General features: G+C 47.0%; 1 protein-coding gene and 1 long non-coding RNA gene across 4 annotated transcripts; one reads left to right on the forward strand and one right to left on the reverse strand.

Moving 5' to 3' along the window:
* Window positions 18,720-25,106, reverse strand: LOC108636833. Its single transcript, XR_001918595.1, has 2 exons — window positions 24,981-25,106; window positions 18,720-22,538 (listed from the first exon to the last, which is right to left on the reverse strand). It is a non-coding gene; the product is annotated as an uncharacterized LOC108636833 (long non-coding RNA).
* On the forward strand, window positions 22,396-60,567 carry ANP32A (acidic nuclear phosphoprotein 32 family member A). 3 transcript variants are annotated; one of them, XM_005685152.3, is made up of 7 exons: window positions 22,396-22,614; window positions 52,496-52,645; window positions 52,878-53,000; window positions 55,287-55,485; window positions 56,868-56,965; window positions 59,083-59,146; window positions 59,347-60,566. In XM_005685152.3, the coding sequence occupies exons 1-7, from the start codon at window positions 22,561-22,563 to the stop codon at window positions 59,406-59,408; spliced, it is 750 nt and encodes a 249-aa protein (XP_005685209.1). In that variant the 5' UTR covers window positions 22,396-22,560; the 3' UTR covers window positions 59,409-60,566. The 3 variants fall into 3 exon arrangements, with proteins under 3 accessions (XP_005685209.1, XP_017909080.1, XP_017909081.1); XM_018053591.1 differs by lacking the exon at window positions 22,396-22,614 and adding an exon at window positions 23,702-23,918 and having other exon boundaries at window positions 59,347-60,567; XM_018053592.1 differs by lacking the exon at window positions 22,396-22,614 and adding an exon at window positions 25,802-25,947 and having other exon boundaries at window positions 59,347-60,567.

Consider the following 60,948-nt stretch of genomic DNA (forward strand, 5'->3'; position numbering starts at 1 on the left):
TTTATTTCTGTTCTAATCCTTATGATTTGTTTTCTTTTATTAAATTTAGGTTTTGTGTCTTCTTTCTCTACTTGCTTTTAGGTATAAGTTTAGGTGGTTTATTTGAGACTTTTCTAATTTCTTAAGGTGAGCTTGTTTTGCTATAAGCTTCTCTCTTAGAATTGCTTTTGCTACATCCCCAAAGTTTTGGATCATTGTTTTCGTTTTCATGTGTTTCTCGGTAGTTTTTAATTTCCTCTTTGATTTCATCAGTGATCCGTTGCTTGTTTAGTACCATATTGTTTGGTCACCACGTGTTTGTAGTTTTGGCAGTTTTTTTCCTTGTAGCCAGTGTTGTGGTTGAAAAGGATGCTTGATATCATTTCTGTTTTCTTAAATTCACTGAGACTTGCTTTGTAACCCAACATTTGATCTACCTGGGACATGTTCTGTGTGCACGTGAAAAATGTGTATTCTGCTGCTTTCGGATGGAATGCTCGGATGGAAATATCAGTTAAGTCCATTTAATCTAATGTATCATTTAAGGCCTGTGTTTCCTTATTGATTTTCTGTCTGCATGATCCGTCCATTGTTGTAACTGGGGTATTAATGTCCCCCACTCTTACTGCGTTACTGTCAGTTTTTCCATTTATGTCTGTTAACATTTGCCTTACATATTGAGGTGTTTCTATGTTCAGTGCATATGTATTTACAATTGTTATATCTTTTTCTTGGATTTATCTTTTGATCATTATGTAGTGTTCTTCCTTGTCTTGTAACAATCTTTATTTTAAACTCTATTTTGTCTGATGTATTGCTACTCCAGCTTTCTTTTGATTTCCATTTGTGTAGAATACCTTTTTCCATTGTCTTCCTTTCAGTCTGTATATGTCTCTAGATCTGGAGTCTCTTGTAGGCAGCAAATATTTGGATCTTGTTTTTATATCCATTCAGCCAGTCTGTGTCTTTTGGATGAAGCATTTAATACATTTACATTTAAGGTAATGATTGATACATATGTATTATTGCCATTTTGTGAATTGTTTCTTCTTTTTGTAGGTCTTTTCCCCCTTCTCTTCTTTTGTGATTTGATGACTATCTTTAGTGTTATATTTGGTTTCCTTTTTCTTTTTTGTGTGTATATCTATTACACACTTTTCTTTTGCAGTTACCATGAAGTATTTTTTTAGGGGTCCATATTTTTATGTGTTTAAGTTGCCAATCTCTTAATTTCAAATGCATTTTGGATACCCTGCATTTGTACTCTTCTCCCCTATGATTACTGTTTTTGATACTATATTTTACATCTAATTATTTTTTGTGCATCCCTGAGCTGCTCACTGTGGATACAGATGATTTTACTACTTTTGTCTCTTACCCTCCCCACTAGCTTTGTGCGTGGATGATTTCCTACTTTTATTTGATGTTTGCCTTTACCAGTGAGCTTTTCCATTTTGAAATTTTCTTGTTTATAGTTGTGACCTTTTCTTCTTTGTTTGTTTCTTTCTTTATTTGTTGGTTACACTGGGTCTCTGTTACTGCATGAGGGCTTTCTCTAGTTGTGACACGTGGGGTGACCGCTGTCAGTGTGGTGCACGGGCTTCTCATTGGAGTGGCTTCTCTGGCGGAGCACAGGCTCCAGGTGCAGGGGCTTCAGGAGTGGTGGCATGTGGGCTCAGCAGCTGTGGCTCATGTTCTCTAGTGTGAGTGGTTAAGGCACGTGGGCTTACTTGTTCCATAGCGTGTGGAATGCTCCCAGACCAGAGACAAGCCCATGTCCTCTGCACTGGCAGGCCTGGGACCCCCGACCAAAACAACAGAAGGTGAAGGAATTGCATTAAAAAAAAAAAACAAGATGGTAGAGTAGAAGGACCCTAAGCTCACCTCCTCTCATGAGAACACCAAAATCACAACAGTTTGCTGAACAACCATCGATAAAAAAGACTGAAAACTTACCATAAAGGATCCTCTACAACTGATGACATAAAGATAGAAACAAACCAGATGGGTAGAAGAGGCAGACTTGTGATCTAATCAAATCCCATACTCCCTGGGAAGGCCACCCACAGACTGGAGAATAATTATATTACAGAAGTTCTCCCACAGGAGTGAGAGTTCTGAGCCCCATGTCAGACCCCACACCCCTGTCCCCGACCCAGCATGGAGGTCTAGAAATGGTTAGAGGAGCCCTCAGAGCATTTGATTGTGAAGGCTAGTAAGGCTTGACTGCAGGAGCTCCAGAGGATTGGAGAAAATAGACTTCAGTCTTAAAGGGTGCACACAAAATCTCACATGCACCAGGACCAAGGGAAAAGCCATCATTTGATAGGAACCTGGGCCAGACCTACACGTTGGTCTTGGAGAGTCTCCTGGGGAAGCAGGGAGTAGATCTGACCTACTTGGAGACATAGGCACTGGTGACGGACCTATCAGGGAGCATTCATCTGTATGAGCTCTCCTGGAGGCTGACATTTTGGCACCAAGCCCTGGTCCCACCCAACGGCCTATAGGCTTCAGTGCTGGGATTTCTCAGGCCAGACAACACAATGGGCAGAGGCACAGCCCCATGCATCAGTAGACAGGCTGCCTAAAGACTTCCTAATGCAGGCACCTCTAGACACACCCCTAGACAGTGCCTTGCCAGCCAGAGCACCAAGACTGGGCTCTATCCATCAGGGGCAGGCATCAGCCCCTCCTACCCGGAAGCCTGAACAAGCCTCTAGACCAGCTTCACGCACCAGGGGGCAGACACCAGAAGCAAGAAAACTACGGTCCTGCACCCTGCACACCATATCTGCTAATTCAGGCCAGTCATTACTGGGACAAGCTGGCCCCTGGCCCTTGGGTAACAAGAGGAGTGCACTCTTGGGACACACAGGACATCTCCTACTGAGAGCCACTTGTCCAAGATATGGAAACATAACATGCCATATACATAAAAATACCAATAACAACTTAGATAAAATGAGGTGACAGAGGAATATGTTTCAGATGAAGAGAAGAGATGAAACCCCAGAAGAACCAAGTGATGTGGAGACATGCAGTCTACCTGAGAAGGAGTTCAGAGTAATGATCAGAAAGATGATCAGAGGGGTCTTCCCTGACAGTCCAGTGGTTAAGACTACACTTCCACTGCAGGGTTCAATCCCTGGTCGGAGAACTAGATACCGCTTGCCACTGCACCATGTGGTAAGGCCAAAAAAAATTAAAAACAAAGAAATGGTAAAAAAAGAAAAAAAGAAGAAAAGGATCAAAGTATTCAGAAGATTGGATGCACAGAATGAGAAATCGAGAAATTAGAGGTTTTTACCAAAGAATTCAAAAATATTAAGAATAACCAAACATAATTAAAGAATACAATAGCTGAAGTGAAAAATAAATTCAAAGGAATAAAGAGACTACATTAGACAGAACATATCAGTGAGCTGGAAGACAGAGTAGTGGAAATCACTGCCACCAAACAGATAAAAGGAAAAAGGAATGAAACGAAATGAAGAAAGTTTAAGAGAACTTTGGGACAACATCAGGCAAACTGATATTTGCATTGTAGGGGTCCCAGAAGGAGAAGAGAAAGAGAAAGGACCAGAGAAAATATTTAAAGAGATAATACTTCCCCTAACCTGGGAAACGAAACAATTGACCTCATCCAGGAACCACATATAGTCCTATACTGGATTAACCCACAGAGGACTATTATTTTATGACACATTGTAATCAAAATGACAAAAGTTAAAGAGAGAATATTAAAAGCAACAAGGGAAAAGCAATAAATATCATACAGTTCAGTTCAGTTCAGTTGCTCAGTTGTGTCCAACTTTTTGCGACTCCATGGACAGCAGCACACCAGGCTTCCCAGTCCATCACCAATTCCTGGAGCTTGCTCAAACTTTTGTCCATTGAGTGGGTGATGCCTTCCAACCATTTCATCCTCTGTTGTTCCCTTCTCCTCCTACCTTCAGTCTTTCCCAGCATCAGGGTCTTTTCAAATGAGTCAGCTCTTTGCATCAGGTGGCCAAAGTATTGGAGCTTCAGCTGCAACATCAGTTCTTCCAATGAATGTTCAGGACTGATTTCCTTTAGGATGGACTGGTTGGATCTCCTTGCTGTCCAGGGGACTCTCAAGAGTCTCCTCCAACACCACAGTTCAAAAGCATCAATTCTCTGGCATTCAGCTTTCTTTATGGTCTAACTCTCACATTTGTACATTACTACTGGAAAAACCATAGCGTTGGTTATGCAGACCTTTGTCAGTAAAGGGAACTCCTTTAAGGCTATCAGCTGATTTTTTAGTGGAAACTGCAGACGATAAGGGAGTGACATGATATACTGAAAGTGCTCAGTTGCTTCAGTCATAGCCGACTCTTTGCGACCCCATGGACCATAGCCTGCCAGGCTCCTCTGTCCATGGGATTCTCCACGGAAGAATCCTGGAGTGGGTTGCCATGTCCTCCTCCAGGTATACTTAAAGTGATGAAAGTGAAAAAACCTATCACCAAGAATGTTCATAAAGAGAAGCCGCTCAGTCATGTCCAACTCTTTGCAATCCCATGGACTGTAACCTACCAGGTTCCTCCGTCCATGGGATTTTCCAGGCAAGAGTACTGGAGTGGGTTGCCATGAATGTTCATACAATGTTCTTAAATTCACACTTCAATTTTAGTATTTTTTTTCAGATTGAAAAAGTTTTCAGTGTAAACTATCATATTTTCTGTAGTAAAGACAGTTTTACTTCAGCCTTTTACAATCTGTATTCCTATGTCTTTTGCTACAACATCCAATACAATGTCAAACAGAAGTGGCAATAGTGAAAATACTTGCCTTTTTCTGACTTTAAGGCAATATTTTTTCAACATTTCACCATAATTGTATCATGTTAGCTCTGGGATTTTCTTAGATGCCCTTTATCAAGTTGAAGAAACTGCCATGCCAGTTTAAGGTGCTTTAGTTGTGAACTGATGCTCCCTTTTATTGAATGCTTTTTCTGAATCTACTGAGAATACGACATGGGTTTTTACCTGTACCTTATTATTGTGACCAGTTTCATTGACTGATTTTCTCGTGGTAAACTATCCTTGCCACCATGGAATAGAGCTCATTGGCTGAATTTTGTTTAGGAATATGTACCTATGTTCCTGAAAGATGTTGATCTGTGATTTCCTTTTTTGTAATATCCTTATAAAGTTTTATATCTAGGATATGCTGAATTCATAAGTGCATTAGAGAATATTCTCTTATCCTCTTTACTGAAAGAATTTATGTAAATTAGTATCTTTTCTTCACTAAATATGTGATAGATCATCTGTGCTTGGAGTTTACTTTGTGAAAATGTTATTAGAAAGGTTTGCTATCAATTTATTTAATAGATATAAGACTATTCAGATTTTCTATTTCTTCTTGATTGTATTTTGGTAAGCTGTGTTTCAAGGAATTTGTCTATTCATCAAAATATTCATATTTGGTTGCATAAAGCTATTCATAATATTATCTTTCTCTTTTTTAAGGTTTATTTACTTGTTGGCTGTGCTGGACCTTCATTGCTGAGCACAGGCTCTCTCTGGTTTCGGCGAGCCGGGCCTACCCTTCCTTGCGGCGCACAGGCTTCGCACAGCCGTGGCTTTCCTTGTTGCAGAGCGTGGGCTCTGGGTACATGGGCTTCGACAGCTGAGGCTCGCAAGCTCAAGGGTGTGGGCTCAATAGTTGTGGCACACAGGTTTAGTCACTCCGTGGCATGTGGGAATTGTATTGAATTCTCCAAATATGATTGTGGATTTGTCTGTCCTTTTCCTCTGTCAACTGCTGCTTTATGCATTTTATAACTGTATTCTTAGGTGCATTGTTATTGCTTCCTTTTGAGTTAACTCTCATCAATTTGGAATTTCTCTTTATTTCAAGTAATAGCTTCTTGGCTTAAATTTTACTTTCTCTGATTATTTGAATACATATGATAATATTAATGTGATCATACTTGCTTTCTTTGGTTAGTTGTTTAAATGACATGTTTGGTTTGTCTTTTCACACAAAATTTGTTTTTTCATACTTTTGTGCATTTTGGCATGTCTTGTGTAAGCAGCGTGTAATGGGTCTTTTTTAAGATTTAATTTATTTATTTACTCATTCATTTTTGACAGTGCTGGGGCTTCCCTGCTGCATGCAGGCTTCCTCCAGTTGCGGTGAGCAGGGTTACTCTTCCTTTTGGTGCGCAGGCGCCTCATTGTGGTGGATCCTCTTGTTGCTGAGCGTGGGTTCTAGGCATGCAGGCTTCAGTAGCAGCAGCTCGTGCATGGGCTTTGTAGTTGTGGCACTTGCCCTGTGCCATGTGGGATCTTCCCAGACCAGGGATCAAACCCATGTCCCCTGCATTGGCAGGTGAACTCAACAGCTGGACTACCAGGGAAGCCCCAGGTCTTTTTCTTTTTTTAATCTTCTGCCAATCTGTTTTTTATTGGTTGTTTTGTTCCTTTACACGTACACTTACTCTCATTATGACATAATTAAATTGGGGTTAAGTCTGCCTGCCTGCCTAAGTCGCTTCAGTTGTGTCTGGCTGTGTGGCCCTAGGGACTGCAGCCAGGGTTAAGTAGTGAAGTGAAGTGAAGTCGCTCAGTCGTGTCCGACTCTCTGTGACCCCATGGACTGTAGCCTATCAGGCTTCTCCGTCCATGGGATTTTCCAGGCAAGAATACTGGAGTCGGTTGCCATGTCCTTCTCCAGGGGATCTTAAGTGTACTATCTTGCTATTATTTTTCCCCAAATTTTCCCATCTGTTCTTTTCTTCTTCCCTTCATATCTTCTTTTTATTAATCAGGTCTTTTGATACCCCATTTTATCTTCTTGTTTCCCTTTAACTGTCAATCTTTTAAGCAGTTAATCCTAGAATTTTTTAAAAAAGTATTTTCTTATTGCAGTATACCTACTATTGTCACAAATAATCCAATAATCTTACAACAGTTTATCTTCATCTCCATGCACATATTTTTATTGATTTTATGTATTTTATTTCCTACTTATGTTATAAACCCGACAAATATTTGTCATTATTGTTACTAGTTGATAGTCTTATATTTACTCAGTATGATGATGTAGGACCTTTTCCTTTTAACCTGATTTTTTTTTTTTTTTTGTCATGGAAGCCTGCTAGGGATACAGTTCTGCAGCTCTTATTTATCTGAGAACATTTTTGTAACTCTCATATTTGAAGCATTTTTTTCTTCATATGGAATTCTAGTTTGACAAGTTTTTTTATGGTTTTTGTTTGTTTGACCTTTTAGCAGTTTGAAAGTGAAAGTGAAGTCGCTCAGTCGTGTTCAACTCTTTTCGACCCTATGGACTGTAGCCTACCATTCTCCATGGGATTTTCCAGGCAAGAATACTGGAGTGGGTTGCCATGTCCTTCTCCAGGGGATCTTCCTGACCCAGGGATAGAACCCAGGTCTCCTGCATTGCAGCCAGACTCTTTACCATCTGAGCCACCAGGGAATCCCTTTTAGCAGTTTAAGGATGTTATTTCATTGTTTTTCAGTGTCCATAGATTTTTGTTAAGGTATCAACTATTATATTTATAATAGTTTCCCCAGGAGGTACTGTGGCTTTTCTTGACCACTTTAAAGATTTTCTTTGTAAGTTAACTTTTCAGAAGTTTGACAATTGTTTCCTTAAGCATGGTTTTCTTTTATTATCCTGCTTGGTGTTTATGAAGCTTTCTGAATGTGTGAGCTTTATCATTCATTAAATTAGGAAAATCTCAGCCATCAATCTTCAAATGTCACATATGTCTTGTCTCTCTCCTCTCTGTTTGGGACTCCAATTACATGTATGTTAAACCTTTTGCCTGTGATCCAAATCTCTGTAATACTTTGTTCTTTTTCAATACTTTTTCTTTCTGTCTTCAGTTTAAATATTTTATATGACTATATTTGAATCCAGACTCATACTGTAACCATTCAGTTAGCTCTTAATTGCAGATGTTTCAACTTGCATTTCTAAATGCCCATTTGATTCTTTTCCTAGATTTAAATTCTCTACTGAAGTGCTCTTTTTATCAGTTTTGTTCATCTTTTCCTCCAATTTATTTAACATACTAAGTATAGCTATTTTGAAGTTTTTGTCTGATAACTCTAATTTATGAATCATCTCTGGGTCTGCTTCTTTTATTGCTTTATCTCATGATGATTTGTGTGTGTGTGTGTGTTTTCTTTTTTCCCTCTGCACATTCAGGGATTGGGCATGTGTCTGTGTGTGTCTGTATCCACTAGTTAATACAGTGGTTAACAAAATGAAGAGGTTCTAGATTATATTGTTTCCCTCTAAGGTTGAATCTTGTTCTGGAAACAAGTATCTATTTAAGTCTAGTCCTTACTCCTGTGGGTAACACTGCTAGTTCATGGTCCTTAATGCTAGGGTGTAGCCTTTTGGGGGCCTTCATCAGTGTGGAGGAATTTGTGAAGCTTTATGCATTCTACAGGGCTTCCCAGGTGGCACTAGTGGTAATGAATCCACCTGCCAGTGCAGGAGGCATAAGAGATGCAGATTCAATCCCTGGGTCAAGAAAACCTCCTGGAGTAGGAAACGGCACCCCTACTTCCAGTATTACTTCCAGTATTCTTGCCTGGAAAATTCGACACTAAAGCCTTTGATTGTGTGGATCACAACAAACTGTGGAAAATTCTTAAAGAGATGAGAATAGCAGACTACCATACCTGCCTCCGGAGAAACCTGTATGCAGGTCAAGAAGCAACAGTTAGAACTAGACATGGAACAACAGACTGGTTCAAAATTGGGAAAGGAGTACAACAAGGCTGTATATTGTCATCCTGCTTATTTAACTTATATACAGAGTTCAGTTCAGTTCAGATCAGTTGCTCAGTCATGGCCAACTCTTTGCGACCCCATGGACTGCAGCAGACCAGGATTCCCTGTCTATCACCAACTCCTGGAGCTTGCTCAAACTCATGTCCATTGAGTCGGTGATGCCATCCAACCATCTCATCCTCTGTCATCCCCTTTTCCTCCTGCCTTCAATCTTTCCCAGCATCAAGGTCTTTTCCAGTGAGTCAGTTCTTTGCATCAGGTGTCCAAAGTACTGGAGTTTCAGCTTTAGCATCAGTCCTTCCAATGAATATTCAAGACTGATTTCCTTTAGGATAGACTAGTTGGATCTCCTTGCAGTCCAAGGGACTCTCAAGAGTCTTCTCCAACACCATAGTTCAAAAGCACCAATTCTTTGGCACTTAGCTTTCTTTATAGTCCAACTCTCACATCCATACATGACTACTGGAAAAACCATAGTTTAACTAGATGGACCTTTGTCAGCAAAGTAATGTTTCTGCTTTTTAATATCCTGTCTAGGTTGGTCATAGCTTTTCTTCCAAGGAGCAAGCATTTTAATTTCATTCACCATCTGCGGTGATTTTGGAGCCCAGGAAAACAAAGTCTCTCACTGTTTCCATTGTTTCCCCATGTGTTTGCCATGAAGTGAGTACATCATGCAAAATGCAGGCGGGATGACTCACAAGCTGGAATCAAGATTACCGGGAGAAATATCAACGACCTCAGATGTGCAGGTGATACCATGGTAATGGCAGAAAGGAAAGAAGAACTAAAGAGCCTCTTGATGAAGGTGAAAGAGTAGAATGAAAAAGCTGTCTTAAAACTCAACATTCAAAAGACAAAGTTTATGGCATCTGGTCCCACGGCAAGTAGATAGGGAAAAAAATGGAAACAGTGACAGATTTTATTCTCTTAGGCTCCAAAATCACTGTGGATGATGACTGAAGCATGAAATTAAAAGACGCTTGCTCCTTGAAAGAAAAGCTATGACCAACCTAGACAGCTTATTAAAAAGCAGAGACATCACTTTGCTTTCAAAGGTCCATCTAGTCAAATCTATATTTTTTTCAGTAGTCATGTACAAATGTGAGAGTTGGACCATAAAGAAGGCTGAGTGCCAAAGAATTGATGCTTTTGAACTTGAGAGTCCCTTGGACTGCAAGGAGATCAAACCAATCAATCCCAAAGGAAATCAGTCCTGAATATTTATTGAAAGGGCTGATGCTGAAGCTGAAGCTTCAGTACTTTGGCCACCTGATGGGAAGAGCCAACTCATGGGAAAAGACCCTGATGGTGGGAAAGGTTGAGGGCAAGAGGAGAAGGGGGGTCACAGAGGATGAGATGGTTGGATGGCATCACTGACTCAATGGACATGAATTTGAGCAAACTCTGGGAGACAGTGCAGGATAAGGAAGCCTGGCGTGCTGCAGTCCATAGGGTCGTAGAGTTGGACATGACTACGTGACTGAACTGAACTAAACCTCTCATGTCTCCCCATATTGTGAAACCTCTGAAACCTCTGTTCAGCTCTCAGCCTCCCAGAAATTGTGCTCTGCTAGGTCTCCTAGAGTCTAGAGTATTGCTTGCTCTTCACATCTCAACAGTGAGCCAAGTAACTGAGGGAAATTTGTATGCAGTTTTGGAGGGCTTCTTTGCTGCAGCTCCCTTCTCTAAGGTACCTTGCCCTCCAAACCCAGCTGGGTTAGCAGGTCTGAAGTTTGATCTCTTTCCTGTGCCCCAAGACACTCCTGTTCTCTGCTTGGGCTCTCCATCCCTGGGGTAGGAAGAACATGAAGCTGACCTCAAGTGCTTCCTTCTTCTGCCTTGGCAGTTGTCCAGTGTCATCAATCATTGTTTTAGACCATTCATCTAACTTTTACAGCAGGCAGGTGAGTCAGATACCAGGTACTCAATCACTACCAGAGCTGGAAATCAGGAGATTCATTTTTGTAAAGGGAATGAATTCAAGGAACATTTATATTTTTCTCATCTGTAACCACAGAGAAAGGCTAAGCATAAAGATCCTCTTATTAACTGCTGTCACTCAAATTCAGATTCCAAACTGAAAGTCTTACAAGTTTAGAGTTCTTGCCTTTATTTTCATCCCTCCCTTAAAATAATTAATAGCTTAATAAAATATATTCATTCTAATCTTTCCTAAATTTTCTATTCATAAAATTGGAGTGAAACAAATATTTGCATATTGCTTTTCATATTTATAGAGCATTACAGACAAAAAGTTACATTTCTTAGGTCAAAGATAGAACACAATAGTACAGGTGCTAAAACAGATTCCCTTGGTTGTAGGTGCGGAACATGATGCTTTGATATGTGTATGTGTTGCTAAATGACTACCACAGTAAGTTCAGCTGACTGACATCCATCAGCACAAATAGTTTCGTTTGTTTGTTTTCATGTTATGAGAACTTTTAAGACCTACTCTCTTAGCAGCTTTTGAACGTACAACACAGTATTGTCAACTTTGGTCATCATGCTGTACCTTGCATCCCCAGGACTTATAACTGGAAGTTTGTACCCAAAGGTAAAAAACTGCCTTTTCCCATTTTCTCCACCTGCTATCCCCCATCTCTGGCAACATCAGTGTGTTCTCTGCACCTATGAGTTCAGTTTTTTAAGATTTCATTTAAAAGTGAGATTACACAGTGTTCATATTGCTCTGACTTCTTTCATTTAGGATAATGCTCTCAAGGTCGAACCATGTTGCTGCAGTGCACTCATCCGTCAGTGTCCACTTAGGTTGTTTCTGTATCTTGGCTATTGTAAACAATGCTGCAGTGGGCATGGAGGTGCAGATAGCTTTTCCAGGTAGCGATTGTTTCCTTTCAGCTGTATACCCAGAAGTAAAATTTCTGGATCATATGATATCCTATTTTTCATCTTTTGAGGAAACTCCATACTGTCTCCTGTAGCAGGTGCGCCAATGCACATCCTCACCAGCAGTACACGAGTGTTCCCTTTTCTCCAAATCCTTGACAACACTTGTTGTCTCTTGTATTTCTGATCAGACATTTTAATAAGTGTGAGATGATAGACCACTGAGGTTTTGATTTGTATTTCCCTGATAATTAGTGATGCTGAGCACCTTTTCAGGTCCCTGTTGACCATTTGTATGTCTTCTTCAGAAGAAAAAAAAAGTCTGTCAGTTCCTCTATACATTTTGTTCATTGGATTCTTTTTGTTTTTGTTATTATGGAATTATTGTTTATATATTTTGACTACTAACCCCTTACCAGATACATGAGGTGCAGAAAATTTCTCCCATACTACAGGCTGATTTTTCACTTCGTGATAGTATCTTTTGCTGTGCAGAAGTTTTTAAATTTGATGTAGGCTTACCCATTTATTTATAATTTTGTTGCCTGTGCTTTTGGTATCAAATCCAAAAAATCACGGTGAAAATTAGTGTCAAGGAGTTTACCCCTGTTTTCTTCTAGAAATGTTGTGGTTTCAGGTATTTGAGCTTTGTTGTATCATGCTGTCTTGCTTTTTGATTAATGTAAAACCCAAAGGAACAAATATTGTATACCTTCATTAAAACTGGCAGAGACACAAAATTAGAGTTAGAGAGCTCTGTAATTCCCATCTCTCCTACAAACTGTCTTTTAAGACAGTTCAATCCCTGGGTAGGAGCCTAAAATAAAAGACAATTCCTGAGTAGGAATCTAAAATAAAAATTTTATAGTAGAAAAGCTTCTGTGTTATGGTCATAGAAACAAGAATTTATTTTTGTTTCCCTCATGTTGGAAAGAATAAAGAAGTTGCTTAGCCATCTTTGGTTCTCCAATACCCTATTGCTATTTATGTGACATTGAAGATCAAAGTTATTTAAATCAAGGGTCCCTGATCTCTGGGATTTAATGCCTGATGATCTGAAATGAAGCTGATGTAACAATAATAGAAATAAAGCGTGCAATAAGTGTAATGCCCTTGAATCATACCAAAACCATCCTCCCCCCACCCCCATGGAAAAATAGTTTTATATTAAATCAGTCCCTGGTGCCAAAAAGATTGGGGACCACTGATTAAAATGTTTCAGAGAAACTTTTTAAAGTAGATTGCCAACTATGCTTGAAGCATTATTTAGCCGTGTCTGTGTGTATGCTGTGCTAAGTTGCTTCAGTTGTGTCCAACTCTTTTTGACCCTTTGAACTGCAGCCTGCCAGGCTCCTCTGTCCATGGATTCCTCCAGGCAAGAATACTTCAGTGGGTTACCATGCCCTCCTCCAGGGCATCTTCTCGACCTAGGGATCAAACTTGTGTCTCATTATATCTCTTGCATTGGCAGACAGATTCTTTACCACTAGCACCACCTGGGAAGTTCCAGATATATGTAAATATATATAATGTTTGACACATTTTTTTACCCCTCCATTATGTCAGATCCTCCAAATGTGTCAAACATTCTTACCTTTACAGAGTTACTGTGGGAGGGGTAATTGAACATAGTACATGGGAGTAGGTGGTCTCTTGGTAACCTTTGTAGTGTTAAAAAAGCTCAAGGAAGGAAAGATCTTATTTGTTTGGGGGGATCATAAAAGGTGTCATGATGCAGTGCTATCAAAATTGATCTTAAATTTTGGGTAGAACTTTGGTAAGGGTTAAAAGGAAAGGGTGTATCACATCAAAGTGATACAAAGGGAGTCACATCAAAGGTAGAAAGGAGGGGAATAGCAGAGGATCTGATTTGTCTAGAAATTAGAGATACCAATGGGAAGGTAGTGTGGGGTCTTCTCATGGGGGGACTAAATGCTAGTTTGTGGGGTGTAAGCCACCTGGAACCAAAGAGGCTACTGTTGATGGAAGGAACACTGACTAGAGCTCAGAAATACTCATCTGGTCATGGGAGGATATCAGGACCTCAGGGTCAGTGCTGGTCCACAGAAGTTTCTAACTACCTGAGTAGAAAATCTTGGAGAATGTCATGATTTGCATAAAATTTAATTTATTTGAGGTAAAAGACTTTCCTGTATTCAGAAATTAGCCCTCTCTATTCTACTATTTAAAACATAGTCTATAGAAAATATATGATAAATCCTCATGTTCATTGCAGCATTATTTACAGTAGAAAAGACATGAAAACAAACTGTCAGTATATGAATGGATAAATTATGATATATACTTATTTATAAATATTAATATATGTGATACACATGTGATATATTTATATATGAATATTATCCAGCCATAAAAAGGAAGTTTTTAATGTTCTTATTTGGTGAAATTAAAAGTTGGCAATCATATATTGGTCCTTAAAACATTTTTTTTTAATATTATTGGTCAGAAAACTAAAAGCCTGGGAGATACTGTCATATAGGGTCAATTGGAGCTGGTCTGAGTACTCTTGGACAGAATGGAGAAAGTGGGCTGAAAGGAGGAAAGATATTTGGGAAATAAAACTTAGAAGATGAAGCAACCATTTGGCTGTGTGAGTCAACAGAGGACAATTCGAAAGGTGCCCTAATAAAAACAGGAGAGTGAGGAACATGATCGTATTTTGGTAGAGGCAAAGCAGGCAGAATGGGGCTTCCCTGATAGCTCAGTTGGTAAAGAATCCACCTGCAGTGTGGGAGACCTAGGTTTGATCCCTGGGTTGGGAAGATCCCCTGGAGAAGGAAACAGCTACCCACTCCAGTATTCTGGCCTGGAGAATTCCATGGACTGTATGGTCCATACAGTTACAAACAGTCAGACACAACTGAGCAACTTTCACTCACTCAGAGCAGGCAGAGGCTAACAGGGAAGATCATTTTAGTTATAGCAATGTTCTGTGGATGATCCTGTAGGAAACTTGAAAAATGTCCCTTGGGCAACTGAAATGTCAGTCTGGAGCTTGGAAGAGAGGTCATAGCTTGATGAAAGAACATATTTATTTTATACCTACTGTGAGCTAAGCACTAAATTTGGGGGGGGGGGGGAGATATAATTGCATGTCATTTATACAGACTCCCTTACAATGATCTTTTCTTCATCAAGTACTTGTTTCTTTATACAGTCATCCTTGGAGATTCATGGGGGATTGGGTCTAGGACCCACTGCAGATACCAAAATCTGAGGATGCTTGAGTCCCATTGTTGGCCTCTGAAGCTTTCCCTCTGCATCCATGGATTCAACCAATCTTGGCTGTGTTCTACTGCCTTTATTTTTTTAAATCTGCGTGTTAGTGGACCTACACAGTTCAAACTCATATTGTTCAAGAGTCAACAATATAGCTATTTTATTTCTCTTTTATGGTACTTTAGAACCTCTAATTCAAAGATATATCACAAATACAATAATAATATCTAAAATTTACAGCTGATCTACAAAATTATAAATGAATCAAAAACTAAGACTGAAAAAAAGTTTTATTAGTGTATTAGTTAGCCGAGGCTTCAGTAACAAATAAACGTGGAACAGCACAGTACCATAAAGTCTCTAACTTGGTCACACTCTATCTCTTGATGAGCAAGTGAATAGGTTGGTAGAATGGCTCTCCAAGGAGACCCAGGCAGATGAGAGGTTCCACCTTCATGAACAACACATGGCTTCTAGTCACTCTGTCACTTCCATCTCAGGCAGCATGCATTCAAGATTTCATCCCTCAAAGGGGCAAACATTGCTTCTACGCACACTCTACTGGCTAGAACTCAGATATATGGCTCAATGTAACAAGGGCAGCTGGGAGGCGCAGTCAAGCTTTACGTCCAGGAAGAAGAGGAAATGGATTTGCCTGAATAATTAGCTGTCTGCCATGGTTTGTATTATTAATAAAGTGTCTGAGAAAGAGTTAAGTTCTAATAAGTGAAGCACTTGATCATGAAGAGCATTTAGTCTGTCAATAAACAGAATCTTGAGCACTGCATCTCTGGAGAGAAGTTACTGCCATTCATAAGGAATGTCTATTCATGTAACAGTTAAACCATGCTTTAATAGTTGTAAAAATAAAACAGTTGAATTCCTATAAGGTTGTGCAGAGTCCTTGCCAGGGTATCATTTGCTTTTCCCAGCTGAAAAGCAATCTAAGCTAAGTGACCTGAGATGATGAGGGGCAAGAGGAAAAAGGACAGCATCCCAAGATTAATATGTTTTCCATAAGCAGATCCTTTCCGACCTTCCTTTTTGTTCCCAGGAACATGGGCCTCTTTGATGTGTTCGTGGTTTTTGCATTTCTTTTACCATCAGCATTTTTTCTTCAAAATTGTCCTTAAAGTGACTGCATCCTATTGTGAACCCTTATTTAGCCTGTAACCACTTGCCTATTTCAAATAAATTTTTACTACAAATCTCATACTGATCAGCTTAGTTCTGCACCTGAGCCTGAACATACGTTCACAGTAGATAGAAATCCATCAGCAGTAAAAACATCACTACTCATGATCTTATATCACCTGATATCTAGAGATCTCTGCATTTACTCATGACGTATGACTTGTAGATTATGTCTATCTTTAGCATAGCCCTTAGGACTAAATTCTTTGTGACTTAAAATCAATTATCTCTACTGCAGATCCTTCTTCTCAAAGTCTTAGTTATTACCAGCTCAGCTTTGTTAAGTATTTTGTTGACATCACATTGTTTCTTGTGGCCTCAGGTTTGGAGAGGAAAGCATTTGAAAGAAAATTAGAGTTCAGCTATTAGCTCTGTTTTAGGTTGATCCTAGATAGGTGATGCAATCTTGTCTTGGTCTCTTTGGGTTGCTTTAACAAAATACTACAGGTTGGGTGGTTTATAAATTAAAAGCAATGTGTTTCTCTTTAACAGTTCTGGAGGCTAGGAGTACAAGGTCAGGTGCCAGCATGGTTGGGTGAAGTCTGTCTTCCAGGTTGCAGACTTCTCACTATGGGGCCTCTTTAATAAGAGCACAAATCTCAATCATGAGGGCTTATGATTTAGTCACCTCCTGTGAGAGGAGGCCCCACCTCTTAAGACCAACACTTTGGGGATTACGATTTCAACATATGAATTGTAGGGGAAGGTGCACAAACATTCAGACCACAGCAAGTCTCTTCCTGGTAAATAGTAGTGAGCAGGGGAGGAGCTCAGACAAGGCTAGTTTGGATCTTTAGGAAACCTTCACAGTATTATTTAATCAGAACATTTCAGTGGATTTTGCTTTTGGTCATCTAGCATCAGTATACTCTTTGGGCAGGATTCTTAAATAGATGGCAGGCAGCCCTGTAGAAGCTACAGGGGGCAGATCATCTTTTCCTCTGATAGCTGGGGCATCTGCAAATGATCCTGCCCAGGGCTTTGGACCTTGAAGGTGTGACACAAAAATGAATGCTTGTGAAAAATCATTCACAGCAGTGGAGGGGTGTGGAGTCCACAGGCTAGAGCTGACTTCTGAGCTATGGGGGTCCTCTGAAGACTGTACCTAGAGTACCACATTAAATGCTCCAGATACTCAGCTCTCCTGCTCTTTTCCTCTACCTTGGTCTTTGGCTATGTGATAGAAGAAACTGCCTACTGCTTGTTCAGTCAGGGAAAGTTTCTATTGTCTGCAACCAAGAATTCCTACCAGCACAAACATCCCCGAAATCTGCTATATTTCCTATTTAAAACGTTTTCTTCTTGCAAAAATCACTTATCAACTGAAAACTTTAGAAATTATATAGACAGGAACAAAAACCAATGTAACCTCATCACTCACAGAGAACCTCTGTAAAAAGTTTTAAACATGTTCTGGTGCATACTCTCCTAGACTTTTCCCTGGATATGTGAACATATTCTGTTTATTTAGCTATTATTAAAAAATGCTGCCACACCGTGATCAACATGGTTGTTATTTACCTGCTATTCTGCCTCATCTATAATTCTGCTTCTCCCCATGAACATGAATATAGACATCATGAGTTGGTCCAGCCTTGTGAAAAGTATTTGTCACCCTTAGGCAAGTTGTCTTTGAATAAACATATATAGAAGTGACATAATTCTCCTACACAAGAAGGCATACAAAATGATTTCAGATGACAGTGTTCCTCTGCTGGGTAAAAATCCTCATATGACTCTTGGTGAGGTCCAGTGATATGTAATTTTTATATTCAAGTTGTTACAATTCAGAATTTCAGAATAAGTTCAGGTTATAGGTAGGTATACTCTTCTGAGGACCTAATGTTTCCATGAAATAACTTTAAAATTACTAATTTCTTGGAGTGCATTATATTGATCTCTAAGATTTATCGAATATACATTTTTAAATAATTACTTTTATATACAAATAACTGCCATTACAAAGTAGGTAAGCTGAGAGGACAACTTTACCAGGCAGGCTTAAACTTATAGACTATTTGCAGATAGTAAATATATTAAAAGTTCTTAAGAAAATCTGTTCTCTACTTCTTCCCTCTTAATAGACTTCAGTACTCTTCTTCAAAGAGATAACTTCAACCCCATATAGATTAAGATGAATTAGTAGATTCTAAATGCATTTTCATTTTTTCAGCCTCTGCTGCCCTCAGCCTTGTTCTGTGGCTCTTCATTCTGTCATTTGCCTTTAAGGCATCTTTCTTTTTTCTTTTCTCATGGCATTGTTGTTGTTTAGTCAGTTTGCCCAGGCTGACTCTTTGCGACCCCATGGACTGTAGCCCACCAGGCTCCTCTGTCCATGGGATTCTCTAGGCCATTCCCTTCTCCAGGGATCTGCCCAACCCAGGGATCGAACCCAGGTTTCCTCCATTGGCAGGCAGATTCTTTACCTCTAAGCCACAGGGAAGCCCTTTTATAGCCATATTTAATACTAAAAATAAGAGCCTATAGCTATGGTTTTCTTCTCAGTGAATGGTAAACAAACTTTCCTTATTGCTACTCCCAAACTACCTTTAATAAGTATATTAAAGAAACAGACTCAAAAAATTTCTAGTGAGTATCCTAGAATATCCTAACAAGAATATAGGTGAGTTTTTTTCTTTTCAAAATAAACTACCTTTAAGCTGCTTTTGTGATTTTTACTATTTAAAAAATCACATATAATGACTATTTTCATTATATACTGCATAATGACAGTGCTTTTTCTCCATAACCAACACAGTGATTAGGTGTCAATAATTTAACAAAATTCAATAATTCTGAAATTCAATAATTTGAACGATAAAATCATCCAGTGCTTTATTAAGCAAAAGAATTAAGAATGTTTACCTTTTTAGATCCTGAACCTCAACATGCCTTTGCTATTCAAATCAGAATGCAATAGCCTTCACGTTTGTTACCATGAATTTCAAAAGAATAATTTACATTTCTAAAAAAAGGGGAAAAATAATCTGCATTTGTAAAAGCTATTTATATAGAAAGACAAAAGAGAACATAACTAAGCTGGAGTCTTTCCATATCATTGTCTTTTGGGGTCCAGGCAGCGAAACCATGATGTAGGTGAAAAAGTACTATGGCCAGGTTCCAGTGTATGTGATGCAGGCTGAAGAGCAAGAAGCTAAACTGTGAATACCTTAACTTGACTCCTAAAAGGATGCTAACCAGAGGGTCTTCATTTTTAGAGGCCAGGCAAGGGTAAATGAGTTAAAATGGCAGCAGCATCAACGCGGGTTACTTATAAAACCGTACTTTTCAAAATGTATCGAGGCTAAGGACACTCATTGCTCATACCTCTTAGAGAATAAGATTGCTCATTTGTTGGGAATGGTTCTTGAAGGAAAATATTCTTCCTGTTCTGGAAGGCAGGAAGTTATCTTTCCTTACTTGAAGGCCATCTTTCTCCCTAGGGGCTCAAACTTTTGAATTGTATCTCATTTATTCTTCTCAATGTGAATCAAATCCAGTTCCAGAAGTTACAAACTCTGTATCTTTCATAACCTAACTCCCATTGTAGAATCATTCAAGAGTTAGGAACTCATTTTCTCACTCCAAAATTCAGCTACATTCCTTGATATGGGGCTTCTCTTCTCACTGTGTCTGATATTCAGAGCCATTAAGGGAACATTTATTTCCTATAATATGAAATGAAGTCCAATTTAAGAAACAATTCCGTAAAACAGGGACTATAAGGGCAGTGGTGGTGGTGTTTTGTTTTGATGTTTGGTTAAGTAGCCTGGGGCAAATGGCTCAGCTTTGGCTGAGCTATATTATTTCTTTTTGGTAACAAAAATCAAAATCACTAAAATTTTCTGAGAAATAAACTACAAACAAATCTATTTGTGAGTGAGAGAGAAATCTCTTCTTTCAAAGTATGTTGGAAATATTCAATTGGCTAAATACACTTTTTGGATATTTTAACTTCTGTAATGACTGACGTCCAGTAAAGCCTTCAATTTTCTAAAACCAGTACAAAAGCTGTTATAAGTTTAATATTTTGAGCAGTAATCAAGTCATAACTTTTTCAATTCTGATTTGGTACTGTACACTCTTTTTAACAGAGGTTTGGGCTCCCAAGTCATCCTCTCCAGTCTTTGTATGTTAGAGTGAGCTATTTGTTTGTTTAGCAGAGCTGGATGGTGGGTAGCTCTGCATTTGACTGGTTGACTTTTAAAGGATTACTTCTCTGGAAAGATACAGTCTCATTCATATCACATTGGTAGTGGGGTGGACTTAGCTGCAGTTAAAATTTTAAATTGAAGATGAGCATTTACCACCAGAGAGGACAAACTTCAGGACTCTTGTGTTACATAGATTCTGTGTATCATGTCAGCATAATGTGTTTGTGATGAAGAGCTCTGTATTCAAGCAACCTTAAATACCATATCCAGAAATAACAACTGACTCTGGCAAACAGAGGTAATTTGGGGTCCCTCTATGTTTTATAATGAAACCAATATATTTTAAAACGATAAATTCCAACTACACAAATGGATGTCAATAAGATTAACAAAACTGATGACTGACATCTGCTAACATGAGTCAAGTAAAACATCCCATAATACTTATACCCAGATGAAATAAGACAATGGCTTCCCAGTTTTATTTTGCATCTCCCAGTTACTCAAAAAGTAAACATGACCCCTTTTCAAATTTCACTTAATATTTTACCTGAAAGAACTTACTGAGTAAAATGCCTAGTTGCAGGATTTCACATTTGCGATCCATCATGTTACAATTTCAAAGTTACAGTTCCTTCCCTGGTGTAGGCATTCTATATGTGCCTTTTATTTACATTCTGTCACTTTTTATTTCCTCCTAAATTTTATATGTTCAAGAATATAACTATATAAGAGTTATGTAAAAATATTTCAAACTTGCAACATACATACATATTGGTTTATCTATCCCTTGAACCCATGTCTCTGAAAAATAAATACAATGTATCCAAAAGAACTACCTTGGAGTACATGAGGAAGAGTGTAGACGTGTAGAAATAAAAGAATCGAAAAATAATTGTGTGGAGATGTATTTGTCCTGTTGACAGCAGTCCCTGTGATCTGTTAACAGACATAGGCAGCCAACTTAGTACACAATAAAAGTTCTAGAAGTGGCCACAGTAAGTTGGTAACCAGATGGGAATTAAGGCTTTAAGATCTCTTACAACAACTGTGATTCAAAAACCCCAAAGCAAGCAAACCGTAAAACCTGGAGAAAATGCTCCAAATAGAGCCTCCTTGGCAGTCCAAATTGAACCAAATGACTCAGGTGGACAATGAAAAACTGCGCCGTTTTCTTTCACTAGGTCAATAAAGCCCATAAATAATGTTTGGTCCAGAAAACCAGACTTACTAGCACCTTTCTTTTCCATTTTTAAAAAACTCAGAATATTCAGCATCAATTCTTAGTCCATGGTCTTCACTCATTTATTGACTAAACAAGACTGCCGGTGCCTCCGGATCACTCCTTCCAAGCTGACCTTATATGACAACAAACTGAAATGCCCCTTTAAGTAGAGGGTCTAGACCGCGAGTTAAGTCATCCAAAGGTGGACGCATCTTGCTTATTTACTTTTGTATTCAAGAGGCTGCGATGGTCACGGCTGGACTACGACGAGGAGGGAGGCGAAGGGTCGCGGGATTGTGAGCCGCTGACCCGGGGTGGGAACCCGCGGAGGAAATGGGGGGCAGCAGCCTCGCTCCGCTAGCTCGGCCCTCTGGACCCAGAAAATGACCAGCCCCTCCCCCAACTGCACCCTTGACCCCTCCCCCCTTTTTCCAGGCCTTTCATCGGCCCGCCCGCCGAGCAGTCCGCGGCCCCCAGACCTCTCGCCGCCTGCCTCTTTCCACAGCCCAGTCGTGCGGCGCGGACAGACCCGGGGCGAAGCCCACGGCCCGGCTAGGACCCCTACCCCCGGCCCCTCCGGCCGCACCCCGCCCTTTCGTGTAACGCACCTGCGGCCCCGCCCCCGGCCAAAAGCTGAGGCGGCGGCGGGCTGGCGAGGCCGGGCGGCTCGGCCCTCCAGGCACAGTCGCCTTCCCTTCCCCCGCCATTCCGCCCACCCCCCTCGCTCAGCGACCGAGCTGCCGCCGCGCTCCTCAGCCGCCCCGAAATCTAAAGGGGTCCGTCTCCGGCACCACAACCAAATGGCTGAGCCTCCCTGGCCGGCTGCGCTGCCCGCCCATTGGTCCCTTCCCCCCCCGCCTCCACCACCATTCGCTGTTGCCCGGAGATCGGCGGCGGCGATTGGCTAACGCTGCTGCTACTCATTCGCGAGGCCGCCGATCCCGCCTCCACGGTGATCAGGTTAGTGTGCGCCGCGGGTGCTGGGGGCTCGAGAACCGAGCGGAGCTGGTTGAGCCTTCAAAGTCCTAAAACGCGCGGCCGTGGGTTCGGGGTTTATTGATTGAATTCCGCCGGCGCGGGAGCCTCTGCAGAGAGAGAGCGCGAGAGATGGACATGGACAAACGGATTCATTTAGAGCTGCGGAACAGGACGCCCTCTGATGTGAGCATTTGCCAAAAATATCTCTGTCGGTCCATTCTCCTACTTTGTGTGTGTGCGCGTTAGGGGGAGGCACTTTTTTTTTGAGGGGGGGCGCCCGGGAGATGTGGGTTTGGGGGTCGGACTGCAAATGAATTGCAAGGTTGGGGGGTTGCAATGCCATCCAAGCATGTTCCGGCTGCCGCCGCCGCTGCCCTTGGTGTGTGACTACCTGTGCGTGTGCTCCCGCGTGTGCGAATGTGGGTGCGAGAGTGTGCGTGCGAGTGTGCACCCATCGGGGGCCAGCGGGCGCACGCGTTTGGGTCGGAGAGAATGAGGCAAAATAACCCTCTGAGCTCTCTGCTCCCGTGACTCCGTCTGGGGGAAAGATTAACGAGGGAGGAGGAGGAGAGGGGCTGCCTCCTGGATTTAACAACAAAAAAAGGGGGTTTTATATTTTATAAATGAATCCCCCCTTCCGCCCCCCTCCCGCGCCTTCCCCCTCCCTTTCTCTCTCTCTCTCTCTCGCACACACACAATAAGTTTTGGGCTTCGCGAGTCCGGTTTAGTTTCTGATAAATGTGGGCCGAGGCCCCTGGGGAGAGCGCGTGGGGAGGGGGCTGCAGCGGAGTTGGGAATGGCTCGAGTTTAAAGTGCGTCTTCATTTCTTTGCAGTGATGAGGCGAGAGACGGGGGAGCCATATTTGTAACTTTGTAGTGTTCGTGAACGCGCCCTTTCTCTCCCTCCCTCCCTTTCTCTGCCTCCCTTCCTCTCCTCCTCTGTCTCCCTCACTCTTTCCACCCCACCTTCGGGCCAGATGCTGATGTTTCTTCCTTTCCTTCCGAAGGGAGGATAAATGGAAAGAAGGGGGGGAGGGATTTTCGAACGTGCAAAGGCACAGATAATCCCCGCGCCTCCCCACCTCGCGCGATCGCTACTGCAAGTTACCCAAAGGCTACGTCCCGGTCCCCCCTCGCCTCTGCTCCTTCCGGCCTCCCTAAGATGCCAGCCTTTGAGCCTTGACGCCCCCCCCCCCGGCCCGTCTTTCTCTAGGGTGGGCTCCTTGGCAGCCATTCGGCGCCCGATTAATAAATGGGCCCGGGAAACTTTGTCAGGACGCGAGCTGCCCAGAGCTGGTGCCCGTGGTGGGTATTGGCTGGGTCCAGATTTATGCGGGCATAGCAGACACGCAGCTCGGGGATGGGAGTTTGTCTTCCCGTCGCCGTTATTGATTGGGCAGCAGCGGGAGTACAGCCGGAGGAAACTTACACGGATGGGAACTGGGAGGCTCGGGCGAAAGCTCACCCCAAGGAGGGGAAAGGTGACGGTGGGTTACTCGGACGCCCGTTTTTATTTCTGTCTCCCTCTCGCTTTCAAACACTGTTTTATGTGAGTTGGAGGCTCAGCGGAGGAGACCCCGGGTCTGGGGCGGAGACGCTGGCTGACTCCTCTGGTGGCCCCTCCGGGACAGCGGAGCGCGGGCGGGTGGACACCCTCACCCCAGCCCCGGTGGCCAGGGTTCCACAGAGTTGGGAGTTTGGGGAGCACTGTGCGCTGACCTGTCGCCCCTCCAACCCGTTAAAACCCGAATCCCTGGCGGAGGCAGGCCTTGCTTCCTCTTTTCTCTAGTTCCTCCCCCAAACCTGAGTGAGACTTTTGAAAACAAGATCCTTTTTGTGCCCCCCCCCCCCGCATCATAACGCAGCTGTGGACTGTAGACGTGCAGTGCCTTATGGCGCGCAGGGCGGGGAGGGGGTGGCGGAGGGAGGGGAGGGGTTGCCCGCCGGAGGACGCTGGAGTTTCCACGAACAATTTGCCGGCGGTTTGCGTTTCTCTGGCCAGTTTCATCCCAGCTTGGACCCTGAGCCAGAGGATTGGGGGGCTGGGTGTGGTGATGGGGGAGGGGGCCGGAGCCGCGGGCTTCCCGCGTACTTTCCGGAAGCCCCCCGTGTGGAGGGGGAAGGGCACCAAGTAGGGGGCCGGGGTCGCGGCGGGAGGGTGTGGAGGCGCGGTTCAGGCGGCCAACCCTACCCCCCGCTGCTGGCCAACTGGGAGCGAGATCGAAAGCGGGTCGAACCGGCTCTTTAAACTTCCCGAGTGTGTGCTGGGGGAGGGGAACGCGCCGCGCCGATCTGGGAGCGATTTCTCACGCTTCGCCCCCTCGCCTCCCGGCCCACTCGCCTGCCCCCTGCCTTGAGGCGGGGTGGGGGTGGAGGGGGCACTTTCTGCCCGTTTGGGGAGGAGGGGGAGAAAGCTAGCTAATGAGGGACAAAAGGGGTGGGGGAGGAGGGGCTCGTTTTTTTAAACATTCTTAAAATAAATAGCTCCCGGAGAGCGCCCCCTGCACCCCTCCCCGCCCTGCTCCCCCCGGGACCCCCATCACACCCACCTTGGGAGCCTCTCCCAACTCTGATCCGGGGGCTGGTGGCCACGCCGCGACGCCGAAATAGGACGAGCAGCCATGTTTCCCGGGTCTCGCGCGGCCCGCCCCGCCCCTCCCCCATGGCGCGGCTGGCGCCGAGCGCGGGGCTCCGAATGCGGGCGCCGGGCTCCATGCGGCGCGGGGCGCGGGCCGGCGGCCGGGCGACGGGGCGGCCGGGCCTCGTGCGCGCGAGCCGGGCCGCGGGCGCGCCGGGCTGGCCCTCGGGCGGGCCTTTTGGCTTCCCGAGCTGGTTTGGAGCTCGAGGTGTTTTCTTATTATTGTATTTTTAACGGCCAGGCCCGCCGGAGACCGAACCCGAAGGGCGCCGAGGCGTTACTGGGGGCCAGGGGCGGCCGCCAGGGCCCTGCACGCCTGTGGCAGGACTGCCGGGCGCCGGGCTGCCATTTTGTCACCGTGGCTGTTGTCGCTGTGGGGCGGGGGGGGCGCACACTTGCGCCATCGCCCCGACGGCCCGGGACGTGGAAGCAGCAAGGGGAACGGGCTGCGGGGACCCCCAGTTGTGCTCTGGGCCCCGATGTGGGGGGCTTCCCTCCCGTTGCCAACGGCCTGAGGCTCTTCTGGAGCGTCGCGGCGGCCGTTGCTCTGGAAGGGCGACGATCCTCCTTGCGAGTGCTCCCCCCACCCCCCAGCGCGCTCCCTGCCTCCCCCGCCCCCCTTCTCTCCAGTATTTCGTCCTTCCTCCGGCAGGCGTTTTAGAGGTAGTTCAGTGTGGCCCTAAAGACGAACGGCGGAACTGATAGGAGGGTAGGGGGAGAAATTAAACACGAGGTTTGTTTGGAGGGTTGTGGGGGCGGGCGGCGATGCGGACGCGACTCTAGCGGCCCTGACTGGAGCCAAGGACAGCAGCCGCTTACCCGGGAGGGACGAGTTGATGCGTTGGGGAAACGCCCTCGGGGCTGGGCTCTCCGGGAAGGTAGGTCGCGCTCCGTGTTCAGGTGGGTGTTGCAGCGCCCTACTGGCTGCTAGGGGAGGCCCTTGCTCTTCCTCGGCTTCTTCCCCTTTTATTTTTGCCCGCGGGAGGGCGGCTACAGTAGTAAATGTAATCCTAAACCGAGAAGAGTAGGGAATGAGGCTTGGTTTTTAAAAAGTCAGTGTTATCTGTTTCCAACTGCCTTTCTTTGGCTGTTGACTGCGGAGCCAGGCAAGTCATCCGCGTCGCCAGCATCTCTCTGAGACTTTTTAAAGCTGATACCCATGCTGGTTAAGCACCTCCCTGGTTAAACTCTGGTACACGTCTGTATGGAGACTAGCTTTCATGGCAGTGGCCGGCCAAGGCTGCCCAGGAAGCCGGGTTTAACTTTGACCTTTGGAATACATCGCATGATGTTTTCCAGACTGACTTACTGCCTAATTGGGTTCAAGTAGCCTGATATTAACTCCAGTTTGTGCAAGCCTACCAGGGATCCAGGAGCAGAAAATTGAGCATGAGTTCTGTATGGTCATGCTCAGTTACGTTTTGTTACGGGATTGTTGCTGCTGATGGCAGTTTTGAGCCTAAGGGCTTCACTGGGAAGGTGGGTAGTAGAACCACACAGGCCTGAGTTTAAATTCCTCCTGCCACAGAAGGAAGATAAATTTACCTGCCCCTGGGATCTCAGGCAGGTTAACTTAGCCTACCTCTTTGATTCTTGGTTTCCTCACCTGTAAAATGGGAATAATCCTATTTAATAAGTCAGTGACAAAACTGGCCTGATCTGGCCCTCAGGTACTCAGTATGTGATAGTTTTATTTCTCAGATATTGGGGTACAGTGAGGTACAACTTTGTGCTTCTATAGAGTTTACAGAACAATAATAATTAATGCTTATATAGCACCCATCTATGCCTGGTATAGTTCTGAGTGGATTACACAAATCAGTTAATTTAGTACCCCCACAGCAGCATTGTGAGGCAGGTACTATTATTAACCTTATATAAACATAGGAAATCCAGGCATAAAGATGTTATCAGAGCCAAACTTCAAACTCCATCCCTAATCTCTACTGCCTCCCCTGAAGAACCCTTACTTGTAAGGTACAGTGAGGAAAAGCTTTTTCTTCCCTGGTTTTGAAATGGTGCTACCCTATGTGAAAGTTTGAAGACTGGACAGCTTCCTAGTTGAAGATACTGAGGTGGGTGGGCAGGATCAGAGGCTCTCTGGATTTTCATGGGGATGGGGTGGAGAAGGGAGGGGAGGAGTCAAACATCTACTTCCCTAGATTGGGTTAGCACATCACATCTGGTAAGGCTGAAAGAAATCTGGGCTTTTAGGTGTTGGGAGACACATTTTGAGTAATGAGAGGATAAGCAGGAGCCAGTCAGGCAGTGGTGTGTTGGGGATCATGCATGTAATGTATTCCCCACTTTTATTAGTCTCCTCCTGCAGACACAAAGCTAAACAGAATTGGCACGTCCTTGGTTTCCAAGACCTAGTTTACCAATAACACTTCTTGGATCATCTCATTTAATCCTCCAACAACTCCTTAAGGGTAAGCCAAGGAGGGTGACATCCTCCTATGAGGGTGAATCATTCAGATTGGAAGAGAAAGTCAAACAGCTTGTACATAGCAGAATTGGGTTCTCCTCCTACCATAAAACCAGAGATCCTTTAGTTAGACAGGAAGAACTTTGAATATTGTTTAATTGTTGAGACCCATCACCAGAATCATCTGGGGAGCATGTAGAATGCAGATTCCTGGCCCCACCCCTAGACTCTGATTTAAGCACATGCGTGCATCCTCAGTCATGTCTCACTCTTTGGGAGTCTGTGGACTGTAACTTGCCAGGCTCATCTGTCCATACAATTTTCCAGGCAAGAATACTGGAGTGGGTTGCCATGCCCTCCTCCAGGGGACCTTCCTAACCCAGGGATTGAACCTGGGTCTCCTGCATTGGTTTAGCACAGGCATTGCCAAGTTTGGGGTGAGCTGCCTGTTTTTGTATTGTGAGCTAAGAATACTTTGTACATGTAAACACTGCAATCAGTTTGATAATGCGGAACACTGAATCCCAATTAAGTGAAATGTTATCCCCGTTTCCCCCTTGCAAAAAATTCCACTTGTCTCCTTGGACCTTTATTACCAAAAGAATTGTACTCATTATTTATTTTGAATTTTATCAATAAAAGAATTGTGGAAATTTGTTTTCTTTCATTAGAAAAAACTGCCTGTAGTATTGTCAGTTTTGCCTTTAGGTGACGTTTACTATCTGGCCCCTTACAGAAAAGATTTGGTAATCCCTCATTTAACAGATTGTTGGTAAGGACCTTTTGATCTGGGTGTTTACAAAAATTTTTTTAAGTCATAAGTTTTCAAAGTTCATGTGAGTGGTACTTTAGGGGTTTTTCCAAGTCCTTTTACATATGTTGTTGATATCTGGTAGAAATCGGCCTCGATCCATGAACATCCAAAAGAAGAGAAATCCTAGTTGTTGCTCATGTAAAATTGAGCATCCCTTCTATCCAGAAGTTGTTCAGTGTAACCAACCGAAATTCTTTATCTTGCCTATTCAGGATATTTCAAAAGGCTTTTGCATATCTTGTAGTTAAATAGTTACTCTTAAGTTTTAGATGTCTTAGAGGTAGAAGGAAGGAACTTTGAAATGCAGTGGTTTGAGTTTTGAGGCCTGGTAGGTACCACAGCTGTGTACCTGGTGGCTGACACTCAGACCCTCAGAGCACAGTTTACTGAAAGCACAGATCATCCTGGAATCTCTAGTTTGGGCTTGCTGCTCTTCCATAGTGCATGTTGCCTGGGGACGGACCAGCAGCAAAGTGGCTTTGAGTTCCAGAACTCTTGTTTGTACCGGTAGCCTCTTGTGCCTGAGCTGATGAAGGTATGGATAGATTGGCCAGACCTCTGGAGGAGGTGATAAATCTAAGAGCGCCAATCCCAGTCCCCATAACTGTGGACAGCAGACCCAGTTCCCTCTCTGGCCACTGCTGCACCACCAGCCTCTCAAGATGACTTGTTTGGACTTACACAATCCTTTAGGCACCTGATTGAGCTCTGGAATCTGGTCATCCAGAGTTTTATTTCATGTTAATTTTACCACTTCGAAGTAAAAAACCTCAGGACTGTTGGTATCCTTTATGGAGATTGTATAGGACATTCATCAGATGTGTCCTTTCCACGTGCCTGCCCTCTGCTCTAGTGTATCACTTAGGAAAAGGGCAGAGAGCTTGTTGCTGAGTGGTCATGAGCCCTGGTTGAATGATTTTGACCCAGTTGTTTAGTCTGCGTTCTGACTTGGTGAAGAGAAAGCCCATGTACTCTTGGTGTCCAGACAGGGTCCTCCCTTCAAGATGTTCACTGCCACGCCCTCGCTGGCAACACACACATTTTGACCTGTCCGTCCTCTATTCTAGCTAGTACTCTAGTCTCCTGGAAGGTACCCTCCCCTGGTACCCCATCACACTGCCTTCCTCCTACAAGCAAGTAAAGAAATAGTGGCCTGAGTCTGAATCTTATATTACATATATTGAAATATATGACAGATGATAAATACCCAGCAGTGATGTTTTCATTAAAGAAATGGAGTCTGCCAGAGATGGAGAATTGTGAAGGCATCTGTTATTCCAAACTTCTCATTTAATAAAATGGGTTGAAGGCAGATGAGCAAAGTGGCCCTGGGCCCCTTTCCCAGACATGGAAGCAGCCTGCATAGAACCAGTTGTCCTGATGACATTTGTTATGGTGAAGCCTGTGAAGTCAGATAAGATGTATCTGTTCACCAGCACTGGGCCCCATCCAGTGTCTATTGGCCACACCCTGCAACCTTTGTGTTTTCACGCAAATTTATTTTGTTTTGACTGGGCAGATGCCCTGGTGCAACCATCTGTTGCTTTCTTTACTGAAACTTTTTCTTCTGCAGCAGATTTAAGAGATCAATTTACTTACCCCACTATATGAGTCTAATGTGGATTAAAGTCTGGGCTTTTTTTCCCAGAGAAATTTGCCTTTGGAGATTCCAGTTTGGTGAGGAAATTACCAGAGAACGATTAGAGACTTGGGTGCTGTCCTCAGCTTTGGTATTAACTAACTTGAACAAGTTGTTTGTCCTCTATGGGCCTCTGTTTTCTCCACTCTAAAATGGGAATTTCGAGTGAGATCAGTGACTTTCAAGCTTTTCATTCCTATAGTAAGAAATGTTTCACAGTATATGTGTACATACTCAGGCTATCTAAAAAGCTGACAATATACTCCTTTACTATGGATAAAACACTTCTCTAGTCATTAAAAATAAAAGTGCTGGCTTTAACCCATAAATTGATTTCATTACCTGTTAACGTTTGAAAGACAGTTAAAGATGAGTATTAAGTTTCCTTCACACAAATATTTTGTGGTTTGATTTTGGGGGGACGTGGTGGGAATGCCGTTTGGAGCTTTGTGAAATCTCTCCACCAAGAGTCAGTAGTGATTCCTCCGCTTTTAAGCCAGCTCATCTTGGGTCCCATGTTCTCGAGCTGCTCTCCTTAACTCGTTCCCAACCCGCAGCTTCTCCCCGCATTATGGAGTCACTGTCCTAAATTGACGCAGTGGTGAAGAACCAATGCAGGAGACACGGGTTTGATCCCTGGGTCAGGAAGATCCCGTGGAGAAGGAAATGGCTACCCGCGCCACACTTCTTGCCTGGGAGACGCCATGTGAGGAGCCTGGCTAGCTACAGTCCATGGGGTCACAAAAAGTAGAAAACAACTGGGCGACTAGACAACAGTCCTAAGTTCCTGCCTGGATGGATGCCTTCCAAGTGTCCTGAGTGTGCCAGCGACCCTCTGCCAAGCATGTTCCTCCACCCCATTCTCTCTGCCTTACCTGCTGCTGCCCCCCACCATATTTCAGTGTGCAGCACTGGGTGCCTGGGGGCTCGAACATTTCCAGGGTTGGGGGGATGCACTTGGCCCCTGCTTTCCCCAAGACTGCCTGGGTGTGTACTCTAGCCCCCACTTCCAGCCCTTGGGCAAGCCCTCCACTTCACAGTACCTTCCTTATTTGCCTCTGTAAATAGCACCTACCACCCAGTCTGGCACACAGTAAGCACGCAATAAATGTTAGATGTCGTTGTTATGGTCTGTTCTGCTGGAACACCACAGTTGGTGTGCACTTAAAAAAAAGTAGCTTACATTATCAACAGACATATCAAAGGGTAACATTTATTTCAGTGGGAAAAGAGGTTAGACGCTAGAGATTCAAACTTGCCAGAAGTTGTTTTTCCCCACAAGTAGTTCAACAGTGAATGTGTTGTTTCTCTGTGCAGTTATAGCATCTACATGTCAAGGAAAAGCCCCAGCACTGAATTCCAAGTAGTTTCAACTTGTCCTTTTCTTGGACATGCCTGGTCATTACCTCCAGCAACTGTTTCAGACTCTCCTCCTCAAACTGCCCACCAACCCTCCACTCTGCCTCCCAGCCAGCAGAGAAGTATGTCTACTTTCCTCTCACAGAGAAAATGCGAACCTCCAGATTTCCCAAGAAATTTCTAGACCAAACCTGTGCCCAGCTCAGCTGTCCTTTGGGTCTTACCTGGGCCTGCCCTTCAGTTATCTTTTTCCTTCTGGGTGCCTAGCTACTCCTTTGGATCCTTCTCAAGCTTGGAATGTTTCTCCCGTCTTAGACAGCAAACATCCCGTCATCGTATGTCTCACTGTTGCTACTGGCCGTCTCTTCCTGTTGACATTGAAACTTCCTGAATGGTCTCTCCCTTCTCTCACCTTTCTCACACCTCAGCCTCCTCAGTCTGGTTCGCTTTCTAAACAGCTCCCCTGATCCTGGAAGCCTTCACTGTCGTCTTTTCTGTGGTTCCTCAGCAGCAGTGTTCCCACCCTTGACCTTCAGGAGATGTGGTCCCCGTTATCTCTCCCTTTCTCCTGTGTCTCTCCTATAGCTTTGGCCACTCCTCAGCTGCTGGGGCCCTTTCGCTCTCCTCTGCAGACGTGAGCTATTGGACCCAGTCAGGCCCAGGCCCTGAGCGCTCTCCTGTTTTCTATTCCCTGTCCTCACTTGTTCTTCCTCACTGACAGCTACAGGTGCTTTGTCCTTCTGGGGTCTGATGTTTGTTTACTGTTACCATCTCTGATCCGACCTCTTGGCCGAGCTCAGGATGCACCTAGTGTCTCCTTCAAGTGTCCCCACTGCACCCCACACTCAGCATGTCCAGTGGGAACCCATGACCTCTGCAGCCTCCTCCATTCCCCCACATGCACACATGTGATCTTTATATCCATCACAGAGCCTGTCGATTCAAAATAGCACTCTCTACTGCTGGCCAGCAGATTGCCCCTGCACACAGCCCTCTTGAAGGCAGGCTTCAAATTTGTCAGCATGATCTTAGCAAAATGCAGCTGTAATCATGTTGCCCTGTACTTAACAGTACACCGTTCTCTTTAGGATAAAGCCCAGAAGCTTTAGTAAGACCGGTGAGGATACTGTGTGGTCTGCCTCTTGCTTTCATCTTTTGCCTCACCCCGCCTTCCCCCCTCCCCTTTGCACTGCACTGGCCCCACTTGCTACCGTTTATGCCCTCAAATCTACTCATGGGAACTGCCACCATGACTTCCTCAGCATCTAATCATCTCTCCCACCCTCTTCAGCTGTCGGTCTCGTTCTTTTGTTCTAAAACTCTTACAGAAATTGCCTTCAAAGAGCTTCAGTTTGTAATTAGGCATTCCTGCATGTGAGTGTTTGAAATAGCATCTCTGTCCCCTGTAGCCGGTAGACTGCCTGTTTGGGCTCAACACTGCACTGGGCACGTGTCGGGCATTGTAGAAATATTGGCTGGAAGAAGGAGCCACGGTCCTTGGATGGTCTTGTCGTTTTCATCACCCACGATCTGGTGAGTCACGCACGGAGCCACTGAAACAAAGCATCTGGAACGTCACCAGGTTCAGTGTCCTCAGTTTTTCTTGGGTCGCTGTGAGCTCCTGCCTCTCAACGGCTGATTCACACTTTCTCAGCCCAGGGGTCCTCACATTTTTCTGGGTTTTATGTCCTGTGTCTGTGAAATCTGAACCTGAGTCCCAGCCCCGGTATGTCTACCTTTTAGTTTAGAGTTATTCACATACACTGGACTACCCTGGTGGCTCAGCAGTGAAGAGTCCACCTGGAGTGCAGGAGACGCAAGTTCAATCCCTGGGTCTGGACGATCCCCTGGAGAAGGAAATGGCAACCCACTTGAGTATTCTTGTCTGCAGAACTCCGTGGACAGAGGAGCCTTGTGGGCTACAGTCCATAGGGTTGCAAAGAGTCAAATATCACTGAAGCAACTGAGCACGCATTCACTACACTACCTATAAATATGTACATTATAAAACACCAAAAAATTAAAAGGTTAAGTTAAAAAATATTAAAAGCCCAAGTGCCCCAGTGGAATGTCTGAGGATGGTCCACTTAGGAGACCGACCACTCCTCCAATCAGTTGCTTACTTTATTCTTAATTTTGGTTGCCAAGGTTCACACCATACAAGAAATGCATGTGTGTTGTGTGCTCAGGGATCCATTGCTACATGTAAACTGGGTTCTGCCTGGTCAGACAGTGTACACAGACCCATCCAGGCTCCCTCGGGTCGTCTTTGGTTCAGTAAAGCTGACCCCTGGGCTGCTCCTGCAGATGCTTAGAAAAGCCCGCAAGTGTCTGAGGTAAGAGGATTTTATCAGCCATAGATTTCAGTCGGTCAGTGCAGGGGAAGGAGGCTTTCTCCTGCCTACCCGCGGGCTGGAAGTAAGTCAAAGACAGAATCTGTGCAGGCAGGAAGAGCAGGCTTGGAGGACCAAGGGAAGCCTGGAGGAGAGAGGTCTGCTGGTGTTCCTGTGTGTTTCTGGGGAACACTTCAGTAGGGTTGGGTGGGACTCTACAGTCAGACATGCCCTGAAGGTCTACATCTGTGGATTCTAATGCCTCTTGCAGAAGGTGCAAGAGATGCCTGAGAGAGAGAGGGCCGGTGGGGAGCGCAACTCTTAAGGTAAATTTAAAGGGATTACTTGTAGATTTCTTTCAGGGCATGCATCCTTGGGAGAGACTCATCCCTGTAATGTAACCAGCTTCCACCTGAGCTACTGTCTCACCCACAGGTGTAAATGGTGTGGCTGTGGAGGGGAGGATGAGGGGAGCCCACTGGCATGGGCTGTGTCCACAGCATCCAGAATGATGCAGGGGTAGAGTTGGGAGGTGTATGTAACACAGCATATTAGGCAGGAGGAAAGGTGTGTGGTTGGTAAGGCTGATTTCAACCCCAGCTGTGTATCAGAACCACCAGGGGAGTATTTTGAGAAATTCCCAGAGTCTACCCCATTACAGAATCAGGCTCTGAGGGTGGTGCCCAGTTTGTGTATTTTTAGAATCCTCTAAAGGGGCTTTGAAACAGGATTGGGAGCTACCACATTGAGGCAGGGTGTGGAACTTCACAGCAGGTGGGAAGAGGTAAACTAAGTGGTTGAAAGAGAGAAAAATGGAGCACGGAAAACAGGAAATAGGAAAGGGTGCAGGTTTTAAGCTACTGGGGTGTTGGTACCCAGTCCTTGGCCTGCTAACCTTCCTCCTGCTCCCAGGTCCCACACTTCGCCACCGACCATGGCCACACAAAGCTCACACGTGCCCACATTCCTGCTCATCACACTTGTGAGTTTTCATTTACTTGTACTCATGAGGCTGCTGAGTGCTAAGTGGAATTTATTGTGCAAGACTGGACTTGGCCCATCCTTGATCTCCAGGGACTAAGGCCAGTGGGTATTTTGTAAAGAGAGAGCCAGAAGCCCAAGCAGTCAGATGCTCTGAGCCATGCGGGGATTGCTGAGCCCAGTGGCTGGAGGATCAATAGCAGGTTACCTTTTTGAGCCTCAGTTGCCTCATCTGTAAATGGGACTAACGCTTTCTTCCCAGGGGCTGTTGTCAGGACCGAAAGAAATAAGATTTATGCCAGGTGTGTATTGTGGGCAGCCCCTAAAGGTTTGTAGATTCTAACCAGCCTGGGCTTGGTTGAGCTGTTGGAACGAGGAGGGGCCAGCCCCCCTTGCTTGGTGTCTGAGCTTGTGTGTGGTGGGAGTACTTGGGAGTGCTGTCTTTGCCTGCCTCAAAAGGAGGCCTTACTTGGAGCTGCTCAGGCAGTGGGCGAGGGCAGGAGGGGCTCCAGGCAAGGGGCCAAGCCCCCAGTCTTGCTGAGGTGGGGCTGGAGTGGCATCCCCTGCTCCAGGCTCCCCTTGCCATCTCGGGGTTGGGGCTAGGGGCTCTCTACACAGAGTGCTGTGTGTCAGCAGCCTCTCGCCTTCCATCCTGGCTACAGACCTCTTGGTCCGCCCCTCTTAGGCCTTCATCTTTCAAACAGCTCCTGAGAAGTCTCCTCCAGGGAAGTCTTCCTTGGCTCACTGGAAGCAGGGGAGGAAATTGTGCCCGTCCCAGGTGCTGTCGAGATGTACAAGTCCCCAAGATTTCTAGGTCACGCAGCAGTGTCTGGCTGTCCGCTGAGTCTGGGATCGCCTCCTTGGGGTGCGCGTGGTGGCCCTTGTCTCCTTGGACTGGTCAGTGTCTTAGTCGCCCTGTTGGAGGGCCACACTGAGGGTCTGCAGAGCCCAGCACAGCTCCCCTGCAGCTGCTGCATCAGGAAGGTACTATGATGATGTCATGGCCTCCAGCCTCCCGCCTGGCAGCTGGTGAGAGGATCTGTCTGTTCTGGCACAGGGGCCTGTTCCACATGGAGGGCCAGGAACAGGCCATCACAGTCACTGGGGCGTTCCTTGCCTTGCCGCGCGTCTCCCCTTCCCTGTGGAGATTCGGGTGTACCCTAGTGCCCAGAGAGAGTGGGCAGGTGTGGACTTGAGTGGAGCTCCTCCGCTGTCTGGGAGGCCTGATTCTTCAGCCTCTGCAGAGGCTGGCCTGCTGCCATAATGAGTGGTTCTCCTCTGAGCCCCCATCTAGTTTGTGGCTCTGTTGCAGACACGCCTTTGTGTGTCTTGGAGAAGAGTGCTGGTGTGTCTGTACATTGAGGTCTAGGAGCCTGGGGAGGCTTCTCAGGTAGGACCCTCCAGGGTTGCAGTGTTGGGGGGAGAGCAACCAATCCAGGAACAGAAGTGGCATTCTGGCTTCTTAAAACCGAGGGAGTACTTGGTTCAGAGCAGACAGTTGGCCTCTGTAGCACTCGGCAATCTCCTCTCAGTTCCTTTGGCCAGTGTGGTCATTGTCAGGAGTGGCCACCCCGGAGAGCTGGATGTGGAAGTGAAAAAGCACCTCTGAGCCTGACGCTTGGCCTTAAACTCCAGTGGGATCTGGATCCTGGTTTAAGGTGTCCACTGTGCTGGAAACCAGACTTGTATCGGGCACATGGCTTGCTAGCCCCTAGGGGCTCATTGTGGCCACAGATCTCTCTGATGATGAGCAGCGCTGGCTGGCTAGTCCCTGTTAGCCAGAGTTGTGAGAGAGAGATCTGCAAATGGAAAACACTGCAGGGTCGTTCATTCTCACCTACAGTATTGATGGCATGCCTACCGTGTGCTGGGTTCTGTCCTGAGCATTCTGGATACAGCAGTGAACAGGAGAAGGACATTATCTGGGCTGCCCACGTCAGGCCTCCATTCCATAAAGGGAGACCATCAATAAGCCAGGCAAAGGTGTGACTGCTCATGTGACAGGTCCGATGGAGACAGATAAAGCTGTATTAAAGGAGATAAGTAATCCAGGAAGGCTTCCTTGAGGAGGTGGCATTTGACAAGAGATTCCTCATGTAACCTACACTAGACTTCTGGCCCCCAGGAGCTGGAACCTTAGAATGTTCCATCTGAAAGTACCTACGAATCATCTTGCTAGAAGCAAGCTGAGACCTAGTGAGGTTAAGATGCCAGTTCACGAGCTAATGACATGATACAAAAGATTGACAACCTTAGGCCTTCCCCCAAGCCACCTGACCCTCATACTTTGAAAAACTGGTACTTCCAAATCATGTTTGTTAACAGTAGTAGGCTTGTTTCCTCATTCGTGGCTGGGGTGGGGAGTGGGAAACAGAAACGTCTGTAAGTGCCAGTCAGCCTCCCAGGCACGGGCTCACCACCTGGAACTGGTCTTATTCCTGTCCCGGAAGAGGTGTGGCCCTGTTTGGGTAGCCACAAGCTCTCCTGCCTAGCACACCTTCTCTCCATGCTTCTGAAATAGTTTCTTGAGGGGCCCTACTGCCACTTTTTGGATTCCATCTGGACTTCTCAGGCCCTCCCACTTGATTTGGGGGGCCAGATGCCTTTGGGTGGGAGAATGAGACCCTGCCAAACCCTCTGATGAAGGGTGGCGAGGCAGGACTCATAGGTCCCAGGGCTTATTTTAGAGAGCGAAACCCACAGTTAGGTCACAAATCCAGCTGTGACCCACCTCTCCCAAGGACTGTGATGAGCTTTAATTGGCTGATAGTTTTCATCTGGAAGCAGGCGTCTTGCATGAATATGAAAGGAGCTTCTGGTGAAGTAAGATTTCATTAATCAGCCTGTTAGGAGCCTGGCGTCCCAGGATTATGGGGGCTGGATAATTTGATGCCTACTGTTCTGCTTTAAGCTTCCAAATTAAAGGCACTAGATCTTCATCTTTTTTTTTTTTCCTAAGTATTGAAAGCAGTATCTTTTCTATGTGTTTTGTTTGCTTTTAACTGTTACAGTGTCTGGTACGTAGATACTCATTTATTCTTATTTAATCTGTAAAGAAACACTGCAAAATGAGGTTATTCCCACTTTAGCAGATGAGGGAAGTGAGGCTCGAAAAGCTAGTGAACTAGCTCAAGGTCACATAGTACTGAGGAGCTGTGCTGGGTGCAAAGCCAAGTCATTGGCTTAAGTAGTGCATGAAACCTTGCATCTTAACTTTGACCTCTTGCCTCCTCTTAACTGCTGCTAACATGGAAATACTCTCGACTCCTGACTTTCATTTATTTTTCTGTTATAAAGTCTGTGCATTTGTTCCTTCAGGAAAGCAAAACAGATGATGCCAGAATTTCTGATTTTTTTTAAAGTGTGTTATTGTGAAAGAGAACACATTTCAGAGTAAACAAAACAAATGTGAGTTTCAGTGGTTTTTCTCCTTTATATTTTTTTCCCTTTAAATGATTATTTTAAATCCCTGTCAGTGAAACCCCAGGAAAATCAACTTTGCACGTGCCTATCCTTACCTTTCTGTGCCAGGGCCTTAACAAATATGTGTCTGGCCACTCTGATGTACTTCAAACAGGAGAGCTTGTGCACACAAATGAGAGCCGTACCCAGGAGACCTCAAACTGTGAAAGAGGGTCTGGAAAGTGGGAGAAAGCCAAACGATTTTCCAAGAAAAGTAGGCTAAGACATAATTAGGGGCTTGAGTGCTGCCTCAGAAACTAATACTGCCTTCCAGCCTTCTGTAAGGCACATGTGGCAAGCGGCGTGGCAGTCCCGTGTGTTTTGCCTAGAACACCTTGCTGTCCTTGCCATCAGCAAGACCCCTCCTGTGACAGGAGTTAGACTTATCCTTTGCTGAGCACCTGCTCCAAGCCGTGCTTCATATCAGATACTTGGCAGATACTATGTTTTGATCCTTTAAATGTCCCCTGAGGTGCAGATGTGGCCACCCCAATAGCAGATAGCGAGATAAGCCCACAGAGGTCAGATGGCCTTCGAGGCGCACTGAGCTTGCTTCTGGGCGCTGTAGTGGTCCCTGCCTGTCCATCTAACACTGGACACTGGGGGCAAAAGGGAAGGATACCTTTATCACTGGAGCCCAGTGCAACTAGTAGCGTTGGCAGGTGCTGAGCAGCAGCACTGAACGGCTGGAGGCGAGATAACTCGTCCACACAGGTACAGTGGTGATCCCATTAGTCTAGAACTCCCAAGTCTCCATGACTGCCGCCCTGCAGATCAGAAGTGGGGTCGTGATTCCATCTCATTGGTTAATAAGCTGGATGAATGCGAAATGACATGTGCCAGCTTATCGATATTGCAACATTCCAGCAAAAGATATATAACACAAACTTCATGGAAAAGGGCAAGGCAAAGATCAATATGTAATATGTGAATTTGGGATAAAAGAGAGAAAAATAAGCTTCTGAATTTGTATATGTGTAAACAAACAAATTAAGGATACTTAATTGGACAGGATGGAAGGGAGAATGAACTGTGTATCTTATGTTTTTTGGTTTTGAGACCTTGAGAATGAATGTGTTACTTACTGGAAAAGAAAAAAGAATGGAAATGACTTCAGCTGTTCTGTGTATCTGGGCTTCTCTCTCCCGACCTGCATCGAGGCAGTCTGATTAGCTCAAGGCTTCATCTGGATGGCATGTTGTATATGTTGTATATCTCTGGTTTTCATGGGCTTTTCCAAGAGCTGCTGACCCTATCCTAGTCTGCAGTCCCTTCTTCCGTTGGTGGCCTGGACCGATCAGCTCAGGCTGTTGGAGAAAGCCTGGGGTGACACAGGAGAGCCAGCAACCTTCTGCAGAGGAGTCAGACCTGTTCCCGTCCCCATCCTGGGACTTTATCCTCTGAACACTCTGCCCTGATGTGACTTAGTTGGTTCTTCCCCCAAAGTGAAGGATCTCCGAGAAGAGAGACTGTTCTGAGCATTCTGGCAAAGTGCTACCGTTTAATAGGAAGGAAAAAAATGGCAGAATGTTTTCCCAGGTTATTTTTATGCTTTTCAGTTCAGCAAACATTTATTGCTAGCTAAGTGCAAGGCAGTGTGGGGAAATCAGAGCTACATAACACCTCCTCTCAGCTCCCTGGGGTGCCAAGTTCTGGGTACAAAACTTGCTTGTAAAATTCCTCCCTGTACCCTCCAGGACAGCACGGTTTACCTCATCTGGTCTCACAGAGACCTGTGGGATTTTTAGGGATATTCTTCTCCCCATTTTACAGATGAGGAAATGAAGCCACACCATTCCAAACGGTAAAGCCTGGAATGAAACCACATTTTCTAACTACTACTTATGCACCCACACACTCATAAGCAAACCCTTCTGCCATAGGATATTTCCCAGGGGTGTAACCAAGGTGTGTGTATACCTGGAAACATTGGGTGAGCACAGTCCTGACTAACACTCTTTTTTTTCTCTAAGGAAGAGCAAGAGAAATCTCTGGCTTATGGTCAGCTCTTGGGTCTTGCTGCCTTTGCTGGGGTTCAGACAGTTCTGCCTTCTGCTGCTTGTGAAATCCATCTTCCTTCACCAGTTAGGTGTAAAATGTCCATGGGTGTGCACGAGTGCGCGTGACAGTGGCTGTCTTCCCTCCACTTTGCTTCTCTTCCACGCATTCTGTTACCACCACCTGTTGTCCTGGCTGTTCCTCAAAAGGGCCAAGCATGCCCCCTGCTCGGGTCTTTTCCCAGGCTGTTCCCTCTGCCCTCTCTTCACTTGGCTTCAAGTCCCCAGTGAAAGCTCAGCTCGGATAGGCCTTCCATGGCAGACTTTGTAAAGTTCTGTCTCGTCACGATTGATTCTTTCTTTTCTTCCCCCTTTGTAGCATTTATATATGTTGTATATGGACATATGGGCTTCCCAAGTGGCTCAGTGGTAAAGAATCCGCCTGCCAATGCAGGAGACCTGGGTTTGATCCCTAGTCCAGGAAGATCCCCTGGAGAAGGAAATGGCACCCCACTCCAGTATTCTTGGCCTGGGAAATCCCATGGACAGAGGAACCTGGAGGGCTGCAGTCCATGGAGTCCCAAAAGAGTCTGACACGACTTAGCGACTGAGCAACAACAGCGAATATAGACATATACACATACTGGCTTATCATCTCACTCCCCGCTAGGTTGTAGATCCACGTGCTAGGCACCCAGGTTTGGCCACTGCTGTCTGGACACTGTCTACGACGCGTGCCCAGCATGTGACAGATACGCTGTGAATATTGTTGAATGAGTGAATCAGGCCTAAACATTAAGTAATGGCATTTTAAGCGGTGAAAAGACCCGAGGCTCATCTCTTTGCAAAGCTTCGTTACACAATATTATTAATTCATTTAATAATTGTTTAGTGCTGTTTATGTGTACAGTTCTTTGCAGACAGTCACCGAGCAGCCTCCGGTGTGTATGCGTACAGGGACAGGGGACTCACTGATTTTTTTTTTTTTCTAGAGCAGCCCTTTCTTTTGTGGGACAGCTGTAAAGATTTAAACACCCTCTTGTGTTTTACATTGGGCTTCAAAACTGCCTGTTTGTAATTCCTGCACACTGATCTTGGCTCTTGAGCCACTGGAGAACACGGAGTAAATGTACTTGTATTTGCATAGGACTCTCCTTCAAGCAGGTGGAGAGAGTCAGCTATCATGAGTCTACCTCGGCTCTGGCCTAAACATCACTGGTTCCTTCCATTGTTCTTCCAGTGTCACGCTTTTCAGAAGCCTCTCCACCCTTGTTGCCTTCCTCAGATTTGTTCCGCTTCAGGCGTTGGCACTTAAGGTTTGGTCCCGTCAGAGCAGAGCGTTCTGGGACCCTGACCCGAGGACCCTCCGTCACCAGCCTTGCTTCTGTCCGCACAACCTGGGATGGCGTTGTCTGTGTTGACCACCTTGGCAGGGACCTTCTTTAGGAGCTTCTGGTGAAGAGTAAGATCTCTAGGCTTTTTTTTTTTTTTAACTGTTATTCTGTTTGTTTATTTTGGGCTACATCAAGTCTTAGTTGCCGCATATGTGCTCTCTGTTGCAGCGGCCAGACTCTCTCGCCGTGGCGCTCAGGCTCAGTAGTGGCGGCACGCAGGCTTAGTTGCCTTACAGCAAATGGGATCTTAGTTCCCCTACCAGAGATTAAACCCAGGTCCACTGTATTGAAGGGCAGATTCTTAGCCCCTGAACCACTATAGAAGTCCTTAGACTATTTTTTTTTCTTCTTTTTACACCGGTCTCTTTGTCCAGCCCCTCCCTAACTCTTCAAGAATAATCGGAAAGGTTTTTAGGGTTTGTCTTTGTTTTTGGCATTTCAAGATTAAAGCAGCTGTAAATCTGTGAACAGCAGTGAATTCAACCTGTACTGTATTTTTTTTTTTTTTAAGTAGTCAATCCAGGCAAAGTTCTACCACCAAGATCAAGGTGAAGAGGATGGAACTCTGGAAGTAAAGAAAAACCCACAGAGCCCTTGACTTTCTCCTCTCTGCTCTTTTTGGCTGCCCGTGTCCTTTTCCCCGTGTCTGTCTGTCTCCTCCTCCCCCTCCATGTTCCAGCCCTCTTGCCGCCTCCTATCAGCCCCTTGGCTCCCATTCCATCCTTGCTCTTCCACGTTCCCCCTTCCAGCTAAGTGGCATATGGAACTAACATTACTCCTTAGCATTTCCTGCACTTCCATCACCAATACTTTTACCATAAGCCCTTAATTTCCAGACTAAGGCGAGCTGTACATGTCTCATTTCTCTAAGGGAGAAAGAGATGGATCGCTTCTTATGTGTGACCCCTGGCTAATTTGCTTTGCAGTCTTGGAGAGAGAAAACTTCTGGTCCTCAGCCCCAGGTTTCTTCGCATGACTGGCTCCCATTTTTGCCCAAATCGGCGGTCTCCGATCGGTGGCTGGACACGAGGGCTTCCGTGTCTCGGCGTCTGCCCAGCTCCTGTCGTTGCCAGTGCTGCTGTCACCCTGAAAGAGGTGGCAGGGAAGGAGGCCGAGGTCGAGGGCCTCTCCTCCGAGTCTGCTGAGCCTCCCCTGCCTCTTCTGCCCTGCCAGCCCTCCTGGGCCACGTGGGGGGTCAGGTTCAGGCCTGGGGCTCTTTTCCTAACAGCTGTTCTTTCTCCTCCTCTGTTTCCTCTCGCTTCCAGGAGATCACCATGGAGAAATGTGTGACTTTGGGGTGTGGGCCCTAAGTTAGGAGGATAACGATGGTCCAGGGTTCAGTTCACAGTGGGCTCTGTGACCCTGGGTGAGTCACAGGGTTGGTTTCCACCTGGCTTTGTCAGTTGCCCGAGGAGCTGGATTAGATCCAGTGGTTCCCCAGAGGTGTGGTGATGGGCCCTTTGGTTCCCTGAAGCACTTTTCTAAAGCCAGCTGGAAGTTAGGCAGAGGCCCATAAAAGGGCTGTGGGAGGTGTCCAGGCCTGTGTCTGAAGATGTGGTGTTGTCTTAGGTGGGCTGTGCCGCTCGCCTGGGCTGGGTAGGCCAGGGGCTGTGAACTGCCGGCCTATGGATCACCGCGTGATGAAGCTGAGGAAATGAATTAACTTCTGGTTTGCAGACCATTCATCCACTTGGTACTTGTGGGGTGGGTAGCTGTCACTGTCCACACCAGACCCATGGCAGAGACCCTGAGCTGTGTTCTCTTTTTGGACCCTGCTGACTGAGGACTCGGTGGAATTTCTATAAGTGGTCCCAGCCCAGTGGGGCTCCAATCCCTGGAAACTGGTTTCAGAGGCCCAGGAAGCCTTTTTTGTACCTTCTGTTGACTTGCCCCATTGGAGTTACCCAGGTGCTTTGCTTTCAAAAGTGAATGAAGGGTCAGAACTCTTGCCCTCCCCTGCTCCATCCTTTCCTCTCAAGTGACCCAGTCCAATTTGACTAGTTAGCCAGCCCCTCTGGGCAGGGCACCAGCAGGGGACACCGAGACCTCAGACCTTAGCAAGACTGTTTGGAGGAGAGACCACAGGAGGAAAGACAGCCAGGCATCCTGTGGCCGAGCTGCGGATCCCTGAGGACCCTGGTGGGTGGATGGGGCAGCTTCCCTGGGGTGGGATCCAGTTGCCTGCAGGTTCAACGAAGTGTAGTACCTGGGGAAGCCCTTTGTAAAGTGTAGCATGGGAAAGGAACACCAGGTGGTGTCACCGTACTTGCAGCAAGTCAGGGAGGCTGGCAGAGGGTGAGGCAGGGATGCACCTGAAAAGAGGCACAGCGTCTAGTCAGAGGCATTGATGGGTGGGGGGCTGGGGATCCTCCTCTGGATTTGACACTTGACTCCCGTGACCATTAGAGGCTTTGGACAAGGAGTGACAGGACTTGACGTGATCGGAACAGCGCTGGGAGGTCGTGTCAGCTGTGCCCCCTGTCCTCTGGGCCTTGCTCTTCAGCCTCCTCGGGGCCTTAGGTTGCACAGGGCCAGTGTTGCGGCTCGTGGATAATCACAGATGTCGTGGTTGTTTCATGAACCACAGGACTGTAGTGCAGCCCGAACACCTCCATGAGTTGAGATGCCTGCTCCCAGCTGTCCTGTAAGGTGGCAGGCATCAGACAGGTGGTGCCAGTCTCCCATGTTGGAAGCCCAACACCTTGAGCCCTGGGGGCTGTTCTTATGATCCTGGTGTGTTTTAAGAGACAACATGATTGATTTTTGAATTTCAGTAATTATCCAGATAATTGCCTGGCGGCCCAGATTTCCTTTTTGGCATCTCAATGATGAATACTGGGCTTCTCTGGCCCATAAAATCTCCCATCTCCTTTTGGGGACCAGTGACTGAGTCTGGATGTGGGCTAAGACTAGAAGTGGACGGACCCTCAAAATTTTGTAATTAGAGGGGATCTTCTATCTGTCTGTCCAGTATGCGAATTAGGGTACCGCAGAAGCCCAGAGAGTTGGACATGACTCCCCTCAGGGCACACAGCTAGTAGTGGCAAAGTGGGCCCAGAGTCCAGATCATGAGACTTCCTGACCAGCGTCCTTGGCACTATACCTCTGTGCTGCTTGCCCCTCTTCCTGCTCCTGGTCTCCATTCAGACACAACCCGGCAGGACCAAGCCTTCACTGGGGTCTGCTTCCACCTCCTACTTCTCACACCTTCCAGTACCCACTGAAGGCAGCAAGGGACAACTACTTAAAAGATGCAGCCTGCTAAACTTTCACTGATGATGGCCTTTACCAGTTCTAAAACCTTCAGCTCCCCCTGTTCCCGGCCCACTGGGCCCCCACCACATACACATACACACCCACACACACTGAAATCAGACCCAGCTTGACTCCTCCCCACTTCCTCTCCCAGACAGCCTTCTGGGCCTTTATTTTTTCCCCCCTGTTCTGGGAATTGTTCACCTGTTCTTAAATTAAGCATGGCTAGGTCAAGGGGTGGGCAGTCAGGGAAGGCTTCCTGTAGAAGGAAAGAGTGAGACTTGCGGGAGGAAAGCAAAGGCTTAACACAAGAGAGGGGCCGCTGCCCAGCCAGGCCCCTTCAGTGAGCCCGAAGCCCAGGTCCTGCACCAACTGCGCCAGTCCTCCCTTTACCGCCCCGAGTCTGTTCTTCTGACCGGGAAGCATCTGCAGTGGCACCAGCTCCTCTGTCTTTGCCTCGCCGAGGCAGAAGCCGAGTCCTCCGCACGCTTGGGGGAGGAGGTAGGAAGCCGGTTCCAGGCGGCGAGGGAGCCAGTCACAGGGTTTATGTTAATACAGGCCCTCCCCCAGCCAGCGCTTAGCCTATTACCCAGGCCCTGCCGACAGCTTCATTAGTGGCGCAGCAGCCTTAGCCTGCCTTCCACGGTTCCCTAAAATAATAAGGATGGCGTCACCGACTTCCCGCGGCCATGTGCTCCCACCCAGTGCTTTCAGAGCTCTATTGTAGGAAACAAACAAAATCCAGACACCTAGATGCTTTTTTCTTAGAGAGGTTTTTTTTGTGTTAAAGTAAGGTAGGACCCTGCCCCTTAGTTAAGAATTTAAAAGATCTTTATGCCCGTGTGGAGATCCCAGTCTTAGCTACCATTGAGGCTGCAGAATAACCTCCTGTTAGCAGAAATGAGAGAACTTCATGGTTGGTTCCAGGGTCTTCCACTGGGGACTGTGATTTCTGATCACAGCAGTGGTGTGCTGTGGCAGGAGAATCACTCAGCTTGGGGTTCCTCAGCTCTCAGCCAACTCTGGACCTTACTGCTTCCTCTAGAAAAAGAGGGCTAAACTAGAGCAACATTTTGAAAACTGTGGGTCACGTTCATTTTTTTTTTAATGCAATAAAAAAGAAAAAATTGTAAACAGGGTAAGTTTTGTTTATGTGTGTGTGTGCATGTAAACACACAAAAATATATGTGTCCTGAGCCAAGGTGTCAATGTCTTTTTTACTGTGGGTTGTGGTCAGAAAGCCACTGACCTAGATGATCCTGGAAGGCCTTTCTAAGCTTTTGAAATCAATATCCAACTTTTCCCCCAGAGCCTGACGGTTCCCCCATGGAACATGACTGATTTTTGCAGGTTTTGCCACACTGATTATTAAGCAAAACTAGAGATTCTATGGTTAAAAGGAGAAAACCCCACGATCATCTATCATTCCTATGGAACACCTCTGGGAAGAAGCCCCTTTCCCTGCTGCCTTGGTGTCTCAGGTTGGCCTTCGAGCTAGAAATGGGATCTGCAACAGGGGATGGCCCATTTAAAAGCTGACCTATTTAAAACCCACGAGCACCAAAAAAACACGGGGTCAATCTGATTTAAGTCTTCTCCTGTTGCAAGGCTGGGACCTGAAAACTAGATTGGTCAGGGACTGACAAGGTTGATACCAAAGCTACAAATATTTGTTGCATGCCCATTTGGAGAAAGGAAAGATCAGACTTGGAGGCCAGTGGGAAAAACTGAAGAAAACAAGGTGTAGCTGTGAAACCCAGAGGTGTGTCTTTGGGGCACACCATTCTCAGCTCTCTAGAACATGGAGAGGCCTTCATTCCATGAAAGGGCTCTGCGGGCAGCAGAGGTGACTCAGCTGCGGGCCTGCCTTGACGCCCATTCTTGTGCCTTGACCGTGGACACAGCAGTGAAGGTGGCTGTGGGTCAAGGAGAAGGCAGGTGGCTTTTTCCAAGCTGAGGGTGCTTTCTGTGCATTATTTCATCTAATCCAACCCCAGGTGATGGCACTATTGTCGTTGGAGGAAACAGAAGCTCAGGAGAAGTGAGGTGATGAGCTTGCGATGGGAAATTTGGACTTGAGCCAGGTCGGTCTGCCTCCAGAGCCTGCCTTCTGTCCACCTCTCTCTGTTGCCTCGGGAAGTGCTGGAAAAATAAAGAGCAGTCCTCTCTTGAGCTTCCTGCTCTCTGGTTCTAGCCTTCAGAGGGCTTTGCTTTAGGCCCAAGCTGTCCATTTAAATCCGGGGCAGCTTCATGGGCATGTGGCCTGTGTGACCACCCAGGCCCCATGCTTAGAAGATCCTTTCCCGCTCTTGGGTTTAATGCGCTGCTGTCAATGTCTGGGGATTCTTAACAGTTTTTGAGCAAGGGGTCTTCCAGTTTCATTTTGCACTGGGCCCTGCAGATCATCTGGCCAGCCCTGGCGTTGCTAGAATGCATCCTGACTCTTGGTCTTGCTGGGCCCCTCCTGCCTGTGCTTAGCGTGCCCGTCCTCTCCGGGCAGAGGCATGTGAATCATGCACCCTGTTCCAGCCTCGGCCCTGCTACCTGGCACACTGGACTGGAGTTGTTTACCGGCCGTCTGTCTCCTAGCCTGCCACCACACCTCCCGCTGGCAGGGACCCAGCTGTGGATCGTTACTGGCTCCGCGTCCCCTCCGCTGCTTAGATGGACAGTGTCACAGGAGCTTGCTGGGTGGAGAGAGGGGGTTTCTTACGGGCAGGAGAACCTGCATGCAGAGCACTGGGTCAGGTCAAGAGGAGGGTGCACTGCTGACCGAGCTCCTCACAGGGCTTGCCTGGCGGATACAAGACACACCAGAGCACGTTGTTATTGTTTATAAAAGGGAGGGCTTGTTCAACCTGTGTCAGACCAGTTGCACTGTTAATTTCACGATTGTTTGTTTCGCTTTGCATGCCCGGCGCCTAGTGCTGTGGCCGGCACGATAAACAGGACATTTGTTAAGCAGTTGCTTGGCTGTCCGCTCCCCGCTAGGCTGATTACAGAGAAGGACAGTCCCTGACCTCTAGGAGGATCGGATGCTTAATACACGATTAAATGATTCATGCAGCAGCTGCCCTCGGTGCCCTGGGATGCTCAGAGCCGGGCGATGAAGGTTTCCTGGGGAGAGGGGCTTAACTGGGTCTGTAGGCAAGGGTGAGAGGTGGGGTTGGGGGCAATGAGATTGGAGGAAGTTGGCTGAGGTTGAGAGTAGAAGTCCTCCTTGGGTCAGTTTAGGACCTTGATTTTTTTTCCCGGAGGCGGCGGGAAGCCAAGAGTGTTTTCTAGGCCAGAGTTTGTGCTTTGTAGGCTAAACAGATATCATTGTCCCTTTTCTGCAAGGCAGAACCTGAGACCTCGGGGATAGAGTCAGGGTCGTTCAGCCAGCCGGGCCAGGCCTCCAGGTGGAGGTCTGTTCCCAGCAGTCCAGCATTCCTGCTGTCACAGAGACCCCATTTGGAAGCAGAATCAGACCTAGAGGGACTTAGACTACCGCGAACAGAGCCACGTCGCTGGCAGTAGAGAGGAATGGTCGAATTTGAGAGATCTGTGAAGACAGGATTTCACAGTTTTGAAACAAGCAATGGGTTCTTCCTTAGAGTAATAATGTCTTCGTGTTTATCACGGATGGTTCAGCTCCCCTTGGTGAGAAATGACTGCCGCGTCTTGCTTTGGGGACGCGTTTTTCAGAAAATGCCGGAGCCGGGCAGTCTGATTTCTTAGGAACCTTCAGTGCCTCCCTGCTGGCATCTCCAGGGGGCCCGAGTATGAATATGCAGACGCTTCTTAGGTGTTAACACTTGAGGAATGAGCCAAAGGCTCCTGTGGAGGGTTGTCACTGGGGTGACTGAAAAGCTCCCGATAGAGGCAGAGTAAGTCCAGTCGTTGGTTCTAGAGAGAGTAACCACATTTTGATATTTTTAAACGGCCAGTAGGATTGGGAGAGAGTTTAAACCCAAAGTACAAATTTTCAGTTTAATTTTAACTTTGCGCTTAGCTCACACCCAGGGTTTGGCAGGGGGGAATGGGCCTTACTTTTTTTTTTTTTCTGTTTTAAGCAGAACACACCCTGGATGTAACAAGGATGTTCTCTTCACATGGAGGAAGGGTTTGCAGCAGCAGCAGCACTAGGAGAAATGGGAGGAAGTGGGTTGGAATTGCGGCAGGATTTCTAAGAGTCAATTTAAGGAAGCTTGGGGTGGGTTGGACGTTTTGAAACACGCCCTGGAGCTGTAAGAAAGCGCAGCCCTGCATGGAGGCAGGTGGAACAGGGCTGGGTGCCATGCCTTCGACAGGTCAGCTGTTGGACTAGACCTTTTGTGTTTTTCTGTTTGGTCCATTGCAGACACATCACAGTCTGCTTACCTGCCATCCCCGATGGGACTCATCACCCCACGAAGAAACTGTGGGTTTCCCTTGTGGTTTGGGCTTTCTGGTAATATCAGCAACCTCAGGGTGTAAGCCTCAGCCCACCTACCCCACCCCCTTTGATCTCTCCACAAACCCCACCAGGAAGGAAATGCAGAAACCGTGGGGATCCCTAAGTCCCCACAGACCTGGAGCAGCCATCTGGCCTTCCAGACACCGCAGGCTCTCTCTCCCGAGTGACAGGAAGCAGCCTTTTGCTCCTTGGGGAGGAGCGGGGTTTCAGGCCCCTGGCCTTTGTCCAGATCCTTGCTCCTGACTGCAGTGTCATTGGAATGGGGGCTGGGTTAGGTTTTGTGCTTTGGTTACCAAGGAAGTATAACCAGGGTGGGGACAGCTGGGAGTAGCCCCCATCCTGCCAGTGGAACAGCTAGAAAAGGGGCTGAAGGGGGTTTAGTGCAGTCAGGGTAGTTTGTAGGATTGAATTTGGGGGTCTGGGAGAACCTGTGCCCTGCTTGGGAACAGCAAGGAAACCCTCCTCGTCTGTGGCAACACTAACCATCAGGGCCTGTTCCTGCAGCTTTAGGATCAGTGGTTCTGATGTGGCTGCACAATAGAACAGCACCCCAGGAGCACCCCATGGGGCTATTATGAGGATCAAATGAGACAGTGCCTGCAAAGAGAGTGCCTGCTGAGGGCTCAGGAAAGAGCCCTTGATTGTTGTTAATAAAGAAACAATCATTGTGGTTAGTAGTGGTGTCTTGCATATTGTCCCCAAGAGGAATGGCCACCCATTTGGGCGTGGTGCTGGGACTGGAACCTTGGGTCTATCTGGAGAATTCCCAGGCAGCACTGAGCCGTTCTGGGAAAGAGGCAGACTTCCAGGAGGAATTCCCTTGACTCTGCAGCACCGCCTCCTGCGCGCACCCCCCTTACTGAGGCCTCCTCCTTGGCTGATGGCCACAAGAATAGAAGCCCTGACCCATCTAGAGAACCACATGTCTGAAATCTTTGAAGGTGGACTGGAAGCCCTCCTCATATTTGTCTTTCTGTAATGGAACTTAAAGAATTCCCAGGGCCTTCCAAGGAAAGGAGTGACTGAAGGAGCCTAGCTGTGTGACCTCAGATGGAACTGCCCTCGTAGGAGGTGGCGCTCCCTCCCCAGGACAGTTGCTCCCCCTCCACTGCTCCCCAAAGGCCTGGCTTCCTGGCTTTGCACTGACCTCCTGCCCTAGGGCAGAAGGCCTCACAGGGTCTACTCCCAGTCTCTTGCCAGTGACCTTGAGAAGGGGGCTTGACCTGGACATCTGTCCTCCCCTGAAGAGTGGGAAAGGACTTGACTTCCCTCGTCTCAGATCCAAGGGAAAGGTGAGCCTTGGCGCTGGTGCTTGGCTGAGGGCTTACTGGCTCTGGATAGGAGCTGCTGCACCTGGCTTCACCTCTCTTGCCAAGTTGTTGCTATCCTGAGCTGAGCAGGCCACCCCTTTCCACTAGGGAAGAAGACAGCAGGGCACCTGCAGGGCGCCGTGGCCCAAACAGGCCCTGAGCTCTCCTAGTCTGACCTCTTTCAAGGGCAGGCTGAGGGAGGGGCGCAGCAGCCTGCTATGGATTCTCTTCTCCCATGTGGACATATGTCCCGGTGATGCCGGAGGAAGAGGACCACTGTGGTGGACAGTCACCCTGGGCAAATGGACCTGCTCAGAGGTGGGGAGCAGCCCTGGACAGTGACTGCTTAGGACAGGCCTTGTTCACTTATCCAGGAGGAAAAAAGGCTGTAAGGGGCAGGAATGATAATGCAGGACTGCTGTCAACAGGACAGGCCTGGTCCGAGTGACCCATTGGTGAGAAATCCAAACCTAGGGATGGAAGTCCTAGGGAGCATCAGATCCAGGCCACATCAGTACGTTTCCTGGAGGCTGCAGAGATCAGGCTGGAGAAGGCAATGGCAACCCACTCCAGTACTCTTGCGGGAAAATCCCATGGACAGAGGAGCCTGGTAGGCTGCAGTCCATGGGGTCGCTAAGAGTTGGACATGACTGAAGCGACTTAGCAGCAGCACACATCAGGCAAGTGGGGGCGCAGTGTCAAGCACCAGATGCAGCCAGGAGGGATCACCTTTAAGGCGCCCGCCATCCGTGAAAGGCTGGGGAGCAGCCCCCTGTCAGCTCAGGACAGGAGTGGAAAGGCAGGCCAGGCACCCTGGCATCCCTTGCTGACACCCCTGGGTCATGGCAGGCCTGAGAGCTGATGACTCTTACTCAGCCTGTCTCCCTACCATCTGTGCTGGAGCCTGGACCCTCTCTTGTAGCCAAATCAGCCTTTTAACAACCCAGGGAGAAGTTCTTTCTCCCTCATTCGAAATACAGGGCTTACGGCTAAGAGAGGGGATCTAAGGTCTCTTAATAGGGCAGAACCACCTCCAGAGAGGCAGGAAGCCTGCAGGGCCACAGAGGTATCTCCAAAGACCAACTTTTGGACATTGCCAAGCCCAGCATTTCTATGTGGGTTCATCCTGGGCTTGTGGGTGTCCATTTTCCTTCCACATCAGCTTTCAGGACCTGAAGAGCAAAGTCTAGAGCTGTGGTATTCCGTGTGGTAACTTTCATATATCTCTCTGCATTGTGATTGATTAAAGCTGAATAAAATTTAAAGCTTAGCTCCTCAGTCTCACCTTACTGGCCACATGTGACTGGTGGCTCCTCTCCTGGATGGGTTTCCATCGCCACAGGAAGTTCTGTCCTACAGCACTGGTCTCCATTCTGCAGAATGGAGAGTTGGAGGGGTCCCCGGTCTGCAGCCCTTACTGTGGGGCAGGCCAAGCTGGTGACCAGGTGATGACTGCCTGGGTGGGTTGGTTGGCTCTGACTGTGGTGGCAGGATTGGGTTCAGGTACACCCCGGGACCCATCCGCATGCAGAGGGTCACAGACTCAGAGGTGAAAGGACGGTGGAGACTGAGGAGGGGGAGTAGTAGGTGGGGGGCCTCAGGAAGGCGGTCAGGCTGGGACCATGGTGGACCCTGGGGTGAGGGGCTCAGAAGGAACGGCCAGGCCTGGAGGTTCCTCAGCAGCATTGTGGCTGGTGCACTGGGGAGCCTAGGGGCTGAGGTGCGGCAGCAGGGTTGGAAAGAAACTCCCAACCTTGCTGTCAACAGTGGGGTTATTGGATTTGTCTTCTCCAGTCCAGCCAAGACGCCTGTCCAGAAGGGCCCTCTGGTTCTGCAGCTCCAATCACCCCAGCACCTCTCCCCCAACTCTCCCCGTCTCAGTGTCGCTAACAGCAGAGAAAGACCAGCGTGGACGCCGCGCTGCAAGGCTTCCCGTCTGCCTCCTGTCCTCCTCCTGTCCCGGCCTCAACCCCCATCCCTCACCCCGGTTGATTCACAGCCTCCTTCCCTTCCCAGGTGAAAGAGCTCGTCCTGGACAACTGTCGGTCGAATGAAGGCAAAATCGAAGGCCTCACAGATGAATTTGAAGAACTGGAGTTCTTGAGTACAATCAACGTCGGGCTCACCTCAGTCGCAAACTTACCAAAGTTAAACAAACTTAAGAAGGTAAATAGAGCGGAGGCGCAGGTGTGCTTGGGAACTGGGCTGGGGAGGAGGACCCAGTCATTTCTCCAAGTTGAGGGAGCAGAAAGGCAGGGGGGCCAGGGCGAGCCCCAGCACACCTGCCCCTTCCCTGAGCCGACTCCTTTCCTGGCCCGTCTGCGAGGAACTGAACGCCTGAGCCTAGAGCCTTCATTTTAAGAGTTGTTTCTGCTTTTTCTCTCCCTGCCTCGTTTAGCTTGAACTAAGTGATAACAGAATCTCAGGGGGCCTGGAAGTATTGGCAGAAAAGTGTCCAAACCTCACGCATCTAAATTTAAGTGGCAACAAAATTAAAGACCTCAGCACAATAGAGCCACTGGTGAGTCATGGGGCCTCCCCTCTCCTCTGGGATGGGAGGGGTTGGTACCAGGGAATACTACTTTCGCATTTGTATGGCATGCTTTTTGTGTTTAATTATGTGCTGTGAGATAGAATTCTGCTTCGTCTATAGAGAAACTGAGGCCTCGAGAAGTTAAGAGCTTGACCGAGAGGCTGAAGGATGCTGTAGGACCCAGGTCTCTATTTCTGGTCCTAGTGCTTTTCCTCTTAGAGTTTCCACTCAGCTTTGGAAACCCGAGCTGTCATTTCTTTAGGCTTAGAGCCTGGCTTGTGCCTTTCACTGGGGAGAGAGGAGCCATCCAGGAACTCAGCTGACCCTGAAGGTGGCTGCTTGTTTTCTCCTTGGGTCACTGGCCAGAGGCTGGTGCCTCTGGAGGTGGGTCGGTCCTGATGCAGGTCCCCTCGGATGACAGAAAGCCATGTGGAAGCCCCATGCACTTCTCCAAAGGGTGTCGAGAAGAGTGACCCTGGTCAGCAGTCCTGGCTATGATGGTGACCACGGGCTCAAAGACCTGGGCAGCATGTCCTCCTTTGCTTGTCCACATAGAGCTGAGCACACCCAGACTTCACGATACACTCACTAGAAAAGGGCAGGTCATGGTCAGAATAGCAATTTCTGTGTTACCCGTATCCGAATGACTGTATTCACTTGACTTTAACGAAATCAGCTGTAAGATGTACCACTGATTAATTTTTTATTGATTGATTAATTTTTGATTAATCATGGATTTCTGTTTTTTGAAGTATAGAAATACTACTGCATTAAACTGACACTCAGCATAAATAATACACAAGAATTACTTCATAAGTTGGTCACCTTAGAATCAGGAAAGGGCCATAAGGTTATTTGGACAAGTTCGCCCCTTTCCCTTTTCTGGGTATAGAAGGTAGCAGCTGGGGCATCTCTCAGTTTGGGTTCTTGTCCAAAAAGCATTCCTTGTACTTTGTGGATACTTGAGGGGCTGGTTGATGTGCCTGTGTGGCAGAATGGGAGGCTGGCATTTCTCCTCCAGACTCAGGCTTTACCTGCCCCTCTGTGGCATGGGGTCAACTACTAGAATAGATTTCCCATAGAACTTCTTTCAGGACTTCTTCTGATCTCCTAGGAGAAAGCAATTCTGTTTATCTAGCTAGAAACCTCGATTCCATAATTTTATTATAAACTGGAAAAAAATCTTTGAAGTTCTGTGTAGTGTGTTTCGGGAGGCAGTTATGGAGATTGTGTATACACACGCGTGCACACACACACAGTGTTCCTTTGGCCTAGAATACGTGTGTCTGTGTAATTTCTTCCCTGGTTATCGGTGTGATTATTGTGTTTCTCTGACTCCTGAGAGTGGGGAACCACCTTTGGTTGGGAGAGGTGGGCCTCACCCACCCAGCCCACAGCCCAGACTCCCTCTCTACCCTTGACCTTCTGCTAAAAATGACCAGGTCTCAAATTATGAAATCTCAAGAGAATGACCTTGTTCCTGACATTGGCCTTGAGGGACAGTAGCTTTAATCACCAGTTAGGCCTGGCCCTACTGGAACAGGGACTTGGCCTGAGGTGGGATACCTCCTCCTTGAAGATGAGGGAACTGTAAAGATGTAGCAATTTCTTGCTAGCTGTGTGACCTTTTCACTTCCTGGGCCTCAGAATCCAGCTGCCAACAAGTGTAACATGGACTAGAACCCGTCAGTTAAACCCATTGGTATTAAGTACTGTGGACAAAATCTGGATCCTTCATTGGTTTTTCACTTGTCCTTTTTGACAGGCAGTATTGCAGTGTAAGAACACAGGTCTGAAGTGGGACTGCCTGATCAAAACTCAGTTCTCTGCCCTCTGCTTCCTCTTCTGTAAAATGAACTAATAATTATTTCTGCTTTATCAGTCTGTTGAGGATAAACTGAGTTAATACACAAAGTGCAGTATTAATTGCCATTATTATTATTCCCAAAAGGAGGTAGTTTGCGTTCCTGTGGCCTTTTCAGTTCCTCTCTGGCTGCTTAGACACAGGGCAGGCTCCAGAGCTCTTGGCTTATGCACCAAGAAAGCCCTGGGTTAATTTCAAACTTTTCAGTGTTATGGCAAAGGCTGTAATTGCAGAATAAAAGTGTTGGCATTGGGTGAGACTTTGAAGATCCTCGGGTCCAACCCCCACCCCCCCATCTTTCACATGGATGAACAGGAGGCTCCTCACCTGTGAGTTCTGCATGCTGTCTCACGTCGCCCCCACCTGTCTCCTCATCCCGCTCACTGTCTGACTTCGCTGTTTCCTTGCAGAAAAAGTTAGAAAACCTCAAGAGCTTAGACCTTTTCAATTGTGAGGTGACCAACCTGAACGACTACCGAGAAAACGTGTTCAAGCTCCTTCCGCAGCTCACGTATCTTGATGGCTACGACCGGGACGACAAGGAGGCCCCCGACTCAGATGCCGAGGGCTACGTGGAGGGCCTGGACGACGACGACGAGGACGAGGATGGTGGGTGGCGCCAGGGAGAGGCCAGGCCGGGTTTTACAGCGGGCAGATGGGCCGCTGCTGGTCCCTGAGAGCTGTTTCTAGAGCTGGGAGGGGAGCAGGCCGTCTGTTTTGTTTACTGCTGGCGCGGTCTGTCTTGTTGGTCGACACCCCTGTAACAAAAGGGCCTGAGCCCAGAGAGACATCCGAGGTTCTCCAACTGCGTGGTAACTCCTTAGAAACCATCTGAGGGACATCCCTGGTCAGGGAGCTGAGATCCCACATGCCTGGCAGCCAGAAAGCCAAAACAGAAAAGATGTGGCAGACGAAAAGACTTTAAAATTGGTCCACATAAAAAAAAAATCTGAGTCCTCCTTTCAGTTTTTTTCCCTTTTCCAAAGTCCTCCCCAAAATGACATCCTATGGTGTCTCTTGCTTGGATTTGCTTCTGGGGAGGAGATGAGCGATGGAGGGAGGTGGGGCAAGGCCTGAGGGTCCCCTCTTCTCATCTAGGGTCCAGTGGTGGAGATGAAGTCATGGCTGGAGAGATTGTGAGGCCCCCTGGTGGCTGCCGCCCATAGGACCACATGGCAGGACCTGGGGGGTGAGGACTCAGGAGCCCCAGGGATCTTGGAAGCAGAGGAGGTTGTAGGCAGCACACTGGGCTCCCTAGTGGCACAGTGAGAAGTCAGGGACTTACAGGAAGGAGAGAAGGAAAAGGAAGGAGGACCTCCCGTCTCATCTCCTCTCCATGCTGACAGCTCAGTGCCACTTCCGTGCAGGGCTTTGTGGCCGAAGTTGAGGGTTGACTTGGGCTGAATATTTCACAGATGAGAGTGTTTATCCCTTCTTAGGTGGGAGTACTTTACTAGGTATTCAGACATCCAGTTTGCCTTAGTTTGTTCCATCTTGTGCTGGGACAGAAAAGTCTCAGGACTAGAATCCTGAGACCAGGCTTCTGAGCCCAGCTCTGCAACTGACTCCTTGTATGATCTTGAACAAGTCACTTCTCCCCTCTGGGATTCGGCTTTCTCACCTGTAGATTTTGGCTCGATGCCCTCTCTGAATAAATTGACTTCTTGGCTTTCCTGGGCTCTGTAACTTGGCGCCCCGATTTGGCATTTTCTCTGCCATCTTAGCCTCCATGTGGGATCTTTCCTTTTCAGAATCCTTGGGAAGAGGGCTTACCTTTGAGGTCATTCTAGGATGCTTATTTTTTGGATGACTTCAGGGTGCGTTCAGTCACATTAAAGCATCCAGGCTGTGAGCTGGGTGGGTGTGGGAGTCGTGGCCCCTACATCAAGGAGTGCACCTCTTGTGCCAGGCCCAGCGACCTGGGTCCTGTACTGTGGGAAAGAGGGGTCAGCTCACCATGCCTTTGTCCTTGTCCCCGTTTCCACTCACAGAGGAAGAGTACGATGAAGACGCTCAGGTAGTGGAAGACGAGGAGGACGAGGAGGAGGAGGAGGAGGGGGAAGAAGAGGACGTGAGTGGAGAGGAAGAGGTAAGAGGCTGGGCTGGGCCGGGGGCCCATCTCTTGGAGTCCCCCTTACTTGCTTTGCTGTGTCTGAATCAGTCCCACTAACTGCCTGACTGATGGGCCTTAGCAGCCAGGAGCCTTGAGTGTGTATTGAATCACTTTAGGGCCTGTTACTGGGCTGATTTGGAAGAGGCAAGCCTTGCAGTCAGCCCTAGAAAAGAAAGAAGGGGGTTCTAGAGGCCAGTAAGGAGGGGACTCTTCTTCTGGGACAGCCTGGTATTTGTTTCCATGTAAGAATCAGTTCTTACAGAATCCACATCCCCATTTTCCACCTTTTTGCATTTGTGTGTTAATTCAGATACTCAGCACTTAGAGTATGCTGGGGAAAAATCAAGGACTGCCTTGGACTGATGGGTAATAGGATAAGACACTGCTGGATTCCACATCAGAGAGTGGCAAGGGTCCCCCACACACAGCGGATAAAGTGCCGTTATCCTGACACACTGGCCGGCATTCTTCTTTAGCGAGGTCTGGGATGTGTCTGTGACCGGGTACAGCCCGTTTCTACCACTTGCTAGCTGTGTGTCCCTGGGCAAGTTGCTTGACCTTCTGAGCCCGTTTCTTCATAGGTGTCATTTTACAGCTGGGTTGTAAATAGGGAGCAACTCACTGGATTGTTAAGAGGATAAAATAATTTGTAAGTAAAATCCCTAAGGACAGGGAGTGTTTGACCACTTACTATTTTAGGCTTTCACACCCTTCAAGGTCCTGGCTCTGTGTGCCTGGTTTTGTACTTGGATGGCTGTTCTGAGTCTTTCTAGAGCAGAGTCATTTCCCCTGACTTCAGCTTTCTAAATCTGACTGCAAAAGTTAGACGGAGAGAGGTTTAAAATGGTGACAGCACGGACAAGGTACCTGCCTTCTCCCGTAACTTCCTGTCTCTCCCCATCAAGGGCACGGACACCTGTCTGCCACACAGGCCCTCTCAGGTGGGACCTCCTGGCTGGCCCCTCATGCTGGGGAGAGGCAGCTCAGGGTCAGAGGAGAAGCTGGTGACGCAGGCTTGGTTCCCCTAGCGGTGCTGCCGGGTGTCTCTCCTGCTCAGGTGCAGGCTGCTAAGTTCACCACTCAGGAATATTATGCATTTTAAAAACAGAGACAGCAAAACAGCCCGCCACCCCCCAGAACAGGGCAGTAAGGCGTTTTGGCCAGTGGGCTTGCTCTTCCTGTCACAGGAGCCTCCAGAATGCAGAGGGTTTTTGTTTTGGGATTGGGTGGTGGTGGTGTTTTTTTTCTTCTTCCTCTTCTGTAATCTCATTAACCATCTACAGATTTCACACACACGCACACACGCACACACACAGTCTTAGCAAACAGACTGATTAAGGAACTATTTGGTGACATTATGAAAGGATATTTCCCTTGACAAAAAGAAGTCTATTGCCAAGTTCTTTTTAAACAATGGGTTGCCTGGTGCTTCAGGAACAGTATCATGCAGATTCAACTAGCCTGGACCTCCAGGAGCAGCATAAAGTGTGGTCCTAGGTTGAGGGTGAATTCACACCCCTTGCTGAATCTCAAGTTGCTGGAAGTGATTTTCTTTGAGGCGGGGAAGAGGGGAGGACATTGCATTTTCCCTCTCCTCCAAGTGATCCAAGTTTGCAAGAAAGTGAAGGGGCTGGGTAGGGTGAGGCTGGACTCACCCACGGAATCTGGATTGGGGTTTTCCCTTGAACCAAAACTAGATTGAGGGCAGATGAAAGTTCGGCCTACTTCATGTGATGGAGAGTCGCTGGGGGAACTCATTCCCCTGGGAGGGCACACTGCAGAGCTGCCTGAGTTACAAGGACTTCAGGTCAGGAATTCTTAACCTGGGCGTAGAATCCACCCCCACTCCCCGTTCTTGCAGGTATTGTATGTGATATGGGTGTTTCCTGGAAAAGAGGTTCAAAGCTTTCTACAGGTGCATAAAGGTGGTCCTTAATGTAAAAGAACCTCTGCTTTAGATTCACCTGACCAAGCCTTGGGGCTGCTGAGAGGCTGGCCCTCACCTTTCTGAGCTCAGCATCAGGGAAAGTGGCTTCTTCCCCATGTCCCAAGGCCAGGGCGTTCCTAAAATCCAGTGTCATCTTCTCTTTTAGGAGGATGAGGAAGGTTATAACGACGGGGAAGTAGACGATGAGGAAGATGAAGAGGAGCTTGGTGGTATGGCAGCCTTTTTACTCTCCGAGGGTAGCAGGCTGACCTCTTCGGTCATGGTAGATTGCTGGGCCCTGAGGACCAGGCCTCAGTTTGCCAGGGACAACAAAGCCTCCTAGACTTGGGCTCCCTGCTTTCCTGGCGGGTGGACGGAGTCAGAGGCAAGATCCATGTCTAATCTGAATGCCTTTTCCTTACTCTTCCAGAAGAAGAAAGGGGTCAGAAGCGAAAACGAGAACCTGAAGATGAGGGAGAAGACGATGACTAAGCGGAATAACCTATTTTGAAAAATTCCTATTGTGATTTGACTGTTTTTACCCGTACCCCCCCAAATCCCGCCCCCTGAAACTTATTTTTTTCTGATTGTAACGTTGCTGTGGGAACGAGAGGGGAAAAGTGTACTGGGGGTTGTGGGGGGAGGGAGAGTGGGAGGGGGTGGAATAAAATACTATTTTTACGGCCACTCTTTATTTTTTTCCCCTAATTTTTCTTTGTGTCTGGTTCTGTCCCTGTAAACGCAATAGCTGAGTACACACAAGTGAACGTTTGTTCCTTACCCTCAAAGAGGACGATTTGGAGATCTCTGACATTTCCTGATACTTCCCAAGTCTCAAGTTGATTGGAAGGCCAGGGCTGGCCTCAGTTTGGTTTCTCAAAGCCCAGGAGGGCTGAGCACCAGCCACGTCTTACCTCTTGTTCCGGATCCCTTGATTTTCACGTTTCTTGGGCCGGCTAGAGGCAGCAAGCGCCTTGATTGTAAATAGCAACCTAAAGGCGAATCTTGGCACTGGTCTGGGGACCTTCCCCGTCTTCCATCCCCTTTCTCTCTTCCCAGACGGTGGTGGGCTTTGCTCTCCTGAGAAGACTCTGATGTCACTCTTGAGTGATGAGCCAGAGAGCTGGAAACAGCAGGCTTCAGAGTTTAGGAGTAAAATGGATTCAGTAATTCTAATTAAAAGAGAAGAAGCAAACCCTCAAACTTCAACCTCTTTCAAAGATACGAAAAAACAAAACTGTCCCTATCTTGTGTAAAATATTAGAACGCTTTGTTTTACAAAATGACAGGAGAATTCTTCTGCGTGTCCTGCTCGGCCTAGACCATTTTTACAGACCTAGGCACGGGACACACTGCTGCATGTCGGCTGGGTTTTTTTTTCATACACCCGAGCACGGAAAAACTTAACGCAAAATTGTATTTTCTTACCTAGTGGAAATCTGAAATGACTGCAAATCCCTAGTGAATGTACAGGTTTGCTTTTCTGTCCCTCTTCTGATTGCTTTCCAAGTGACGTGTGACTTCGTAGCCCATGTTTCATCTGGATAAAAGAACATCTGCACCGGTTTTCCTCCCCCTCAGAAGAGCCAAACTTTTGAGTTTTATGTCTGTTTGTCATTGATAAATTTCAATAAATCTTTTTATACAATTTTTTTGGGGGTGGCTTCTTTTGAGTCCAACAGGCCATTGGTCTATGATGCCATCTGGATAACCTGCCGGGGGGCGGGGGTGGGGGGCAGGAAGCTTCACGTTGGTTACCCGATAAAATAGTTTTTCTTACAAGATCTGTAACCTGATTAAGTTTGGCTACTCTGGGTCTCAACTCAAGACGTGGTGTGCAGTCTTCAATAAAGACTGGATTTGGGCAGGGAAGCGGTGGGGGATGGGGGTTTAAAAAGATAAAGATATAAAAGGGTTTATTAAACACCAAAAAGCCGGCCTTGGGACCTTATTTTTAGTATATTTTATTGTTTTGTTGTTCAGACTGTAAAAAGAATACAGGAAAACCAAAGGAATGTACAAAACAAATTTG

Source organism: Capra hircus, chromosome 10 (genome assembly GCF_001704415.2).
Source record: "Capra hircus breed San Clemente chromosome 10, ASM170441v1, whole genome shotgun sequence".
Taxonomy (NCBI): Eukaryota; Metazoa; Chordata; class Mammalia; order Artiodactyla; family Bovidae; genus Capra; species Capra hircus.

Coding starts and splice junctions, on each gene's coding strand:
- ANP32A (XM_005685152.3), top strand. CDS start 22,561: ATGGACATGGACAAACGGATTCATTTAGAGCTGCGGAACAGGACGCCC. Junction 22,615..52,495: donor GGAACAGGACGCCCTCTGAT/GTGAGCATTTGC, acceptor TTCCCTTCCCAG/GTGAAAGAGCTCGTCCTGGA. Junction 52,646..52,877: donor AGTTAAACAAACTTAAGAAG/GTAAATAGAGCG, acceptor TGCCTCGTTTAG/CTTGAACTAAGTGATAACAG.